We start from the raw sequence: 72,089 nt of genomic DNA, 5'->3' as shown, positions 1-72,089 counted from the left end.
TAGGATTTACATATCTCTATGAGTGACTAATTTTTTTAACATTATCATAATCAGGCTTTGATGTAAAGTTATTTTAATAATTTAAAAGCATTTGTTCTTTTGCCAAATCTTGGAACAGTTTGCATAATACTAAAATTATATATTTTTCATCTTTATTGGAGTTCACAAGAGAAGCCATTTGTGCTTTGAAAATTCTTTGGGGGAAGGTTTTTAATTACTGGCTCATTCCCTTTTATATCATAGAATTATTTAGGGTTTTTGTTTATTCTTGAGCCAATTTTGTTACTTTTTTCTTGTCTATCAGTTTAGCCTTTGAAAAATTTAGTGCTACGATGCAATAAAGTTTTTAATAAAAAGTTCTTAGCATTTTTGTAACATTTTTAACATCTGTAGATTTTTGTTCTTTTTAAATATAATTTATGCTAATGGTTTAAAATTTTTCAAAACTAATTCATGGCCTTTTAGATCTTTTCTCTTGTATACTTGTTTACTATTTCCTCCATTTATGTTATCTTTTTATTTTTCTCTACAATTTTTTATGTTTATCTTGCTCTTTTCCTAACCTCTTGATATGCATGTTTAGCTCATTAAATTTTTCACTAAGCACTGCCTTTTTAGATAAATCTCTCAGGTATTGATATGCAGCATCTTAATTATCATTAGTTCAAATTATTTTCTTACTTTTATAATGATTTCTTCCTTATTTCATAGTCAATTCAAGAAGCATGTCTCTTCATTTTCCAGTTTGAGAGTGCTTTTTGTTACTAAATTTCGAATTAACTCTATTATAGTAAGTTATTTAAAATGTTTTAGACTTGCTTTATAAATTACAAAATGTTCATTTTGAGGGGGAAATATCCTATGTGTTTTGAAAAAAAATTATACAATTGTTAGGTACTATTCTTTATATTTGTTCATTTGACCATTTATTAATCATGTTTTCAAATTTCCTGTGTTATAGCTGATATTTTGTCTTCTAGTCCTTGCACTTGTTGAGAATTATGTGGAAACTTTCAGTAGCGATACTGTATTATTTATGTCTCCTTGTAGTTCTGTCGGTTTTTGTTCTATGTAGTGCTTAGAGAAATTGTTCCTAGATATATACAAATTTAAAATTCTTATATCTTTCTAGAAGGATTAAAACTGGTTTTCCCACATTGTGAAATGATTCTTTGTTGTCAATAAAGCTTTTTTCTTAAATTTTTTTGGAATTCAATAACTAAAGAAAAACCAATTAAAATATGAGCAGTAGAATTTGAATTGGCAATTGAAATATTTAATTTGCATGTGAAAAAATGCTCACTGTCACTATTCATCAAGAAAGTGCAAATAAAAGCCATACTGAGATATACCCGATGCTTTATTAGTATGGCTATTATTATTATTATTATTAATTTTGCTGTACTGAGGCCTGGAACCCAGGAGCATTCTACTTCCGTGCTACCCCCAGCCTTATTTATTTATTTATTTATTTGGTGGTACTGGGTAGGAACCCTTCTACCTCCAGGCTACACTCCCAGACCTATATTTTATATTTTATTTGGAAACAGGGTCTCTTAAGACAGTGAGGCTGGCTTCAAACCTGCGCGATCCTCCTGTCTCCACCTCCCAAGTGCGGGGATTACAAGAGTGCGCCACCACGCCCGGCTTTATTCTTTATTTTGAAACAGGGTTTCACTGAGTTGCAAAGGGCCTCACTAAATAGTCACTGAGGCTGTCCGCGAACCCGGATTCTCCTGTCTCGGCCTCCCAAATGCTAGGAGTACACGCGTGTGCCACCATGTGCAGCTGGCTATTATTTATAAAAACAGAAAATAACAAGTATTAGCAAGGATGTGAAATAATTAGGACCTTTGTATATTATTAGAGGGAATGTAAAATGGTGTCAGCCCTATGGAATGCAATGATGGTTGCTAAAAAAATTAACAATAAAATTACCATATCTAGTAATCCTACTTCTATGTGTATAAGCAGAAGAATTAAAAGTAGAGACTTGAATGGATATTTGTATACTCATGTTCACAGCAACGTAAATCACAGTAGTGAAGAAGTAGAAGTGACTCAAGTTTCCGTGAAAGATAAATGAATAAACAAACTGTGTTATATACATATAATGGAGCTTTATTCAGCCTCACAAAGGGAGAATAAATTAAAAAAAGAGGCTGGGCGTGGTGGCCCACGCTTGTAATCCTTGTGCTTGGGAGGCAGAGACAGGAGGATTACACAGGTTCGAAGCCAGCCACATGCGCTGGCTTAGGAGACCCTGTTTCCAAATAAAAATGTAAAAATAGGTCTGGGAGTGTAGCCCGGAGGTAGAAGGGCTTACAGGAACCTCAGTACCACCAAAAAAAAAAAAAAAAAAAAAAAGAAAGAAAGAAAGAAAAGAAATCGCTTCTACTAACTCCATTAATTAGAGCCTTGCAATAGTAATAATAGTAATAATAATAGTAATAATAGTAATAATAATAGTAATAATAGTAATAATAATAATAATAATAATAATAATAATAAAAAATAATAATAATAATATCAAAGGGAGGGAAATCTGATGCCAGCTCCTGGATGAATAAACCTCAAAGGCATTATGCTAAGTGAAATAAGCCACACACACAAAGACAAATAACGCCTAATTCCACTTATATGAGGTATATACAACAGTCAATTTCACAGAATAAGAAATAAGATGCTTGCCAAGAGCTGGGGGAAAGAAAATGAGGAATCAGTGTTTCATGGGTAGAATTTTGGTTATAGGAGATGAAATGAGTTCTGGAAATAGATGGCGATGATGACTGCACAACATTATCAACGTTCTTAATGCCAAATAACATGCAAATACTTTTAAGTGTCCTTGAGTTATGTATATATTAGCATAATTGTATATGTCCTTGTTACATATATATTTACATAATTAAAAAATAAGTGGAGCTGGGCGTCATGGCGCACGCTTGTAATCCTAGCCTTCGGGAGGCTGAGCCTGGAGGATCACGGTTTGCGGACAGTCTCAGCTACTTAGTGAGACCTTCCGCAACTTAGTGAGACCCTGTTTCAAAATAAAGAATGAAAAATAGGGCTGGGGTGTAGCTAGGAGGTCGAATGCCCCTGGCTTCCATCCTCAGACCTGCAAAAGAAAGTTGAAAATCCACCAATATTAATTATTTTACATTTGAGAAATGTAGACCTTATTTATCCTAAAAAGATTTGTTGTTTTAAGAGAAGTTTAGGTTTACAGAAAAATTAAGGGGAAGGTAAAGAGATTTCCAGTATACCACAGCCCAACACATGCATAGCCTCCCACATTATCAACATCTCCCACCTAAGTGAGACATTTGTATAGGTGATGAACCTCTATTAATGTGGTAGTGTCACCCAAAATTCGTAGTTTACTTTAGGGTTAACTCTTGGCATTGGACATTCTATGTGTTTGCATAATGTGTAATGATATATATGTATCCTACAGAATATTATCTCTACTGCCCTAAAAATCCACTCTTTTTATGCTTGTTCATATCACCCTCCCCTCTAACCCTGGATATCCACTGATCCCCCCCCCCCACTGGAGATGGAATCCAGGGGCATTCTACTTCTGAGAGACACTCCCAGCCCTAATTTTTTATTCTTTATTTTTGAAACAGAATCTCACTGAGTTGTGAAAGGCCTTGCTAAGTAGCTGAGGCTGTCGGTGAACCTCGATCCTCCTGTCTCCGCCTCCCAAATGCTGGGATTACTAGTGTGCGCCACCACGCCGGCTCCGCTAATCTTTTCACTGTCACCATAGTTTTACCTTTTCCATGATGTATGTTTGAATCATGCAATATAAATTCTTTTCAGGTTAGATTTTTTCACTTTGTAATGTACACTTAAGTTTCCTTTATGCCTTTTCATAGTTTGATATCTCATTTTCTTTTTTTTTTTCTTATATGTGCCTGCGGTGTACATGCACAGATATTGCCCTTGTATACATGAAGTTTATAAATGTTCTTTGCAAGATGATACCAAGTGGCTGTACGATTTCACACTCCCACCAGCAATGTACAAAAGGTTTTATAGATTCACACCCTCTCCAATACTTGGGACTATCATGATTCTGCATTCTTAACAGTCAAATGGGTGACATTGGGATCCCATTGGCCCTTGCTATGCCTTTCTCTAATTATTAATGATGTTGAACATCTCTTCACATATTTATGTATGCATGTATGTATTTATTTATTTTTATGTGGTACTGGGGATTGAACTCATGAGCCTCTAACTCTGAACTACACCCTCAGCCCTATTGCATTCTTTACTTTGAAACAGCATCTCACTAAGTTGCAGAAGGCCTCAACAAGTTGCTGAGGCTGGATGTAAACTTGTGATACTCCTGTTTCAGCCTCCCAAGTTCTGGGATGACAAACGCAAACTACCATACCCAGCTTTCACATGTTTATTAGCCATATGTGTTTCTTTAATCAAATTAAGAGCTTAGGTTTAGCAGGGCACTGCAAAGAAAGTAAAAGGCAAGTTACAGACCAAGACTGGTTCTTTACTCTCAGACAAAAACTGAGAGTGAAGAATATATACAGTTATATGACAGCTCACTTAGCAGAAAATGGGCAAAAGAAATAGGCACTGAAACATTTCAAGAAAATCTCCTAGCTATTTCTGTCAGCCATAAGGATGTGTGTGTATTCGTGGCAGCAGCTGGTCACAGAGTTGTGCTTCCTCAGTGTCAAAAGGAAACTTCTTTTTTGGACACACAACTTTATGAAGGCTTATCATCTGCTATTTCTTTTTTTTATATTTATTTATTTATTTATTTATTTATTTATTTTGTGTATGTGTGTGGTACTGGGGTTCCTAGAAGTCCTTCTACCTCCGGGCTACACTCCCAGACCTATTTTATATATATATTTTTTTTTAATTTTTAATTTTTTATTTATTTTTTATTTTTTATTTATTTTTATTTTTATTTATTTTTTATTTTTTTAATTGGTGCACTGTATTCATATATCATAATGGGATACATACTTTTGTAGACATACATGCACACATTGCCCAGTCAGCCCCCACCCGATCCCCACCCCATTCTCTCCCCATCCCTCCCTCCCATGCTTGGCTTAGTGATTGACATCTAGTATTATAGCAATTTATCAAAAATTAAAAATGATAATCTCACATAACAGTTTCATTTGTCTGATACCAAGCTTTTGATGACCGAAAGATAACATTTCAATATTTCTTTTTGCTTTCTTTCTTACCAGAGAATATTTTTTTTCTATTTTTTAGGTGAAACTATCATATATTTATATATTTATTTTTCAGAAAAAAAATCTATCCTAATATGGAATATGGGCTCTAGGTACCCACAACGATCTTGAAAAAGAACAAAGCTAGAAGATGTATATTTTCTGATTTCAAACCATATAAAGCTACAATAATTGAAACAGTGTAGTACTATTCTAAAGGCAGATATATAAACCATTGGAGTTAAATAAAAGCCTAGAGCTAAATTCTTCCCTATATTGTCAAGTTATTTTTGACAAGGTTTCCACGAACATTTGGTGGTGGGAATAATAATCTTTTAACTAAATATTATTGAAAAATAATAATTACATGGAAAAGAATAAAATTGGACCCTTACCTAATCCCATATACAAATATTAACTCAAAATAGATAAAAGACCTAAATATAAATCTTAAGACTATAAACTTTTAGGAGAAAATCTGGGTTATAAAACCTCACAACATTGAAATTGGCAGTGATTTCTTGGTTATGATTTCAATGGCAGAGGCAACAGAAGAGTATACAAACTCCCTAAAAAAATAAAAAACATATTGTATATCCAAAGACAATGTAAACAGAGTTAACAGTTACTAATAGAATGGGATAAAATATTTCCAAATGCTATATCTGAAGGTATATTATATTCCAACTAGAAATCCTAAAAATTAACAAACAATAAAGACAAACAATACCCTTTAGAGATAGGTAAAAGACTAACATAAATAATGAATCTCCACAGAGAACCAATCTTAGTTGTCTGTTGGATGGAAAATCTTGTTTCTCTAGTTCTGATGTGTGTTATCTATTTCTTCTTTGTAGTTAATCTCTTTAAGTATTTTCTCTAGTGCTGGTTTTGAAGACATAAATTCCTTCAGTTTCTGTTTGTCATGGAAGCTTCTTATTTCTCCATCTAATTTGATAGAAAGTTTTGCTGGGTAGGAAATTTTTGGCTGGAAGTTGTTTTCTTTCAGAGTTTGGAATATGTTACTCCAAGCCCTTCTGGCTCTCATAACTTGGTTTGGGAAGTCTGGAGTGATTCTAATTGGTTTGCCTCTGAATGTCACTTGGCCCTTTGCTTTTGTTGCCTTTAAGATTCTCTGCTTGGCTTCCACATTGGTCATTTTGACAATTATGTGGCGTGGGGATCCTCTTCTCCGATCCTGTCTAAAGGGAGTTCTATACGTTTCCTGTACCTGCGTATCGACCTCTTGTTCTATGTCTGGAAAATTTTCTGCTATTACTTCCTTGAAGAGATTGTTGATCCCTTTGGTTTCACTTTCTTTCCCTCCTCTATTCCAATTATTCTTAGGTTAGCTCTCTTAAAATGGGCCCATATTTCTTCAATATCAGATTCCTGCTGTCGGATATTTTTTTCTAGATTAGAAACTATGCGTTCATTTTTGGAATGATTATCTTCTAAGAGCAAGATTCTGTTCTCCAGGTGTTCTAATCGGTTGTTTGTGCTTTGAATTGAGGCCTTTACTTCATTAATTGCATCCTTTATCTCTTTTTGGCTCTCTCTGAGTTCTTTTCGAAGCACCTCTATTATTTCTACAGTTATTTTCCTGATTTGATCTTCTAGAAATCTCTGATTTTCTGTTTTATCGGGTTCTGATGTTGTGGGGTTGTGAGCATTCATTGCTCCAGTATTATTCCTCTTTCCCATGATTTCGGAAGTTTGTGCCTTCTCTGGGTTCTTCCCTTGGGTCACTATGACTTCACTTAAGGTGCTCTGGATCTCGAGTCTGTAGTATCTCAGACCCCACTACTCCTTTACTGGGTTGTATCACAGAGTCTCCGACCCAGAGAGTCAATAGAGGCTGCTTTAGACTGTGGGGGGTTCCAGGTTGCACGTTCTCCTATGGTGTGATATCACTGCCACCACCCCTCTCCCGCTGGGTCAAGTCCCAGTGAGTACAGTACTAGGATTTCTCCTCTGGAGCCCGCAATTTGACTCACTGTTCTTGAGTACGCAGATGTAGCTGTACTGGATTCGGTGAATTCTCTGCTGCTGCCGCCGGTGGCAATATGGTGCCGCTGCTACGCCCTCGGCTGTGGGGCTGGCTTTTTTTTTTCTTGGTTTTGATTTCCACTCTGAATCCCTGCAGCGTGTGCTGAGTTCAGCCACTGCGAGCTTTAGATGCTTCCTTCGCCGAGAAATCCCGCCTGGCTGTTCCGCAGCGGCTCCCCTCGGCTTGTTGTGGCCGTCCCGTGAACTCACTGGTGCCGCCGGCAGTATGGCTGCTGCCGCGTCCTCGGGCGTGAAGCCGCTTCCTCGGGCGTGAGGATCTCCTCTGTGGCTCTGTTCTCAGTCCGCTTTCTCTCTGGAGCCTGGTGATTTTTTTTGTTTTCCTGGTGATGTTGTTTTCTGGCTTTGAAAGGCGCTGATTTTGTGGTAATGGAGATTTGTTGTTAGTGGGGCTTTTAAGCCCCGCTTTTCTCGGTCGCCATCTTCCCGGAACTCATCTGCTATTTCTGATATCTCATTTTCTTTTTAGCATTGAGTTACCTGGCTGTTGCCACAGTTTACTTAACCATTTTCCTATTAAAGGAAATGGTTGTTATTTCTAAGTTTTACAGTTATGTATAAAGCTGCTATGAACATCCATGTGCAAGTTTTTGTGTAAACACAATGTTTTCAACTTCCTTGAATGAATACTGAGAATTGCAATTGTTGGGGTGTATAATAGGAGTATGTATAGTTCTGTAAGAAACTGCAAAATTTTATTCCAAAGTGGCTTGTAATCTCAGTACTTTGCATTCTGATCAGTAACAAACAAGAGTTCCTGTTGATCCTCGTACCTGTTGCCTGTGTTATGGATTTTATTCATTCTGATACTCGTGACATGTATCTCATTGTTGTCTTCATTTGCATTTCCCTGATGACAAATGATATGTAGCATTATTTTATATTCTTACTTGCTATTTGTATGTCTTTCTTGGTGTGGTATTTGTTAAGGTCTTTGGCCCCTTTTTAAATGAAACTATTTTGTTTTTGTTATTGTTAAGTTTTAAAAATTCTTTGAAGATTTTGAGTAACAGGCCTTTTTCAGCTATTTTTTTTTGCAAATATTCTCTCCCAGTAATAGCCATTATAGATAGCCACTGTAGATAATTTTTAGATACTCTTTATTAACTTGAGTAAGTTTCCTTCTAGTCATAATTTCTTGAAAGCTTTTATCATAAATGGGAGTTGTGATTTTTCAAATGCTTTTTTCTGATTATATGCCTTTTCTTCATTAGCCTGATGATATGATGAGCTACATTACTATTTGAATGAATAGTACATTCATTACTATTTGAATGAATGAGTTACATTACTATTTGAATAAATAAATTTGTACCTGAGGTAAGTTTTACTCAGTGTAGCTCATGATTCTTTTTATACATTGTTCAATTTCATTTTCTAATATTTGGTTTAGCATATTGACATCTATGTTCGTGAGTTATATTGACCTATAATTTTCTTGTAATATCTTAGCCTGGATTTGGTATTCAGGTGATACTTGTTTTATAGAATGAGTTAAGAAGTATTGCTTCTGCTTCTATCTTCTGGATTATATTAAACAAAATTTATATAATTTCTTTCTTATATTTTTGGTAGAATTTACCAGTTAACCCACTTAAACCAGTTCCTTTCTGTTTTGGACGATTAGTATTGATTTAATTTAAAAGTAAATATAGGCCTAATAATATTATCTATGTTCTCTAGTGTGAGTTTTGAAAGAATATGTCTTTTAAGAAATTGATTTCGAGGGACACAGCACTTCCCAGTAGCTGAAACAAATAAAGTTTAACTACTTAGAAAGCAGTGTCTTAATCAACAAAATAAATACATCCCAGGAACCAAAACAGATCCAGGTACCTCGGCGGAAACCCTGAACTCGAAGAAGAAGAAGAAGAACAAAGATCAGACACCAGACCTGCTGCAGATACAATCGGGACGTCTGCCGGCGGGCTGCCTGCGCGGGCTGCCTGCAAGCCCAAACTGCACTCCCGAGCCCTGACTGAAATCACCGCGGCAAGATAATCCGAGACTGAAAACGGACATAGAGCCTGATCTTAAGCAGCAAGCAGCACCCATGTCAGAATTCTGTGTGCTCACCAGCGACTGGATCACAACAGCACAGAGACTCCCATGAACGCCCGACCAAGGAAGCCAGGTACCTGAGTGCGTCCAGGGAAAGTGCGGGTCCTAGCGTGTGCCCCAGGCCCAGCACTGGCTCGGGGCATCTGTCCCACGCCTCAGAACCCAGCACTGTCCTCACGCTCCTTGTCTGCGACCATGACCCCTGCTAGTAGTCAGTGCCTGCGCCACCGCCACCCCTATATTGGAGCTTACCTTGTGTGCCTAGCCCCCGCCCCCCACTGGAGCCCAGACACCCACCTTGCCGGAGGCCTGCTTTCCAGGTGGTGAAAGCTCTGTGCACCCGTGAAATCTCCTCGGACCCGCAGCTTCTACGCCCCGCGGGAGGCAGAGATCATTGCTGGACACCACGCAGCGCCTGTGCATCCGGACCCTTGTGCACCTATCCCACGCCCCTGGCCCACCACTGGGAGTTCCCGCCCACCCAGTAGCCTGACACTCAGTTCTAGTCTAGAGCACAGCTCAGTGAGCCTTGGAGGAGCATAGCAGCAGGCACTAGGCAGCTGCACCCACTCACACCTGGGTCCAGTAATAGCAGCGCACCCAGCCTGCACTCTCGAAACTGGCAGAGCTCTGGCAGTAAGTGTGGGCATCCAGGAACCAACATCCCTTTGCCCAGGGTACATCTTGGGACCACACCAGCTAGCCCAGTTAGAATTTCCAGAGACACAGGAAGATCCAACGAGACACAGTATCTGCACAGGACCCCAGGGGGAGGTTCCAAGTCTATTTAGACACCCTCCACTCCTGCTGTAGGTAAGCACAGGCTGGAGTCTAGGGTGGTGAGTGCAGAGGTGCTGACTACAGGTTGGAATTACGCAGAACCTGAGAATTGTACAGAATCTAATAACAGTGATACCAGACATCCTGACACATAAATCCAAAGCAGTTAAAGGAAAGAAAGGTGTCCAAACACCCAGAGTGACCTATAAAAATAGAGTACAAAGAAAATTAAGAGACATTGTATTATATTCTGAAAGCTACCAAAGCAATCAGATATTCAAATATTATATGGACCTGACCCCATATTTGTAAATAAGTAGGACTGTTTTTTTTTTTTTTTTTTTTTACTTTTATTGTGGATGTTTTGTTTTGTTTTGCTTTTACAGTGCTTTTGTTTTGGTATGGTTATTGCTGTTTTATATTTTTTTCTTTCCCCATCCTTCTTTTACTTTAACTTGTTTTTTTTAAAATATATATTTGATAGTTTGCCTTATTTTCTGATTTCACACAGCTGCTAGTTCCTTTTATTTTAATCTTGTCCTTTTTTCCTCTTTCTTCCTCTTTCCTTCCTTTTTTTGTTCTCCTCCTTTGATTGGTTTTTCCTTTCTTTTTCTTGGATTACATAATAGTCTTGGTATCTTGTGTGGATTTTTTTTATGTTTGTCTGCTCCTTCCATCACCCCTCTTACAAACTTCCCCACACTAACCTATATACTCTTCTCCCCCAAAATTTTTCCCATAATATACCTCCTTGTTTAATACTCAAAGTATTTCTTATATCCATACTTACTCTACTAATGACAAGAGTCCTACTAGTTAACTCTCTCTCATTCTCAGCAAGATATTACCTTATCATACTTAAAGTCTTTCTCAACCTAAACATATCCTTTACCTAATCTGACTCCTTTACCCATCACCCCAGCTCCTCCCACATCACCCACCCTCAACACTGGAAAAGCTCTGCTGACTTGCCGATACCCCTAGACTCCTAATATTAAGATTGGACTAAGCATAATACTCACAAGTGATGGGTAGAAACCAGAAAAACAGGACAGAGAATGCTACAAATATGAGAACCAGGAATTATGAAGAGATAGCAGAAAATCATGAATACTGACCTGCTAGAAATGCAAGAAGGGGAGTTCAGAATCTTGATGTACAATATGATGAAGGGATTTAAAACAAGTCTAGAGGAGGTAAAAGGTGAGTTAGAATCACTAAAAAAGAATCAGAAAGAGGTCTGGAATGAAATGAAAGAGGCAATAAGTGAAATGAAGACAGCAATAGAAAGAAATTCTAGAAGATTAGATGAAATGGAAAACAGAATATTAATATTAGAAGACAGTATATCCCAAACCAAAAGCACAGTCAGCAATATACAGAAATCTTTACAGCAACAAAATCTAAACATCCAGCAAATATGGGATAATATGAAGCGTCCTAACTTATGGATAATAGGCATTGAAGAAGGGATAGAGGTACAGACCAAGGGCATCTGTAATCTCTTCAAGGAAATAATCTCAGAGAATTTTCCAAATATGGAAAGAGACTTGGACCTTCATGAGACAGGACCAAAGAAAGACCACTCCACGCCACATAATAACCAAAATGACCAACATAGAGGCCAAGGAAGGAATCTTAAAAGCAGTGAGAACAAAAGGAAGGGTGACATATAGAGGCAAAACAATAAGAATTACCCCAGACTATACAACCCAGGTCATGAATGCTAGCAGAGACTAGTACGACATGATACAGACCCTGGAAGAAAATAACTTCCAACCAAAATTAATCTATCCAGCAAAATTACTATTCAAGATCAATGGTGAAACCAAAGTCTTTCAGGATAAACAGAATCTCAAAAAATTCATGAATTCAAAGCCAACACTAGAGAAAATTCTTAAAGAAATAAAACATAAGGAAGAAAAAAGAAGCAGACTTCAGAATCAGAGAAGGGAGTAAGTTAATAAGTGGGCCATTTAAGTAAAGAAGAAAGATCAAACCACCCAAGAGTAGACAGAACACAAAATGGCAGAAAACAAAAATCATATTTCAATAATATCTCTTAATATCAAAGGACTTAACTCACCAATCAAAAGACATAGACTGGCAATGTGGATTAGGAAACATAATTCAAATATATGCTGTCTGCAAGAAACTCACCTTTCAGCCAAAGACATTCACAGACTGAAAGTGAAAGGATGGAAAAAGATATACCATGCCAATGGTGACCAAAAAAGAGCAGGGGTAGCAATTCTGATATCCAATAAAAGAGACTTTAAACTAAAACACATCAAAAGAGACAAATCAGGGCACTTTCTTTTATTAAAAGGAACAATACACCAAGAAGATATAATGATAGTAAATATTTATGCCCCAAATGTGGGTGCAACCACATTTGTAAAACAAACCCTTCTGGACATAAGATTCCAAGTAGACCCAAATACAATAATTCTGGGAGATTTTAATATGCCTCTCACACCACTGGATCGATCTTCAATGCAAAAGATGAGTAAAGATGCTTTAGAAGTAAAGGAAACCATAAACCAAATGGACCTAATAGACATTTTCAGATTATTTCAACCAGGAACAACAGAATACACATTCTTCTCAGCAGCCCATGGAACCTTCTCCAAAATAGACCATATCCTGGGACACAAAGAAAATACCAGCAAATTAAAAAGATGTAATATAATTCCTTGCATCTTTTCAGACCACAATGGAATAAAAGTAGAAGTTAACAACAGGAAACTCGAAAGAAAATATTCAAATTCATGGAGAATGAATGATACACTAATGAATGATGAATGGGTAAGAGCAGAAATTAGGGAAGAAATAAAGAAATTTATGGAAACTAATGAAAACAGAGATACAACCTACCAAAATCTATGGGACACCATGAAGGCAGTATTAAAAGGAAAGTTTATTGCATTGAGTGCCCACATAAGAAGGACAGAGAACCACCAAGTAAAGAACCTAATGACACAACTCAAAGACCTAGAAACTCTGCAACAGTCTATTCCCAAAGCCAGCAGAAGGCAAGAAATCATTAAAATTAGAGCAGAAATAAATGAAATAGAGAACAAAAATACAATTCAAAGAATCAATAAAACAAAAAGTTGGTTCTTTGAAAAGATTAATAGAATTGATAAACACCTGGCCAACCTAACCAAAAGAAAAAGAGAATCAATTCAAATTATCAAAATTAGAAATGTAAAAGGAGATATCACCACAGATAGTGAAGAAATTCAAAAGATTATCAGAAACTACTTTAAAAATTTATACTCCAGTAGACTTGAAAACCTGGAAGAAATTGATAGATTTCTAAGCACAGTTAACCTTCCTACACTCAGCCAAGAGGATATAGCAAGCCTAAACCAGCCAATAACAACCAAAGAAATAGAAACGGCAATAAAAATTCTTCCACCAAAGAAAAGCCCAGGCCCAGATGGGAATTCTACAAAACCTTCAGTGAACAAATAATACCAGTACTTCATAACTTGCTCCGAGAAATTGAAAGAGATGGAAATCTCCCAAATATCTTATATGAGGCCAGTATCACATTAATCCCCAAACCAAATAAAGATATCTCAAGAAAGGAAACTACAGACCAATATCCTTAATGAACATATATGCAAAAATTCTAAACAAAATACTAGCTTTACACATTCAAAACTATATCAAGAGAATAATACACTATGACCAAGTCGGTTTCATCCCAGAAAAACAAGGCTGGTTCAACATACGCAAATCAATACATGTTATTTACCACATAAATAGAACCAAGAACAAAAACCACATAATCATAGCAATAGATGCTGAAAAAGCATTTGACAAAATCCAACACTCATTTATGTTAAAAACACTGCAAAAAATTGGGATAAAAGGAAAGTACTTCAACATCATTAAGGCAATATACTTTAAACACAAAGCCAACAATATATTGAATGGGGAAAGACTGCAAGAATTTCCACTAAAGTCAGGAACAAGACAAGGATGCCCACTATCACCACTCCTTTTCAATATAGTTCTTGAGACTCTTGCTGCAGCAATAAGACAAGAGAAGGAAATCAAAGGAATTCACATAGGAAGAGAGGAATTAAAATTATCCTTATTTTCAGATGACATGATCCTTTACCTAGAAGACCCAAAGAACTCAACTAAAAGACTTCTGGAGCTGATTGACAAATTCAGCAAAGTTGCAGGTTACAAAATCAACCTAAAGAAATCAGTGGCTTTTCTTTATGCCAACAACAAATCCACAATGAAAGAAACAAAGAAAACAATTCCATTCACTATAACCTCAAAACCAATAAAATACCTAGTAATAAACCTAACACAAGATGTAAAAGACGTCTACAAGAAAAACTATAAAACATTAAAGAAAGAAATTGAAGAAGACCTTGGAAGATGGAAAGATCTCCCATGCTCATGGATAGGCAGAATAAAAATCATCAAAATGGCCATTCTGCCAAAACTGATCTATAGGTTCAATGCAATTCCCATTAAAATACCAGTGACATTCTTCAGAGACCTAGAAAAATCAATCATGAACTTTATATGGAGAAAGAAAAGACCTAGAATAGCCAAAGCAATTCTCAACAATAAGAAACATGCAGGAGGCATTACAATCCCAGACTTCAAACTATACTATAGATCAATAGTAGTAAAACAGCATGGTACTGGCACAATAACAGATATACTGACCAGTGGATTAGAATAGAAGATACAGAAACAAACCCACACATCTTTAGTCAATTAATCTTTGACAAAGGGGCCAAACACATACGCTGGAGAAAATACAGCCTTTTCACAAGTGGTGCTGGGAGAACTGGCTAACCATTTGTAAAAAGATGAATCTAAACCCCTATATCTCACCAAACACAGGAATCAACTCGATGGATTAAAGACTTAGAAATTAGACCTGAGACTGTGAAGTTAGTAGAGGAGAGCTTAGGTTCAACACTACAACATATTGGCACAGGCAGTAACTTTCTCAACAAAACCTCCAAAGCTCAGGAAATTAAAGCAAGAATAAACAAGTGGGATAGCATCAAACTAAAAAGTTTCTTCTCATCAAAGAATACTATCAATAACCCACAGAGGAAGCCTACAGAATGGGAAAGGATCTTTACCAGCCACCATTCTGATAGGGGGCTAATATCCAGAATATACAAAGAGCTCAAAAGACTCTACACTAGCAAAACAAACAACCCAATCAAGAAATGGGCAAATGAACTAAATAGACACTTCACAAAAGAAGAGATACAAAGGGACAATAGATACATGAAAAGATGTTCTTCATCACTGGCCATCAGGGAGATGCAAATCAAAACTACACTGAGATTCCATCTAACCCCAGTCAGAATGGCAAGCATAAAGACATCAAACAACAACAAATGCTGGCGAGGATGTGGGGAAAGAGGAACTCTTTTACACTGTTGGTGGGAGTGCAAACTAGTTCAGCCACTATGGAGATCTGAGTGGAGATTCCTAAGAAAGGTGGGAATAGATCCACCATATGATCCAGCTATACCACTCCTGGGTGTCTTTCCAAAGGGGTTGAATTCAGAGAAATACAGCAACATATGCATATCTATGTTCATAGCAGCACAATTCGTAATAGCCAAAATATGGAACCAACCCAGATCTCCATCAACAGAAGAATGGATAGCAAAACTTTGGGAAATACACACAATGGAATTCTATTCAGCCATAAAGAAGAACAAAATTATATCATTTGCAAGGAGATGGAAAGCCCTGGAGAACATTATGTTAAGTGCGATCAGCCAAGCACAGAAGAAGATACATATGTTTCTCTAATATGCCCAAACTAGGAAACACAGTGAATACCAGTGGGACTCCAGATAATGGAGGGGAAATATCAGCAAAGTTTGAATGGAAAGATAGGAGAGGAGGAAGGCTGATCTTGATTAATGAGGCAAATTATCTGAACATGTGTAAAATTATGAATATGACATGGTTAACCTGGACAAGCATTAGTGGGAGGGGAAAATGGGTTTGGGGAGAGAGGGCACCAAATATAGTTTAAATGTATACTATTTATGTTCAATTAAAAAATTGTTAAAAGAAAAAAAAAAGAAATTGATTTTCCCAGGCATGGTGGCTCACGCTTGTAATCCCAGCATTCGGGAGGCTGAGAGAGGAGGATTGCAGTTTGCGGACAGCCCTAGCTAATTAGTGAGCCCTCTACAACTTAGTGAGACCCTATTTCAATAAAAAATAGGGCTGAGATGTAGCCAGAGATAGAATATCCCTGGGTTCCATCCCCAGTACTGCAAAATAAAAAAAAAAAAAAAAGGAAAAGAAAGAAAGAAAAAAATTGATTTCTTACTAGGTTGTTAGATTTGTGGGCTTAGAGTTGTTTATAGTGTACCGTCATTATCTACTTATTGTCCAGGAGATCTGTAGTGATGTTTCTGCTTTAATTTCAAATGTTAGTATTTCTACTTCTTCCTTTCTTTTTGCTTTTATTCTTAGCTAACTTTAAAACTTTATTATTTATTTATTTATTCATTGAACCAACTTTAGCTTTTATTATCTCCATTAATTTCTCATTTATTTCTGCTCTGTTTTAATTTTTCTTCTGTATATGTTGGCTATAATTTTTATTCATTTTTAAATTTCCTAAGGTGAAAGCTCACATGACTGATTTCACATCTTTCTTATATCCTGAAATATGTTTCCAAAGCTATAGATTTCTCTATAAACACTGTATCCAATTCCACTAATTTGGTAATTATATTTTTAGTTTTTTAATATTTTAAGTATTTCAGATATTTTAAATATTTAATTTTTTTCTTTGAACTACGTTATCTAGAAATGTGTTATTAAAACTTCAACTATTTTGTGATTTTCAGTTATTTTTCAGTTATTTCTAGTGTAATTCCATGGTATTTTTAGAGTGGAAACCATATGATTTCTATTGCTTCAAAAATTTTGAGATGTGTTTTATGGCTTAGAATATGGCCTTTCTTGGTGAATTTTCCATGTGAGCTTGAGAAGAGTGGGTATTCTAATGATGTTGGATGAAGTATCTGTAGATCTCAATTATATCCAGCTGATTAATACAATTGTTAAATTCAACTGTGTCCTTACTGATTTTCTGCCTGCTGGATCTATTTCTGATAGAGGGATGTTGAAGTCTCAAATTATAATAGTTGATTTTATCTATTTCTCCGTGCAGTTCAATCAGTTTTTGTCTCATGTATTTTGACCCTTTGTTGTTAGACACATACATGTTAAGGATTGTTGTAACTTCTTGGATAACTGACCCCTTTATCATTATGTAATGTCCCCTTTTATTCCTGACAACCTTTCTTAAAGTTTTCTCTGACTGAAATTAATATAGTTATTCTTGCCTTCTCTTAATTTATGTTAGAAATAAATTTTCATGGTGTGAGAAGAAAAGGCATGTGTTCAAAATGGCTTGGCAAGGTGATTTTACTTTTTGAAAAAAGGGTCTTGCCACCAGAGAAGCCAGGTATGCAAGCACATTAAGCCAGAAGCCTATTCAGTTTTTTGTATTCCTAACACAAATTTCTGTACCATTCTCCTACTGGTAGGAACATGGTTTCAATCTTTCACAATTGATTAGTTAATCTAGAATGGGATTCCAGGGGAGGGAGTGACATTTGCAATTTTCTATGAAATACTAACTTACAAAAAGACAATAGCTTAAACAAGTCTACAAAAATGATAGTTTTATAAAGTATAGTTTAAATTAAACTAATTCTTTTATAGAAAAGAATATATTCTCACAATGTTATTATAGTATATTCTTATTCAACCATTTACTTTTCCTCTATGTGTCTTTCTGTTTAAAATAAATTTATTATAGACAACATAGTTGGATTTTTTATCTAATTTGATAATCTCTATATTTTTATTAATGTGTTTAGACCATTGATATTCACAGTGACTATTAATATGACTGAACTAATACCTATCATATTGACCTCTTTCTTTCTTTCTTTCTTTCTTTCTTTCTTTCTTTCTTTCTTTCTTTCTTTCTTTCTTTCTTTCTTTCTTTCTTTCTTCTGGTGGTACTGGGGTTCCTGGAAACCCTTCTACTTCCTGGCTACACTCCCAGACCTATTTTATATATTGTTTTGGAAACAGTGTCTCTTAACCAGTGTGGCTGGCTTCGAACCTGTGTGATCTTCCTGTCTCCGCCTCCCAAGCACAGGGATTGCAAGTGTGCGCCACCACGCCCGGCTTATTTTAATACTTGCTTTCTATTATACAATACAGATGTAGCACAATTTATTTAACCATATCTGTGATAATAAGCACTGGGGTTATTCAATTTGTATTTATCATTTTATTCTCTTCTCCTTTTTTGATATGAATGCTTTCTGAATAAATATATTGCATCTCATTTATTGTTACTTTTTCAGAATCCTCACAGTGCTTCAATTCTAACATTATTATTTATTAAGGAAGTGAAAGAATGAATACAGGCATATATATGTAACCCAGTAAACATAGATTCTCACCCATCTTTATTCGCTATTAATGGGCTCTCTAATCTTGGACATATGCTATCACCTTTCAGGACTCAGTTTTCATACTGAGGTGAGTAGATAAAATGAGATAGAGCTTCTAGGTCTGGAATCCTGAGATTTTTATTGTTAGATTGAGCCAGGATTTGATTCCCCTTTTAGCCTCAGGAACTAAACAGGGAAGATTTTCTCTCCTTTTATTGAATAAAGACTCCTCTTACCTGGGCCACCCATGAGAGAGAGCTTAGCTTGCTCAAAACCTAATCACTTTCCTTTGGGAGTGGAGACCTGAGGAGTTGATCCCTTAATGTCCTAAGGGCCATGCGAGGTGACTTTGCACTAAGATAAAAATCTTTCTCTTAGGGGTATTTGCGTGTGCTACACTGACTGATCCAGAGCAGTTTTACACAGACTACCTGCTATTTGCATAAAATGTCCCCATAATGCAGGGCATTGTGCATTTTTCTGCAAAGAGAAAAAATGCATTAACAAAGGGCCTCGGATGATGGGAAAATGAATGTTAACATTTCTGCCTGACTGATAATCTCTGATGTTACCCTTGGGAAGCCCCAGCTTTCAGAATGAATCATTTGTCCGTGTTTGGAGTTTTTTTTACTCCCATAATGGGTTATCTGGCAAATGTAGCAATGAACAGTGGAAAGGAGCTCAGTCCTGGAGGCAAAAATGAAGAGTTTTATATATTTTCTTGGGCTTTTATTTATTTATTTATGATTTCTGTTGTGAAGCTTTAATTTCAAAGACAGGATGAAAAGGGACAAAAATCAATGAGTCTTTTTGCCTGTTTGTTTTGTTGTTCTAAATTTTTCTTTTTTCTTCCTGCCAAAATCTGACATTGAATGTTTGGCCCTGAAGCTGAAGGTGAAGTTTTTCTGAGCTTTTCTGTGATATCTGTGATGTTTTATTTCTTTGGTGTACAGAAGCCTTGTAAGGATATTCTTAGAGAATTCATGGAAGGATATCTTGTCAATGGATCAGAGCACAATCTATTTTGTAGCATACAACAGGTGTTGTAAGTGGGACAGGTGCCCCCCAAATACCTCAGGGCTCCTTTTTGAGAGAGGACACAAGAGACTCTCTTTATTATCTACTTTTATTTTTCACTTAAAAATCATTTAACTTTGGTTCTGTGTGCTTATGTAGGATGCACATAAGGTAGCTTTCTTTCCATTTGTTCCTCAAAATCCCCACTGTTATGAAATAAATATAAACTTTATCATTGAATATTTGAATCTAGGGCTCAAGTCAATAACTTTTAGCATTGGTGCTGTATTGCATTCTCTTCTGGTTGTGGGACTACATGAGGTCTTCATCGTAGATAAAGGTCCACTTAATATTCAAAAGATAAATATTTATGGCCAGCGTTGAAATAGGCACTTGAGGTATAGCATTCTGTTTCTTCACTCACTGGATTTACAATGTAAGGGAAAGATGAAAATTTGACAATATAAGATAGATCTTAAATCTGTTTTTTTAATTAAGTTTCAACAAATTGGAAGATATAAAAATATTACTGGGTACTATAACTACTTACTTAATTTTTTCTAATTCTGAGTTCTCTCAGAATTCAAAGAGAAAGTATGAATTGGCAGGTATAAGAGATATATTTAGAGAAATGGGGCATGGTATAAAAATATTGCTATAAAGAGGTTGTGTTCTAGAGAAAGGCCTGGAACAGGTCACTTACTGAAGAGGAAAATATCCTGGAACTCTTCATGTGGGAAGCCTTATATTCCCCTAGATGCCTCCTCTCTCCTGTGAATGTATTTGGGGCAGCGCTATGTTCTTTTGCACCACAGCTTAGTGTGTCTACGCTGTTTTTGCCACATTGGAAACTTCCCCAAGGGTCCTGCATCTGCATGATTGTAGCCATGCCTCAAGGATGCCTCAAGGAGTGGCAGTGAACCCTAGCGTTGTCTAACCAAGGTTCTCTAACTGCAGGCAGAGAAGGCAGGGCATCCTGTATTTCCCTCGACCGGGTCCTGCTTCACTTTTTTCCTCAGGTCTGTTCCAGTTTTGCTCTGAGTTGCTCATTTCTACCTAGCTATCTCACAGTAATATGTGCTGAGTGTGATATCTAAGACAATTTGATTCTAAAGGAATCAAAACTTTATGGTTATGCCAGTAGAATAGTTTTATATCTTTAACCTCAAAAATATGGTTCAACTTTGTAGATAGCTCAGAGTTTTGACTTTAGTAACACTCCTCAACCTTGAACTTTTCACACATGACAGGTTCTCATGCCAATAGAAAAGAAAAGTGACTAAAATGAAATGTATCAGAGGGGTATAGTATGTATCTCATTAATTAGAGAAAAATTCTTTGGGGAACCTTACATGTTCCTTGCAATATAAATTGCTGCAGCCTCCTTTTTTATTTAAAATGAAATAGTATTTTAGGACAAGGCTTTGGCACAGGAAATACAATCAGAATGTCTCTTGCAAAGAGTGTAATTACAGAGGGCTTTAAATTGATAGTGGCTGAAAGGATTCAAGCAGCATATTAGAAAATCAATGTCAAATACGCTTTGAAACACTGAGAGGTTGTGATGATTTCCCCTTAATTGACAAGCAGGAAAAAATGTGTAACTACTTGTGATTTACCTAAAATGGTTATCTGCTTCTTTACAGGCTAACAATAAGGTTGCTCACCTCCCTGTCTTTCCTCTGTCAACTCTCTATAGAGGACATCAAACTTTAATTTTATTAATTTCCATTCCATCTTTAATAAGACTTCAAATTCATCACTTTGATGTTGGAAAAATTCCTTCTTGAAGAGTAGATAAATGAAAGATGAAGTAAAATAAGGTTCATAAAACTGTTGCCTGTAATGGTTAAGCCACTCTGCTACAGTAAAGCAGAGCATGCTTTTTAAAGGTCTCCTCTCATGCTTTAAAATAAGTCACAGGGCCTGGCGTGGTGGCGCACGCTTGTAATCCCAGCATTTGGGAGGCTGAGACAGTAGGATACAGGTTCTCAACCAGTCTTGCTATTTAGTGAGGCCCTTTGCAACTCAGTGAGACCCTGTTTCAAAATAAAGAATAAAATATAGGGCTGGGGGTATAGTTCAGAGGTAGAATGCCTCTGGGTTCCATCCCAAGTACCGTAATCAATCAATCAATCAATCAATCAGTGAATCAGTCGTCATTTTATTTGTATTTTTGTGTACTCACATATATGTGTGCATGTGTGTATGTGCGTTCCACAACATATCAGCAGTTTTTCAAAATAAAAATTAAAATATAAAATTAGCCTCATAGGTTGTTTAAAAGCTTTTTCTAGTCACCCAGTTGATTCCTAGAATTAAAACTCATGTTACTGTTATTTTGTTTTTGTTGCTATTGAACTCTATGCAAACTGTTATTTTGTAGGTTGAAAACACTGGATATTTCATAAGAATGTTGGAGGTTTCATAAGGTAAGGATCAACCAAAAGAATCAGCTTAAAGTTTGATGATGGTTTGCACATTTTGATTTTAGGAACTCTGCAAAGTACCTCTAATCTTACAACTAGATAAAATCACCTGATCTATGATTTCAAAACCTATAACTATATAGTAATAAATAGTAAACAGTATATAAATAAAAAATGAGAAGAGCAGTGCATATCTCAATTTGAAGTAAAGAATAAATGATAATATCCTTCCAGCTAAATAATGCCAGTAGGCAGCACAGATGTGTAAATACAAACTTTCTTTGTAGAGTCTCTGCATCAACTTTGCCAACCCCTATTGCTTACCTTCTGAAAGCTTATCCTTTCATTGTATAGTCTGGAAAGTAGTGATCAGATCAACATAAATCTACTGCATCCTCACTGCCTGCTGGGGCGAGGCTGGGTTCCTCATCCAAACTTGTGACCACTAAGGCACATAACTGGTCCTATGTGGCTCTTTGGGTTAAGACTGAGATACTGATAATACAAACAGATAATAGGGAGGCAATATATAAAAACAGAGCTCTGGTCCATAACCCTCAGCAGCTTGGCCAGGAAACCCCAGTAATCCACAAAAACTAGCTGACGGGTCAGTCTGCTGTTAAGTCAGACATGTGGGAAGCCAGGTTACCAAATTTAGTATTAACGCAGGAAGATAGTACGGCTTAGATCTGCAATGTCCCCCAGAGCTTGTGTGTGTGGAAAGCGTGGTCCACAGGCAGCCTGGTTCAGAGGTGGGGCTTTGGGCAATGGCGTGTTGCACTCACTCCTGCTCTGCCGCTCACCTGCAGGGTGACTCTCTGTTATTGATCTGCCTGACCTCTAGTGTCCTGTCATGTAAAGGAGAGCTTTTCATAACACAAGAACCATGTGAGGACTTAAAGAGGGAATGTGTAAAAGACACAGCACAGCACCCAATATAGAGTAGCTGCTAATGGTATTCCTTTAAACAATAATTTCTTCCACATTTCTGAATTTTCACAGAATCCTATAAAATTCTAGTGGAAGGTACATGAGCATGACATCAACTTCATGGGTTTGAGTTTCATAGCAAAAGATGGGGTGAAAAAAAATGATTTTTTTTTCTGGCCCACATAAGCAGAAAGGGAGTTTACCACATAGTGGAAGGGGAGTTTAACATTTACACTCTCAGTGGAGGTGATATTTCCCAGAAAAGAGGTGAAAATTAATTTCTGTAGGGCAAATAAAAACTTTGATATTATAGTGGTCTGTAACCCTCCAACAGATACACTAAGCATCTGTGGCATTAAAATCTCACTGTAAGCAGGGCGTGGTGGCGCAAGCTTGTAATCTCCACACTTGGGAGGCTGAGACAGGAGGATCGCACAGGTTTGAAGCCAGCCTCAGCTACTGAGTGAGGCTCTCAGCAACTTAGTGAGACCCTGTTTCCAAATAAAATATCAAATAGGTCTGGGAGTATACCGCAGAGGTTGAAAGCCTCTGGGTTTCACCCCCAGTATCACCAAAAAACAAAACAAAACAAAACAAAACCCTCACTGTATGGGGAGAAGTGGGAATCATTAGGGGGAAAAAGTTTATAAAGACCTCTTAGAGATAGGGGGATGCATGAAAAGGTAGACAAGCCCTGGGAGGAGGGCAGCAGGTTCAGATCAGAGGACAGTAGGCCATTCCTGTTGTTCTGTTTCACTTACCCAACGGTGGTGTCCTAGAACCAGGAGCCCTCTCATGATTCACTTAGTGGTAAATGCCCCAGATGAGTTGATGGTAATGCCCCCATATGAAGCAGTGTTAGCACTGATTGCAGGCTATGTTTGTGCCTTAAATGAAGCATTAACTTTTTTTTTTTTTTTGATGGTGGTGGTGGTACTGGGAATTAACCCAGGGGCATCCTACTTCTGAGCTACACTCCCAGCTCTCTCTCTCTCTCTCTCTCTCTCTCTCTCTCTCTCTCTCTCTCTCTCTCTCTCTTCTTTCTTTCTTTCTCTCTGAAAAGGAATCTCACTAAGTTGCAGAGGGCCTTGCTAAATTGCTGACCTTGGCTGAAAACCTGAGATCCTCCTGTCTCCGCCTCCTAGGTACTGGGATTACAAGCCATGTGTGCCACTGTGCCTGGCTCAGCACTAACTTTTATATCTTTCTGTTTTGCATGTTTTTTTTTAATTTGGGCTCCCATGAACCCCAGCTCACTGTTCTCTGGCCAGTGTTTGCTATCTCTATTTTTTAAGGAAAGGATATTTTTTATCTGTGTGTGTGTGTGTGTGTGTGTGTGTGTGTGTTTGTGTGTGTTTGTGTGTGTGTGTGTAGGGGGTACTGGGTATTGAACTCAGAAGTGCTCTGTCTCTGATCTATACCCCTATCCCTATTTATTTATTTATTTATTTATTTATTTATTTATTTATTTATTTATTTTCAAACAGAATCTTGATATGTTACTAAGGCTGACCTTAAATAGGTGATCCTCCTGTCTCAGCCTCCCACTTACTGGGATTATAGGCATGTGCTACCATATCTGGTGTATTTTTATATCTTCTCATCCTTGCCCTGTCTTCTTGAGGCAGACTGAGATGTCATTCAACTCTTTGATGCTTTTCTTTCCCTTCAGAAAGTGGGTCTTTTGTTCCTCTGCCCTTTCTGAATTCTACACAGTTCATTAAATCTTCTTGACTCATTCTTTCCTATCCAATTTTATGTTAGTCTCAGAGCCTGGTTTTATCACCTGTACCCAGGTTTCCTAAATGGAAGGTCTACAATTTTTAAAACTCAGATTGGGGTGGAGTGAGTTCTTAGGGAGAGGGAAGAGCAGAAGCATCTGGATGGTTCTGGAAAAGTTCCTGCAGCTGCTGTCATCAGGATCGCCTGACATACTTTTCAGAGAGAGTACTTTGTCTTGTGTGGCATACTTAGTGCATTAGAATATTTCCTACGGTGCTTTGGAGTTCCATATAACCTATCTGATTTGACAGCAATAGCACGGAAATTGGAGCCTTATTATGATATCCATTTTCTATTGTAATGGATGTGCATGAACAGGAAGTAGAAACTATCAGATTCAAAAGGAGAGTTAGGAAGAACCAAATGTTATTGTTCAAACACTTTGAGGCTGATCACGATCCTCTCGGATTTCAACCTCACTGATAATTAGGTGTCTGTCTTTCATGAGTTGAATGTTCTGTGGCTCCAGAGGGACTTGAAACATTTTCCCATCTCTTTCCTTAGCTAGCTGACTTCAATACAGTATTATTTATATTCATAAAGCCCTAAAACAGTAGTGCCTCTGTCCCTTGGCCACATGAATCTCTCCCCACTCTGTGTGCTGCCACTGAGCTTCATGCACACCTCACCCCTGGCTTGCTTAGGATATGCAAGGGCTAGGCGGTTTTACATGGAGGATTCCACTTAGTCTATATAGCAACGCTTTACCAGGTACTAATATTATACAGATATTACAGTTAAGAAACCAGAGGCCGTAAATAACTTAAGCTCATCCACCTAAGTGGCAGATCTGGGATTCAAATGTCTACTTGGTTCCTGTGGCTGATTTCTTCATCTCTGCCCCATGAGTCCTGTTGGTGTAGACACTGGCTACTCCCACTGACCTCTAAATTCTTGATGATAAAGGCCATAACTTCTGTATTTTGCCTCTAATGTAATAGGTGAATAATTGAATATTCTTTGGAGCCTTTCTTTTTTTAATATGATCTCACATTGTAATGTAGTTCACAGTGATAGTGATACACACACACACAGAACTTGGTTGGCTTTTCTGGAAGCTTGGTTTTCAAGTGTCAAGAGTATTCTCCCCTAATTTCCTGACGGATGAGGCTGTTCTCTTCAACCCAGGTGCAGTTGTTTCCTTATTGATGTCTCTCCTCCTCCCTCAGGGCATAATCAGAATAAAAATCCTTAAAAAATTATAAACATTTCAAATATGTATCATATATGGTAACATAAAACAGTCACCTAATATTTAGGTAGTCATTAGATTTTTAAAGGTGTATGGAAAACTATGATGAAGACCATGTTTTTATATTTTTAATACACAAAATTGACCTCTTGTTAATTTTGCTTTAAAAATAACATGGTTCAGATATTTAAGCTTGCTTGAATGAGCCAACTTTATAGAAAAAATATAGCCTTTTCCTTTCTTAATGGTTCATCTATTTGAACTCTTAGCTGAGTGCTATCAGCTTCCTGGTTTCTATAAAGGTTGTGATTATTTAATTACCTGGATGATTAGTTGGATTTTTGTCTTAAAGTGCTCATTCTTTCTTGAAGAAAAAAATCATTAATATCTTAAAAAGAGATTCAATGAATAGGTCCTTAACATTCAGAAATGAAAGGTAAAATCGTGAATGAATTTATCATATAATCCCAGGTGACAGAAATCAAGGAAAAATCTTACTCTTCTAGCTCTAACCTTCCTTTAGTGGTGTCTCTGGAAATGTGGTCTGAGGCCTTTTTAATGTTTGAACTAGTTCTGAGCCAATGTGACAGGTTCTGTGTCCTTAAAAAAATATGCCCACAATTTTGGTCCCAAGAAAACTTGTATATATTTGTTTGCTTAGTAAAGTGGAAATAGAGAGTTCATCCAGTTTTGCTTGTTTCTTTCACACATTTCAGCATCCCACTTTATCATTTATATTTTTCATGTTGTCAAATATTATTTTAAAATATGATTTTTAACTTCTGTAAAATTATATATTCTACAATATGTTTATTTTTCTATTGTGGGACACATGTTATATCTCTAGGTTTGACTCATATGTAATATTGCAGTAAATAGATTTAAAATAAATATTGATATATATCTCTTTTTCTCTTTTAATGTATATTTCTAGATATGAATGTATTGGTCCAAGGGCTTAAGATTTCAGAGGTTTTTTTATATTTATTGTAAAGTTACTAATGATCATATATGAGAATGTTGATTTTACCATGCCTTCATTAGGGGAAAAATTTTTCCTCTTTGTATTTGAAAGGAAAAAATGGTATTTGTATATTATGATTTTCATCGCACTGCTTTGTTTATAAGGATATATTTCTCATATATGAATTGACCATATGAATTTTTTCTTTTGCTCTCACCTCTAGCCCATGTCTAATTGGAGTATTTTTATACATATGCTAGTTTATTATTCTCACCCAGAGTCCTGCTCCCAAAGGTGAAAATTTAAGCCAAATGGAATAGGAAGCACATCTCCTTCCTGTCCTAAAAGGGCCTCCTACTACTTATAAAATTAACCATTTATTCTGCCACTTTAAAAAGTTACAGTCAAGAATAAAAGCAGTAGTCTCAAATATTATAATCTTTCTTTTTTGGACATTAGAAATTTTTAACTTCCTTAATATTTTTCTACCTCTGAGCAACATCCCTAGCCCTATTTTTTATTCTTTATTTTGAAACAGGGTTTCAATGTGTTGCAAAGGATCTAAGTAGCTGAGGCTGTCCCCAAACCATGATCCTCCTATTTCAGCCTCCCAAATGCTGGGATTACAAGCATGCACCACCATGCCTGGCTACTTCCTTAATTTTTTAAAAATTTTTATTGGTGCATTATATTCATACATCATATTGGGGTAAAAAACTTGTGTGTACAGACATGTACACATCACTTATTTAACCCCTACCCAATTCCCACCCCATTCCCTCCCCATCCCTCCCTCCCTTGCTCGGTTTAGTGTTTTAGAGATTTTCCTCTTCCCCCCTCCTTTCTCCTCCTTTAGGTTGCCATGTTTGCTCCTCTATAGGATTTCCTTTTTCATATAGAGTTCCTCCTATGACCCATTTCTCCCTAACTCTCACATATTAGGGAAAGCATCTGATTTCTTATTTTTTGTGACTGACTAATCTCACTTAGCATAATGTCCTCCAGTTCCATCCATTTCCATGAAAATGATGTAATTGATTTTTTCTTGATGGCTGAGTAAAATTCCATTGTGTACATATCCCACAGTTTTGTAATCCATCCATCTGTTGATGGACATCTTGGCTGGTTCCATAGTTTAGCTATGGTGAATTGTGCAGTTATGAACTTAGATACACATGCATTAGTTTGGTAGTTTGGTTTCCTTTCTTTTGGGTAGATACCCAGAAGTGGTATTGCTGGATCAAATGGTAAATTTGTTCCCATTCTTCTGAGGATTCTCCATATTGTTTTCCAAAGTGGTTGCACTAATTTGCAATCCTACCAACAATGTCTTAGAGTTCCCACTTCTCCACATCCTCACCAGCATCTATTGTTGTTTGTGTTTTGAATGATTGCCATTCTAGTTGGAGTTAGGTGAAATCTCAGGGTAGTTCTGATTTGCATCTCTCTGATTGCCAGTGATGTTGAACATTTTTTCATGCATTTATTGGCCATTTTAATTTCTTCTTTTGTGAAGTGTCTATTTAGTTCACTTGCCCATTTTGTTATTGGATGCTTTGTTTTCTTAGTGTTGAGGTTCTTGAGTTCTCTGTATATTCTAGATATTAGTCCTCTATCAGAGGGGTAGGTGGCAAAAATTTTCCATTCTGTTGGCTCTCGATTGAGGTTCTTGATAGTTTCCTTTGCTGAACAGAAGCTTTTCAGTTTCATGCAATCCCATGTATTGATTCGCCTTTTAATTTGTTGTGCCTTTGGGGTCTTGTTGAGGAAATATTTATCTGTGCCTATGTGTTGCAGTGTTGGACCTATGCCTTCTTCAAGGAGCTTCAAGGTTTGATTTCCAAGTCTTTGATCCATCTGGAGGAATCACAATACCTGACTTTAAACTATACTACAAAGCCATAGTAATAAAAACAGCATGGTACTGGCAAAAAAAAATCAGATACATAGACCAATGGAGTAGAATAGAAGACCCAGAAACAAGTCCACACATTTTCAACCAATTGATTTTTGACAAAGGGGCCAAAAACATACATTGGAAAAAAGATAGCCTGTTCAACAAATGGTGTTGGCAAAACTGGTTAACCATATGCAGAAAATTGGAAATTAATTCCACTTTCTCACCCTACTTCCTTAATTTTTAAAATTGAAAAAATTTAAATTAGTCAAAATTCTAAGTTATGCCTTACTTACCTGATAAGTGATATAGGATCTGTTTAGATAGATGCAGTCAATCCAGCATTCTAAAATTCTAACATGCGTTTATCCATGAGCTGTCTTGATTTTGATGTGGAATTTTCTAATGATGGTATTAAAAATATATATATATGTGATTACTATAGCAGCAACAACAATTTACTCAGTATTAGATATGCGGAATTGGTATGTTTTATAGATTTTGTATATCTAATATTTATCAATACTTCTTACTCAGCTGGGCGTGGTGGTGCACGCTTGTAATCCCAGCGCTGGTTGAGACAGGAGGATTAAACAGGTTCAAAGCCAGCCTCAGCTACTTAGTGAGGCTCTCAGCAACTTAGTGAGACCTTGTCGTCGTCGTCTTCACCTTCTTCTCCTTCTCCTTCCCCTTCCCCTTCCCCTTCCCCTTCCCCTTCCCCCTCCCCCTCCCCTCCCCCTCCCCTCCCCCTCCCCCTCCCCCTCCCCCTCCCCCTCCCCCTCCCCCTCCCCCTCCCCCTCCCCCTCCCCCTCCTCCTCCTCCTCCTCCTCCTCCTCCTCCTCCTCCTCCTCCTCCTCCTCCTCCTTCTTCTTCTTCTTCTTCTTCTTCTTCTTCTTCTTCTTCTTCTTCTTCTTCTTCTGTGGTACTGGGATTCAACCCACAGGCTTTCTACCTCTGGGCTACACCCCAGACCTATTTTATATTTTATTTGGAAACAGAGTGTCACTAAGTTGCGGAGAGCCTCACTAAGTAGCTAAGGTTGGCTTTGAAGCTGTGTGATCCTCCTGTTTCAGCCTCCCAAGGGCTGGGATTACAAGTGTGCGCCACCACCCCTGGCCCCTGTTTTCAAATAAAGTATAAAAAAATAGATCTGGGAGTATAGCTCAGGGGTAGAAAAGCCCCTGGATTCCACCCCCAGTACCGCACACACACACAAAAAAAAAAAAAAAAAAAAAAGAAAGAAAGAAAGAAAGAAAGAAAGAAAGAAAAAAAATAGGGTTAGGGGTGTAGCTCAGAGGTAGAATGACCCTAGTTTCTATCCCCTGAACAGAAAATAATAATAATAATAATAATAATAATAATAATAAAAATAAATAATAAGAATACTTCTTACTCATTTGATTACCATTGTGTAAAGCCAAAATTTGCCAATGAGAAAAAAGGGAGTGATTACTATTTTTGTATATATTTTAAATACTTTTATTGGTGCACTATGATTATACATCATAGTCATATTCAAAGTGACACGTTCATTCATGCATGCATCACTAGATGTGTTTCCCTCTGCGTCCCCTCCACTCCCTCCTCCCTCCCTGTACCTTTAGTGAGATTGGTGGTGATACCTTTGTATATGGAGATGACATTATTTAAACTATTTCCTTCCTTGGGCCTCCTTTTCCCTTCCTTTCTTCCTATCCCCAGTACCCTTCCACTCTTCTACTGGTGTCTCTTCATTTTCTGAAGTTCCCTTTTGTTTTCTATTTTCTCTCGAGCTTCCACATAAGAGAGAGAGAGAAAAACACACACACACACACACACACACACACACACACACACACATGACCCTTGCTTGATTTTCTGAGACTATCTCAGTATAACATCCTTTAGTTCTATTCATTTTTTAAAAAATGCCATGACTTTTTTTTTTTTTTTTGCAGTACTGAGGATAGGACCCAGGGTCATTCTACCTTAGAGCTATAGCCCCAGCCCCATTTTTTATTATTTATTTTTGAAACAGGGTCTCACTGAGTTGCAAAGGGCCTCACTAAGTAGTTGAGGCTGTCCACAAACCACGATCCTCCTGTCTCAGCCTCCCAAATGCTGAGATCATGAGCACATGCCACCACGCCCGGCTCCCAGGACTTTGTTATTTCTGGTTGTGTAAAACTCCATTGTGTGCATATACCACACTTCCTTTATCCATTCATCTGTTGAAGGACACCTGGGTTGATCCCATAATTTGGCTATTGTGAACTGTGCTGTTATACACATGGATATGTGTGTCTAGGGATTGAACCCAAAGGCATTTGACCTCTGAGCTACACCCCCCAAGCCTTTTTTACTTTTTATTTTTAAACAGGATCTTACTAGTTTGTTGGAGTCTCGCTACATTGCTGACACTGCCTTTAACCTGTGATTCTTCTTTCTCAGCTGTCCAAGTACTGAAATTACAGGCATGTCCCACCAGGCCTGGCTCACTAGAGTATTCTTTTAGTCAGGAAAAATATTGGGAAGTGGTACAACAGGGTCATACAATGGTTCCACTTCTAGTCTTTTGCGTAACCTCAATACTGATTTCCATAGTAGTTACGCTAATTTACAACCCCACCAACAGTGTAAAAGATTTCTTAGTTTCCCATGTCTTTACCAGCATTTTTATTGTTTGTATTTTTGGAAAATAACTGGAGATATATGAGATCTCCTTGTAGTTTTGATTTTCTGTGATTACTAGTGAGAATGAGCATTTTTTTCATATTTTTGCCATTTGTATTTCTTCTTTTGAGAAGTGCCTATTTAGTTCATTTGCCCATTTTGTTGCTGTTCTTTGTTTTCTTGTTTTGTGGTGTTAACTTTTTTGAGTTCTTTACATATCCTAGATAGTAGTCCTCGACTGGAGGAGTAACTGGTGAAGATTTTCTCCCAATCTGTAGGTTCTCTCTTCAGACTCATAATTGTTTCTTTGGCTATGCAGAAGCTTTTTAATTTCATTTATTGATTCTCAGTTTTATTTCCTGAACTTTAGGGATTATGCTGATGAAGTCTCTACCAGTGGCTATATGCTGAACTGCTGGTCCTATATTTTCTCTTAACGATTGCAAAGTTTCTGATTTGGTCTAATTTCTAGGTCTTTGATCTAACTTTAGTTGGCTTTTGCACACAGTGAGAGATACGGATCTCATTTCCTTCTTCACATATAGTTATCCCGTTTCACCAGCACCATTTATTGAAACGTCCATCTTTTCACCAGCATGTTTTTGGCACCTTTGTCAAATATCAACTGGCTGTAAATGTGAGAATTTGGTTCAGTGTCTCTTGTTTTATTCAACTGGTCAGTGTTTCTCTTTTAATGCCGATACTGTACTGCTTTTGTTTCTAGAGCTCTGTAGTATACTTTGAAATCAGATACTGTTATATCTCCAGAATAATTTTATTCCTTATAAATGCTTTAGCTATTCTGGGTCTTTTGTTCTTTCATATAATTTTTATGGTAGTTTTTTTCTAGTTCTGTGAAGAATGATGTTGGCATTTTGATGGAAATTGTCATACAGTACTTAAAATTTTAGCCAAAGCAATTAGAAAAGAGAAGATAGCTAAAGAAATACAAATAAGAAAAAAAGAAGGGGAATAATTTCTGTATTGAGATGACATGATTCTATACCTACAAGACCCAAGAAACTCAACCGGAAGATTTCTAGAGCTGATAAACAAATTCAGCAAAGAAGCCGGATAGAAAATCAACTTAACAGAAGTCAATGGCCTTTCTATATACCAGTTATGAATCCAGAACACAATTCCATTTACAATTGCCTCAAAAATAAAATACTTAGTAATAAACCTAGCCAAAGAGGTAAAAGACCTCTATAATGAAAGTTATAGACCATTGAAGAATAAAATTGAAGATAACCTTAGAAGATGAAAAAACTGCCCATGTTTTTGGATAGGCAGAATAAATATCGTCAAAGTGGCCATACTACCAAAAGCAATCTATAGATGATAAGTATTTTAAGCCAGAGGAATCTTGCATTGTATTTATATACTGCTCTTCATTTTAAACCATTTTAGTCCTTTTTTACTTTAAAGAGGTAGCTAGACCCAGAGCCCAGAAAAGTGATCAGGTATGAGGTTTTGCTTGGCAGGTTTTGGTATGGGTAACCAGAAAGGTCACGAGGACCATCATCTGAGCTGCCACAGAGAATTATTCCAGGGATTGCCTGGCTTCCTTCCAGAAGTATCATTTTCTCCTAAATATTCCCTCTGTGAACCAAAGAAGCAGTGATGTGACTCATCCATGTGGGCTTTTCATGAAAAACTAAAAGCAGAGATGGGCCCCAGATGTAAGCAATTAAGTTATCATATCAGAATCAACTAGATATTAAAACAAACATCCTAGTAAATGCTAGTAATCTATGAATTCTTATAAAATAAATTATAAAACATTTATTATCCATATTGCATTTAATTTAGCTAATATTGATTCTAAGACACATGCTATCAATTCAAAAGGTGAGTTGTATGATGGTAAGGCAGAAAATTTCTAATTACACGTGGAAATTTATTAAAGATGATCTTGATTAAGGCAAACTTATTTTTTAAACACTAAAATATAAAAATAAAAAACATGTCACTCTTACAGAAAGTTCACCCTGAGTCACTTTTAATAGAGTCAAAACCTTTGGGAAACTATTTGGCTTTCTGACTCCAGTACTGTGGGGCTTTAGAGAAGGAGGAAATGCAGGTCACATTTGGCTTCCAGTGAGATAGTACAGCTTGAATCACACTGCATGTGACATCTGCAGGGCAAAAACTCTCCTACCCTTGTTAACAAGTTAATAACTAATATTTATGAAGTGCTTACTGCTTGCCCAGAACATCATAACAACCAATGAACAACCTCAAAACAAACCAATGAGTTAGTCAATTTTTTTTTCATTTTATAGTTGAGAGATTAAGTTACCCAAATATGTTTTACAAGGCCACAAGTAAAATCAAATACATAAAAACTAGTTTTTCTCCAAGTAGCTCAGCAAACTATATTCATACTATGTTAGATTTCCTGTCTGATATTGTCAGTTTCTGAAGACAATCAAGACTGATTTTGCTTTTCTAAACTAAGCACATCTTACCCTCATGTGCACACGTGCGTGCATGCGTGTATGTGTGTGTGTGTGTGTGTGTGTGTGTGTGTGTGTGTGTGTGTGTGTTACTGGAGATTGAACTCAAAGGAATTCTACTGGAGTTATACTCCCAACCCTTATTTATGTTTTATTTTGAAACAGGGTCTCACTAACTTTCCAAGGCTGTCCTTGAACCTGCAATCCTCCTATCTCACCTCCCAAGTACTGGAATTGCAGGTATGGACCACCACAGCCTGCTAAAAGTTCCAGTTTCAATAGTAATCATGGGTCATACTTAGGATACTATTTAGAAAATGAATTCTTTTTAAAAATCTTTTAAACTTTCTTTTGAATTAAAAAATCTTGTTAAGTATAAAATATCCAAAAACATTTTGACGCTGCTTTCTACACAGCTTATTTTATCCAAAGAGGGTTGTGGATCAAGACTGTATCATGCATTTGATTTAGATTTCTAGAGATCGATTCCCCCCCTCAACTCAAAGATTACAATGGAAAAGGAAACAGCTAAATCAATTATAATTTAAAATCAAAGTCCCCTGATTACATTAAGAGAATGTGGTGATTGTATGAGCTTTTGTGGATAAGAGAGAAGATGCATGGTGACTGAGTTCTCGTGGACATTAGCTACATCGCGGAGCGAAGCTGCAGCTTAAGTACCTCAGTAGCCCTCTCCAATGTGGAAGAGTCTGATTCTTACCAAAACAAGTAAATCAGGACCACGCCATATGAGTGAGAGCAAAATATGGCTTCTTACCTGAGTAATAACACTGTAGTGATGATTGATAAGTAAAATAAAAAATTAAATGCGAGTAAAATAAAACTAAGTGAGTACGGCGGAGTGTGAAAAACACGAGAGAGGTCCGGTACACGTGGCATGTAAAGTTTTAATTGCACGGCTCTCCCGGGGATCAGGGCAAGGCACCGTGGGGCCCGTGCGCCTGTCCGAAGCTTGAGGACGCGGGCTCTCCTTTTCAAGGTATGCATCTCGCGAGATGAGGGTTTACTCGCGGGAACGCCCAATTCTCGCGGGGGTTTCAGCCCCTCCCTTGCCCTGCAGAGGTCATGTGACACAAAGTCACATGAGTGCAGGACCCAACTTAACAATGATATCCTCCCAGATCAGAATTTTAGCCCACTAAGACAGGACAGGAATTCCAGAGTGCTTCTCCCAGAGATGAATGTACACTTTCTGTTTGTTTTCTGATAAGTTACTTAAGTAATTAAACTTTCAGCCTCTTTAGGAAATCACTAGTAAACTCATTTTTTCTAAATAGCAAATCCAGAAATTCATATTTATGTCAACATTTATTTATTTTAATTAGTTACTTATGTGTTTGGTAGTTGGATTGAACACAGGGGCATTCTAACCTCTGAGCCACATTCCCAGCCCTCTTCCCCCCCCTTTTTTTTTTTTGTTGTTTGTTTGTTTTGCGTGTGTGTGGTACTGGGGATGGAACCCAGAGGCTTTCTACCTCTGGGCTATACTCCCAGACCATTTTTATATTTTATTTGGAAACAGAGTCTCACTAGGTTGCTGAAAGCCTCACTAAATAGCTGGGGCTGGCTTTGAACCTGCGTGATCCTCCTGTCTCAGCCTCCCAAGCATGGGGATTACAAGCGTGCGCCACCACGCCCGGCTTGTTTTTTTTTTTTTTTTTTTTGAAAATAGGCTTTCACTAAGTTGCTGAGGTTAGCCTCAAACCCCTGTTCCTCCTACCTTAGCCTCCCAAATACTGGGATTACAAGCATGGGTTACCATGTCCAGAAAAAATTATTTTCAAATATAAGTAATTGGCATGATTATGTACATTTGAGTTGAGTCAAAACTTATCAAGGAATGAGGTTAATTATGGCCATTTAAGATAATGTAAGTCAGCCATACAGCACAACTCATTCATGGACTTTGTAACACAAGGCAGAACTCGAGGACACTCAGCTTTTTCTTTTCTTTCTTTTCTTATGGTATTCAACTAGCTGAACAGTTCTATAGATAGAGAAATTGTCATCATTTTAGGAAGTATTCTAGAGAAGAATGTAGGACCAGTAGGATATGGACCCGTAGATGCCGGAGGGGAATACATTAGCAATTCTGTCTTTCATATTATGAAGGTCTGGGATCCCCCAAACACATATAACAATAATAGTCACGAGGCTCAGGAAATGAGGAGACATCCAGGAGAATAATTGTCCATAAGAAATTGCCTACAAATAAGTATAATTTAAATATAATCCTCACTAAGCAGTCCTTGTCACAAATCACTGCTCAACTCCACTCCCGTGACCTTCAGGCTGCATTAAAGTCCAGGAAACACTCCTGACTCTGTTCTAAAGGCCTTGTTTCTGGACCAGAGACTGTGAGAAACAAACTGTCAGCTCTGCCAGAGGCAGAAGCAGGTCTAGAACTCAGCCCACAGAGCCCCTTCACAGCCCGGGATGGAGCCCTCTACATGCGTCTTGCTGTCTGCCTGCTCTCAGCTGACAAGCAGTTACAAACATTCCAGAAAAAATTCCCTGAGCAAATGAGAGTTAGGATGCTGCTTGGAGAACTAGGGTCTGAAGAATCCCCAAGCAATGTGTAAAGGTCATCTTATTGCCTGCTTCTGGAATTGTATGTCCAATCACAGCTTCCCTTTACCAGGTGCGTCTACAGGCCATTATCAGGGACCATTGAGAATCTTTCATTACACAGTGTTGTAAGATTATGAAATTTATGTCAAGGACAGATTGGTGCCAAAGTCCTAAGTGCAGAGTTCTCCATCTTGGTGCACACTGAGTGACTATGTTCTCTTTTGTTCATTGTTTGCTGAAATTAAAAAAATAACAAAAACCAGGGTTATTTCCCAACAAGAACTTTCGCTGCACTTGGTTCTTGGCTCTACCTTCTGAGCCCTGATACATGATATTATTTTTTATGTGTTCTGCTTTCTTCACCTGGCTTTGCTCTCTGGCCACTATCTCAGTTGGTGTAGGAGGAAGCACAAGTTAGCCACACATAGTTCTTTTCAGCCCACACTGAAATACATTTCCTCATACACACCTGCGGCTACAGGTGCAGTCTGTCTAATCCTGTTGCCCATGCACAGTAGGTGGTTGGTAAGGGCCAAGAATGACCAATAAAGGGGTAAGGTGTAGTAGAGTCAAGGATTGAAATTGGATTGTTCTTAGTGAGGAAAAAGGTTCTAGAAAATCCAAGAGTGAGCCAGAAAGGGAACTTTACAAAAAACACACCTAAGTAGCTGAGGTTCAGAAGTGGAATCTACACCAAGGTAGCCAGAGATAGTATGAAAGTAATGTTACAGAGCTGGTAATGTAAAGCCAGGTGACAGAAAAAGCCAGTTTCAGGAATAGTAATAATAATAAAATGTGTGAAAAGTGCTTCAGGAAAACATTTGTCCATCAATAACTGCTAGCTGTGAAGTGAATAGTTATAGTAATAGAAGTTCTAGGCAGTCATTCTATCTGCACTGCATCCTTGTGATAGCTCTCCTTAGAAAAGCCACAGGTTTTTTTTTTCTACTTATCTACCTTCCATGTTAGGACATGAAGCATTGAACATCAAGATTGAAAAAATAATTTTAGGGTTGGGCAGCTTGTGTTTAAATTTCAGTCTTGCCATTTGCCAGCTGCCTGGCCTTGAGTAAGGTAACCTGTCTGATCTCATTGTGTTAATGTACTAGAACTTACCTCACAGGATGTTGTGAAAGTTCATGAGACACTTTGTGACAAGTCTTTATCTCAGTGACAGCTGTTACTGCATTTGGATATTTCTTGTCTCTGTAACTAAATTTTCATCTTGCATTCACCTGACAATTCTTTCCCTCTTATATTTGTGAATTAACTGACACATTTTTCTAAAAATGTCAGCAGTTTTTTTTTGTATGTGGCACAGCTGGCCCTGGGTCACACACTGAGCATGCATCAAAGCTGAGATTGGAAACCAGGTCTCTCCTATCTCAGACTAAAGAAGGTTCCATTTAAAGATGGCACCAAAACACTATTTACCTTTATTCATTGAAATCTGTTTCTGTTGGAATGAATTTTAGATAGTGTTTCAAAGCATTCTCAAAGTCTTTGGCTTCACCTCCCAAGTACCCTCCAGACCACAGTGAAAACTCCCAAAGGACACTTCTGCCTCCATTAGTGGAATAGTCTCTTAAAGATATTACTTATTATATCATTTAAATATAAAAATCCTATTTTTCAGCCACTTCACATATTTATTTTTAGCTTTAAACTTCCAGGGGGTTGAAGACTGGTTGAAGCTCTAATTCTGTAATGGACAGGGTGGGGAGCATGTAGGTGAGGAAAGGGCTTCTACTCTCCTCAGAACCCCACATTCTGGATTTATTCTTTGGGCCCAACCACCACCCATGAAGAGGTTGGCAAGGGAAGATTTTAGAATCCTGCTCATTTTTAGTGTTATCAAGACAGAACTACTTTAGATTCCCAAATTTCTACATTATTAATAAATATAGAAACCTCCTACTCTTATGTTGTCTGAAGATAATAAATATATAGACAAAACCTAGGTAAATCCAATTGATGAGGAGTAACAGATTCCTCAACCTTCAAGTTCACAGTGGTTATTAAAAACTGTGAGAAAAATGTAAAAAGAAAAAAAACAGAGTCACCTTGAAGAGTGAAAGTGAACTTTCAGTAAATGTGATTTATCATCAGAGAGAAAAACAATATGATCATCTATGTAAATGAAGAAAAATTATTTGATAATATTTTGTATCCATTTGTGATTGAAACAGAAAATCAGAACTAGAAGGGAATTTACTTAATCTTATGAAGGATATGTTGAAAAAAGTATTAAAGATAGTATGCTGATAACATCATACCTAAAGGTGAGATACTGAGTACTTTCTGAGATCACAGATACAGGTGTACAAAACCATTACTTCCATTCTATGTCATATTTGAGGTCCTAGATAATGCCATGAAGCAATAAATAAATAAAAGTAATAAAAATTAGCAAGGAAATATAGGACAATTGTAATTTCAGATATTTATTTCAGATTATGTATGTATAAGAACTTCAGGAGTCAATAAAATAACTGCTTTGTGAATTTGAGGGAAGAATACATAAAAATAAAACATGCTCAATCAATGTGCAATCAGAGAGATGCAAATCAAAACTACCCTGATATTTCACCTAACTCCAACTAGAATGGCAACCATTCAAAACACAAACAACAACAAATGCTGGTGAGGATGTGGAGAAGTGGGAACTCTAAAACATTGGTGGTGGGATTGCAAATTAGTGCAACCACTTTGGAAAACAGTATGGAGAATCATCAGAAGAATGGGAAAAAAATTATCATTTGATCCAGAAATATCATCTGGGTATCTACCCCCAAAAATGGAAACTAAACTATCAAACTAATGCATGTGTATCTATGTTCATAGCTGCACAATTCACCATAGCCAAACTATGGAACCAGCCAAGATGTCCATCAAATGATGAATAGATTACAAAACAGTAGGATATGTACACAGTGGAATTTTACTCAGCCATAAAAAAAACACAGTTCCAGCTTTTACAGGGAAATGGATGGATCTTGAGGACATTATGCTAAGCGAGATTAGTCAGATGCAAGAAGTAAGGAATCAGATGCTTTCCCTAATATGTGAAAGCTAAGGTGAAAGGGGTCATAGGGGAACTCCAGGTTAAAAAGGAGATCCTATAGAGGAGCAAATAAGACAACCTAACTGTGGGGATGGGAGGGGAGAGAAGGAAACTCTTTAAAGTGCATGATGTACTTATTCATATCATAGTCAACCACTAAGCCAAGTGTGAGAGGGAGGGATGGCGAGGGAGTGGGGTGGGGCCTGGGTGGGGGCTGGCTGGGTGATGTGTGCATTTATGTCTACACAAGTTTTTTGCTTCATCATGATGTATGCATACAGTGCACCAATAAAAATTTTTAAAAATCATTAGTATTTTTTTTTCCAGTACTGGGGATTGAACCCAAGGGCATTCTACCTCTGAGCTACACCCCAGCCCTATTTTTTATTCTTTATTTTTGAAACAGGGTAAGTTGTGGAGGAAGACCTCATTAAGTAGCTGAGGCTATCTGTAAACCGCGAAACGCGATCCTCCTGTCTCAGCCTCTCAAGTACTGGAATTAAAAGCGGGAGCCACCACTCCTGGCTAATCATTTGTATTTCTAAATACAAACAATGGCAAACAAAAACAAATGGAAGATAACTTAAACAATTCCATCTCCAATAGCATCAAAATGAAAGAAAATATTTAGAGCTAAATATAACAAAAGATGTATCACCACACTGAAAACCAAAACATTGCTGAGAAAAATTAAATGAGACCTAATAAGTAAAAAAAAAATATGTCATGTTTATGTTTTGGAAAAGAGTATTGTCAAGATGCCATTATTCCCAACCCGATCATTACAAATACATCATAAATTAAATAAAAAACCCAACAAGCTTTATTTGGTAGAAATTGATAAGTTGAGTTTACAATGCATATTACAATTCAAAAAGCCTAAAGAAGGCAAAACTAAAAACCAGAAATTTTAGAAGGCTCATATTACCTGCCTTCAATATATCCTATAAAACAGTAATACTTGTTTTGCCCAAATACTTGTGCTTATTTTCTATAGTAATAAAGAAAAAACAGTGGTACTAACATAAAGACAAACAGACAAGTGGACCAGAGTGGACATCTAGAAATATTCTAACACTCTGGGAGTCAGTTGATTTCTTACTGGGTTTAAATGTACATACCACAATTTTTTTTTATTTTTTTTTGGGGGGGTGGTACTGGGGTTCTTGGAAGCCCTTCTACCTCCGAGCTACACTCCCAGACCTATTTTATATATTTTTTTATTTGGAAACAGGGTCTCCTAAGCCAGAGCGGCTGCCTTTGAACCTGAGGGATCCTCCTTTCTCCACCTCCCAAAAAGGGGATTACAAGCGTGTGCTACCACTCCCGGCCATACCACAATATTAGCATGTTGACTTTTTTAAGTTGTAAACTTATTTTAAGTGTACATCTATGGCATTCAGCACGCTCATAATGTTGTACAACCAGCCCCACCATCCAGCTTAAGTACTTTTTAACTTTTCCCAAAACTAGAATTCTGTGTTCACTAAACATTAACTTCTCATTACCCCCGGTTTGTAACTCTTACCCCTTGCATAAAAATCCCTGCAAAATAAGATCATAGATTTAAATGTAGAACATAAACAAAAAAATTTTATTTTATTTATGTGTGTGTGTGTGTGTGTGTGTGTGTGTGTGTGTGTGTATGTGTGTGTGTGTTACTGGGGATTGAACCCAGGGACATTTTACCTCTGAGCTATACCTCCAGCCCTATTTCATTTTTTATTTTGAAACAGGATCTCACTTACTTTCTAAGGCTGGTTAAGAATCTCTGATTCTCTTATTTCAGCCTCTCAAATACTGGGATTATAGGTGTGTGCCATCCATGCCTCACAGAGAAAAATATAAAAACAAACAAACAAACATCAGGACCTATGGCTGGTGACATGTTCTTAGGGATAACACTGAACGCATGACCCATAAAATAAAATTTAAAAACGTGAAATATTTAAAGACTTAAAATATTTGAGATCTAAAATTAGTATTTAAAATATTTGCTCTGTGAACCACTGATAAGAAGATGAAAACACAAGCTACCAGCCACAGACTGAGAGAAAGTATTTGCAAATCATAAAAGACTCATATATAGAGGACACTATGAACTCTCATAGCTGGGTTTTTATTTATAATTTTCATCAGTTAAGAAAAAAGAAAAGTGGACAACGACATATGAGCCTTGTCACTGAAAAGGTGAAGAGGAAATATGCGGGGTAAATAAGCACATAAACAGATGTTTACGATCACTACCTCTGAGTGTACCAGTCATTGAACATCCACTAGAATGGCTAAAATAAATAATGGTGACAATACCAAATCCTGGACAGGACATGAAAACACTAGATTTCTCATACATTCGTAATGGGAATATAAAACAAAATAGTCAATTTGGAAATCAATCTGGCTGTTCCTTTAAAAACTGAATATGCACTTAACATACCATTCAGCAATTACACTCTGGGCTTTTATACAGGAGAAATGAGAACTTATGTCCACACAAAAACCTCACATGGTTATTGATCACAGCTTTATTTGTATGGACGCAATCTAGAAATATCCAAGATGTCCCTAATGGTTTAAATAAGCTATTGTGGTACATCTATGTCATGGATTATAACTTAAAATGAACTATTGATTCATGCAACAATTTAAATGGATTTCAAGAGCATTATGCTAGACTAAAAACATTCAATTTCAAAATGTGGTATACTGTATGATTTGGTTTATGCAGTATTTTAAAAATGAAAAGTTATAATTACAAAGAACTAATTAGTAGTGTCCAAGGGCCAAGTGGTGGAGGTAGCAGGGGATGAGTATGACTATAAGGGGCAGCGTGAGGCTGATCTATGTAGTAACAAAAAAAATCTGTATCTTGATCATAATGATGGTTACAGGAATCTCTACCAGGCAACAAATGGCACAGGCCCATTTCTAAGTTGTAGATATATTTATTTTCTAGTTTTCTTATTAAACTATGACTATGTGAGATGCAACTATTGGAAGAAACTGGGTGAATGGTATTGGAGGTCTCTTTATATTTCCTTTGTAACTTCCTATAAATCTACATTTGAAAATAACAAATTTAAGACACTTTTGCCTCTGGAAGGACAGTATTAGAAAAATGAAAACTCAAGACATTGATTAGAAGACAATACTTTATATATACTAATACCTTTGAGGAACTGGTATACAAAATACGCAAGAATTGGTATTCACAACAAAAATAAACAATCCAATAAAAGTGGGCTACAGAGTGAACACATGTTTTTCAAAAGAAGATGTGTAAATGGCCAATAAGCACATAAAAAGAGGCTTAACATCTAGAGAACATGCAAATAAAACTAGAATATGAGATGTTACTTCATATTCACCAGAATGGCTAAAACTAAAAAGACTAATAACATCAAACATTGGCTAAAATATGAGCAACTATAACTCTTATGTATTGCTGGTAAGTTTATAAAATAGCATTCTCACTTTAGAAATTATTTGGCACTTTAAAAAAAAACAAAACTTAAATCTCTACCTACCTAGAAATTCCACTTAGTTATATCTCCGGGGGAATGGAGATTTTGTATGCTTACAAAAAAGACTACAATAATGTTTGTAGTAGTACTTATCTACATAATTTCCCCAAACTGGGAACAACCCAGATGCCCATCCACAGGGAAATTAAAAAAATACAACAGTGTGAATGAGTCTCAAAATATAAAGTTAGATAAAATAAGGCAAGCAAAAAAGGGTATCATTTCATTTATATGAATTTCAAGGTTTAAAATTAGCAATCTATGGTGATAGATATCCGGTCAGTGGTTGCCCAGATGGGTGTGGGTGAGAGTGGGGTTGACTGGAACAGAGTATGAGGGAACTTTTACAGGTCCTAGAAATGTTCTGTTTTGATTGGGTGTTGTTTATCCAGATGGATACATTTGTCAAAACCACTGAATTGTATATTTAAGAGCTCTATTTTTATTGTATGTACTTTGAAGTTAATTTTTTAAAACGTTTAATGTCAAGACCTAATCCTGGGCAGTCTTTAAGAAAACAGAATGTAAGGTCACTTTTAAGTTAAGAAGCTTCCAACCCAGACTGGCAAGATGACAAGGGAGTCCTCATTTCTTATAAAGAAGTAATGGAAAAACTCAGCTAGTCTTTGAGAAGAAAACAGCCTCCTTCCCAGATCCCCGAAGTTTAAAGAAGGGGAGAGTGATCAAAGATAATCTGAAGCAGAAGATAGTCATCACATAGGCCAGCACTGACTAAGGTCTGCCCAGGAGGCTATTTCCTCTGCTGCAAAACAAGAGGTCCCCAAATGCCTGACCATCTGGTCCCTGCTTGTCACTGGGAGCCAGCATTTTGAGAGGGCATTTTTTTTCTTTGCAATATTGGCACTGGGGCTCATTTTCAGATCTGAGACTTTAGAAAGAGAGTAGTTTGTTTATAATCTGAGGCATTCTGTATGCACCCTTTTCTCTGCTTGGATTCCTATTTTAAGGACTGTTTGCAAAGTTAGATTTCCGCCAGCAGATTTGTTTTTGTAAGAGATTCTGAATCAATGTCTCTTTAACATGCTTTGATTACCTCATCTGTTCACTGCCGTTTTACCCTTTTTATTAGCTACAGGATCTTTGGAGTTGAACAGAGAATCAGCTCTCTTGGGAGTCTCAAAACTGGTTCATTGATGGAAAGACTATTTGGGAACTACCAACCACAAGCACCCATACTGGCTTCCCACACTATAAAAAGGGTAAGCAGAAGATCATTGGCATTTGAATACTACCTAGAACAAAAAACATGAAGCAATGGGATCTATTGTCTTAGAACTGTTTCTTTTTAAATATTTTTTTAGCTTGTTTCAGTTTCTTACAGTTTTAATATAGATTGAGCCTCCCTAATCAGAAATGCTCCAAAATCTGAAATTTTTTGAGCACCAACATAATACGAAACTCGAAACTTTGCTTCATGAACAAAAATCATTAAGAATACTACATAAATTACCTTCAAGCTATATGTCTGTGACATATATGACATAAATGAATTTTAGGTTTAAACTTGAATTTCTTGCCAATGTTTTTCATTATGTATATGCAAATATTCCTAAATCTAAAAAAATTTAAGTCCAAAAGCCTTCTGGTCCCAAGCGTTTTGAATAAGGGATGCTCAACTTGAATTCCAAAATAGTTACTTCTTCTTATTTCCCTATAATGTTGATGGTTACATCTCCTCCTAGATTTTCAGGCTAGATACCCTGGAGACATTTTTTTTTTTTTTTTTTTGGTGGTACTGGGGTTCCTGGAAGGCCTTCTACCTCCGGGTTACACTCCCAGACCTATTTTTTATATTTTTGAAACAGGGTCTCTTATGCCAGCATGGTGGCTTCGAACCTACGCGATCCTCCTGTCTCCGCCTCCCAAGCGCGGGGATTACAAACATGCGCCACCACGCCCGGCTCCCTGGAGACATTTTGATTCTTCACTCTTCTTTGCCCTCCACCTATGATGATGGGCTTTGTAGCCTGCAGAGGCTGCTCTCCTGGGCCCCTTACACCCATCCTCTGTTGACCCAGTAACACCTCCCTATTTAGACCTTTATTCCTTCTTGTCTGAACCATTGAAGCTGATCTTCTGTACCTCTAGTCATTGCGTTGCTTCCATCTAATTTATCCTCCATATTTATGTCAAATTGCTTTACCCAAATTATATCTCAGATCACTGCATTCCCATGTTCAAAAATAGCATCCTACTGTCATGGTCAGAATTAAACACAACCTTTCCTCTGAATCAGCTTTCCAGCCTCTTGGACAAATCTCCTACGCATGCTCAACAGCCTGACTATTGTCATGCTTTCTTCCAACTTTAGGTCTTGACTAGTAATCTTTCTGCCCTTTGGAATGCCTTTGATCTCTATCCACTTCATCCTTCAACTTTTATCCCAAAGCTAATTCCTTTAAGAAGTCCTTCCTTCACTTCCAATTGGATCTATTCTCTTTTGTCTGTCACCTGCCTTAGAACATTTGCACATCGGAAGAAACAAATATCTAATGGCTTTAACATCCTAACAGTGGAAGCTATCCTCGTTTTAGTCTTATTATTAGGTTATAAGCTCACTGAAAGCACCAAGTCACATTGCCCTTATCTTTGTAAGCCTTTCTACATTCTATACAGTAGTTAGCAAACAGAAGTCATTTAATAAGTACCTGCTAACTTTTATTTAATTGCCACTATTTTAAAACTATGTTTACACTATATGAGGTTTGGCCTGGATCAGGATTCTACGATGTTGCCTCTCCATTTTAAAACAATGGAGCACGGAGCTAAGTTTGCATAACATTAAAAATGAAGGAGAAAGCCAGGAGACAAAGCTGATGTACTTTAATTCTCTTCAAACTATCATATACTTGTTATATCTCTCAGATGAAGACACATTGTGCCTCTCTGAAGAATAAAATATGAAAACTGTAAGAGAACTCTGGAGCTTAGAAATTTCCTGGAAGACAGAATAAGCTAGGAAGCCTAGTAGTGATTGGTGGCCTTCTGTTTGATTAAGCAGAACCTCACGTTTTGGAGTCATGGCCTTTTTTTTTTTTCCCTTCTAGTAAGCTTTCTATAAATATTATTTTTTTTTTGTTATTTTGGGTGCTGGCACTCCAACCTCAAGCCTTACATATGGTAGGCATGCACTCTACCACTGGATAAAATATTAACCTTTACTGTATTTTAATATTTGGTGAAGAGTTCTTGCAAATGTCAGGCTTTGCTGAAGGAACCAAGAAAGACATTTTTGTTGTTTGAGATTGAAAGGAGGGTTTCAAGGAAGGAAGAGAGTTGGAATAGTTGAAGTAGTTGCAATTCTTGAGGGAAAGGGAAACTTCTGTAGGTGGAGGGAAGAATCGGGGCTGCTTTTATACTTCCCTACCATTATTTGGAGATTTTCTTCAGAAACTCTTCTGTAATGAAACCATGCAGTGTTTAATTTTATTTTAAACAAGAAAGCCAGAAACTCTCCACATACTCAATAAATATTCATTGATGTATTGCTGATAGGTATCCCTGACTATTACAAATGGATTAGCACTGCTTGACCTAAGAACCATATGGAACTTCTATCTAAAATGACCACTAGCTTTCCTCCAGTCCAGAGATGATCTTAAATTACATTTGTTCATTTTGTTTTGGTAAAACATGGGCTGTCTTCCAATGTCTTTGAATTCTGAGCCCTGGCTCTTTTGACTGTTCATTAGACACTTTGTTGGGACAAGGGGATCCTGAATCTCATGGAAGAGGCTCATCAGATTATTTTTCATATTTCCACAGACCTCAAAGGACCCATGCTTCCTTTACTCACATTATTCATTCAATTTTCTTTCTTTGTTAACTTCTTTCACTGTGGAAAACAGATTCTGAGGTAGATGGTAACCAAATGCAAGAAGTTAACTGGAATTAATGTGATGTTGGCTTCATAGAATGTATTTAGGATAGTTCCATTTCAATTTCATGGAGTAGATTGAAGAATATTGTTATTAGCTCCCCTATAAATATTTTATAAAATTCACCTGGTGAATCATCTGGTCCTAAGATTTTCTTTTTTGGTAGGCTCTTTATTGCATCTTAAATCTCTTTTACTGCTATTGATCAGTTTAAATTTTCTATATCTTTTTTTTTTTAATGGGTCTGGGGATGGAACACAGAGGCATTCGACCTCCAAGTTACACCCCTTGCCCTATTTTTTATTCTTTATATTGAAACTGGGTCTCATTGAGTTGCAGAGGGCCTCACTAAGTAGCTGAGGCTGTCCGCGAACTGCGATCCTCCGGTCTCAGCCTCCTGAATGCTGGGATTACAAGCGTGTGCCACCACGCCTGGCCTATATCTTCTTGATTCAACTCAGGAAAGTTGTATGTATCTAGAAGGTCATCAACTTCTTCTAGGTTTTCCATTTTGTTGGAGTATAGTTCGTTAAAGTAGTCTCTGATAATTCCTCTGGATTTCCATGCTTTCAGTGGTAATATAACCTTTTTCATTTCTTATTTTAGTAATTTGAATTGAGTCTCTCTTTTGGCGAACTAAATAGACACATCACAAAAGAAAAGACACAAATGGCCAATACATGTATGAAAAACTGTTCAATATCATTAACAATCAGAAAGATGAAAATCAAAACTATGCTGAGATTTCACCTAACCCCAATTAGAATGGTAATCATTAAAAATACAAACAACATGATTGATTTTTCTAGGTCTCTGAAGAATGTCGCTGGTATTTTAATGGGAATTGCACTGAACCTATAGATCAGTTTTGGCAGAATGGCCATTTTGATATTTATTCTGCCTATCCATGAGCATGGGAGATCTTTCCATCTTCCAAGGTCTTCTTCAATTTCTTTCTTTAATGTTTTATAGTTTTTGTTGTAGAGGTCTTTTACATCTTGTGTTAGGTTTATTCCTAGGTATTTTATTGGTTTTGAGGTTATAGTGAATGGAATTGTTTTCTTTGTTTCTTTCATTGTGGATTCATTGTTGGCATAAAGAAAAGCCACTGATTTCTTTAGGTTGATTTTGTAACCTGCGACTTTGCTGAATTTGTCAATCAGCTCCAGAAGTCTTTTAGTTGAGTTCTTTGGGTCTTCCAGATAAAGGATCATGTCATCTGCGAATAAGGATAATTTTAATTCCTCTCTTCCTATGTGAATTCCTTTGATTTCCTTCTCTTGTCTTATTGCTGCAGCAAGAGTCTCAAGGATTATATTGAAAAGGAGTGGTGATAGTGGGCATCCTTCTCTTGTTCCTGACTTTAGCGGAAGTTCTTGCAGTTTTTCCCCATTCAATATAATGTTGGCTTTGGGTTTACAGGAGAAAGAAAAGACCTAGAATAGCCAAAGCAATTCTCAACAATAAGAAACATGCAGGAGGCATTACAATCCCAGACTTCAAACTATACTATAGTGCAATAGTAGTAAAAACAGCATGGTACTGGCACAATAACAGATATACTGACCAGTGGATTAGATAGAAGATACAGAAACAAACCCACACATCTTTAGTCAATTAATCTTTGACAAAGGGGCCAGACACATACGCTGGAGAAAAGACAGCCTTTTCAACAAGTGGTGCTGGGAGAACTGGCTAACCATTTGTAAAAAGATGAATCTAAACCCCTATATCTCACCAAACACAGGAATCAACTCAAGATGGATCAAAGACTTAGAAATTAGACCTGAGACTGTGAAATTAGTAGAGGAGAGCATAGGTTTAACACTACAACATATTGGCACAGGCAGTAACTTTCTCAACAAAACCTCCAAAGCTCAGGAAATTAAAGCAAGAATAAACAAGTGGGATAGCATCAAACTAAAGAGTTTCTTCCCATCAAAGGATACTATCAATAACCTAAAGAGGAAGCCTACAGAATGAAAAGGATCTTTACCGGCCACCATTCTGATAGGGGGCTAATATCCAGAATATACAAAGAGCTCAAAAGACTCTACACTAGCAAAACAAACAACCCAATCAAGAAATGGGCAAATGAACTAAATAGACACTTCACAAAAGAAGAGAATCAAAGGGCTAATAGATACATGAAAAGATGTTCTTCATCACTGGCCATCAGGGAGATACAAATCAAAACTACACTGAGATTCCATCTAACCCCAGTCAGAGTGGCAAGCATAAAGAAATCAAATAACAACAAATGCTGGCGAGGATGCGGGGAAAGAGGAACTCTTTTACACTGTTGGTGGGAATGCAAACTAGTTCAGCCACTATGGAGATCTGAGTGGAGATTCCTAAGAAAGGTGGGAATAGATCCACCATATGATCCAGCTATACCACTCCTAGGTATCTTTCCAAAGGGGTTGAATTCAGAGAAATACAGCAACATATGCATACCTATGTTCATAGCAGCACGATTCGTAATAGCCAAAATATGGAACCAACCCAGATCTCCATCAACAGATGAATGGATAGCAAAACTTTGGGAAATACACACAATGGAATTCTATTCAGCCATAAAGAAGAACAAATTTATATCATTTGCAAGAAGATGGAAGGCCTGGAGAACATTATGTTAAGTGAGATCAGCCAAGCACAGAAGGAGAAGGTACATATGTTTCCTCTAATATGCCCAAACTAAGAAACACAGAGGATACCAGTGGGACTCCAGATAATGGAGGGGAAATATCAGCAAAGTTTGAATGGAAAGATAGGAGAGGAGGAAGGCTGATCTTGATTAATGAAGGTCTACATCTGAACATGTGTAAAATTATGAATATGACATGGTTAACCTGGACAACCATTGGTGGGAGGGGGGAAGGGAAAATGGGGGCGGGGGGGAGAGGGCACCAAATATAGTTTAAATGTATACTATTTATGTTCAATAAAAAATTGTTAAAAGAAAGAAAAATAAAAAAATAAAAATAAATAAATAAAATCTATACCAGACCCCCCAAAAAATACAAACAATAAACCCTGTCCCCTAACTCCCACTATTTCTCTATGTGATCAGTTTCTCCCATAAAGTCTCCAAAGTTGTGAGAAACAAAAATAGTACAGAGATATAAATGCTTATTTATGTTGATTTATTTAGATGTTTAGATGGAATTGGCTATATTTTTATAACACCATTCAAATGTATTTACTCATTTAATGGAGTTATGGACCTTTGGAGTAAAAAAAAATATTTGCAAATGTTGGACTCCAGTTTCCTCTTTTCACAGTAGAAAGCAATCAGGGACCATACTCCCAGGATTAGTGGGATCCTTAGGGCAAGAGCCTTGCTAGAGTTCCAGGTCCCTAAGTCCTGATCCTTCTGGTTTTCATTATGAAAGAAACCTAGGAGCTCTTTTCCCACCACATGTAAAGAAGAATATTTCTTCTGCCCTCTGCCCCATCCTTGTGGATTAAAGGATCCAGGACTAGAGAATGCAGATGGAAGAATAATAAGTTTAGAATCTAAAGCACCCACACTTAAAAGCAGGAGGACAAAAAAAAAAGTGATGAGCTTTAAATATCAGAGAAAAGAGTGAATGATTCTTAACCAAAAAAAAAAAAAAAAATCTAACATGGCTGCTGTGATGCTTGATTGTCTCATAAATCTACCTAAGCTTTTGTGACCAGAAGGATGACCTTGCTTTGGAGGACCTCAGGATTGAACATTTTGAAGATTTGTTCCAGGAGATGCCCTCTGACTTTTGTACAATCCTTGGGAATTACTTTAACCTCTTTGTGAACTGAACCCCTCTGTAAAGGGAGATAATATGACTTGCCTTCATGAAATGCCTTTTAAAACATCTATGAAAGGCCCTGGGGGCAGCTGTGATTTAGTCTAAAGGGAAAAATAATTTATTGCCTCTCCACCAACATTCTGGGATGAGAAGCACTATTAAGTTCATTTTTGCGGGTTTTTAGTACTTTTCAGTTTAACAAAATGCAAATACTTCAAGAATGTTTTACTCTTAAGTTGTGAAAGTCTTTGTCACATCCTGAGATATTATAGATCACATCTCAGGGGGAAAATACACTTGGGAAGTAAAATTTGAAATTATAGACAAATTTAGCTATTTCTCCAGTGTACCTAGAACCTTTCTCACTCTCTTCTGTCCACCTATAATATAGCATACAATTTTTTCTTGCTATTGATACTTGGCTCCATGAGTTGACTTATTTAAATCAGCATGCTAATGACTCCTAATTTTATAGCATCCATTCAGATCTCTCCAGTGGGATTTATGATGTGACTCTACCTGCCTGTGAGGTTTCTCTGTGAGTAATCTATAGCCAACTTCATCTAAAACTATATTGAATGGAGCTTCTCTTATATCTACCTTTCCTCATTCTGACTTCTCCTCTGTCTCAGCTAATCACTCATGCCTGACGCTCTCATTCCAGATCATTCCCTTTTTCTCAACCAGAAATTTTTTTTTTTTTTTTTTTTTGGTGGTACTGGAAGTGGAACCCAGAGGCTTTCTACCTCCGGGCTATACTCCCAGACCTTTTTAATATTTTATTTGGAAACAGGGTCTCACTAAGTCGCTGAGTCTCACTAAGTAGCTGAGGCTGGCTTCGAACCCGTGCGATCCTCCTGTCTCAGCCTTCCATGCACAGGGATTATAAGCATGCACCACCACACCCGGCTCATCAACCAGCATTTTTAATCAGGAATTCATCAATATATCCTAAGTCTTTCTCTTCTTCTTCATCACTCATTTGAAATGTCACTACCTATTTGATTCAACAAATATTTGCTAATGATAAATTGCATGCCAGACACTATTCTAGAAACTTAAGATTTAATTAGGAAATAAAATATGCATAGATCCCTGTCCTCAAAGAGGTCACATCCAGCAAGGAAGGAGAAAGGCATTCAATAAAATACAATAAATGGGTCAATGATACAGTAAATCTAAAATATAATTACTCTGAAAATAGGAGTTAGAGCATAAGTGTTGGACAGGATTGGGATGGAGAAGCTGTTGCCATTTTGAATAGGATAATTGGAGTAAACATCTTTGAAACAATAACACTTGATCAAGACATGAAGGACATGGCTACATTGTTACAGAAGGGAAAAGTTCCTGACATAGGAGAAAGACCTTAAAATGGGAGCACAGCTGCTCTATTCCAAGAAATTGCCAAAGACGAGGAGCTTTTATAAAGGGAAAACTTGATCCTGTCACTGCTTGTACAAAGCCTTCAGCAGCTCCCCTTCAACTACAGCTTCTTCATTTAGGACAGAAGCCTTTTGCCATGTGGCCTGCCAACTCCCCAGCTTCCTTTCCTGATTATCCATCCTCATTTCTGCCTCATGACAATTCCCGAACCGCCCACAGGGCCCTTCCCACTCCATGCTGGATCACAGGTTTGTGTCTTAGATAACAGTGTCTCATCTTCCTACTTAGCTTGTGTTCTACCTTGTCCCTCTGCCAATTTGCCACCTCCCTTCTCTGCCAACTTGCCAGATTGTGGGCACTAGAGTTCTAGTCCACCCTCAGATGGTCTCTTCTAGCAGGTGGACAGAATGCCTCCTGTGTGTGCCCACCCTTCCCAGTATGCACCCTATTGTAACAATCATCACCCCTCACTAAAAATGTGTCTGTCTCTTTTGTAACTGATTATAAGCTCCTCTCTCCTTTACCCTGAAAGTACTTAGCAAGTAACAGGCTTCATAAAGTAATCAGAGTTCTGTAACTGTTTGCGGCTCTGGTTTGAAAATTCAGGCTAGATCTACAAATCTGCATTTCTTCCCAGCCCACAGGTCTCATGGCTACATCTCAAGATGTAGAAGACTCTTTATTACTAAAAACTGAAAGAGTTCATATGTTCAGTGTCTCTAATGGATAATTCTTTTCTCTGTCTCATTTCCGTTTCTCTCTATCACCTGAGTCCAGGGATCCCACTTGTTGATTAGATGTTGTATGATGAATCATATACATTTTACAACGCAAAACAGAAGTACAGAGGACATCTCTCAGCAGTGCTGGTGGCTGCCTTGTGTGGGGCTAGTGTAGCAGTGAACCTACATGCAAGAGAGTGGCTGAGAGACATGTCATCAGGGTTGCCTTTGTGGACAAAATCCCGAGAGAAGCAGATGGGGCCGTGTTGTAAGCTTCCTATTCAAAGTACATCGGGAATAGAATTAAAAGGGGTGTTAGAAATAAATGTTAATGAAATAGAGCAGGTGCAAGAAACATCAAGTGAGAAAAATTAAAGGAGAACCTTAACAAGGCATTTCCCCCCACAGAGAAGTAAAGACCCCATGTTACATTATCCTTTCTGTTAGCTCTCGCCACAAGGGTCTGCGACTCCAGCAGGTGCACAGAGCACGGCCCAGCAGCTGAATTGTGCCAGACCATTTGCTGAGAGACAATGGCTCCCAGCCTGTCACCCTGTCTGTACTTGTGCTTGCAAGAGCTGCAGCCTCCAGTGGCAACATGGGACACAGCTTGGCAACCTCACGTTCTTCGGAGTGGCAGGGGTGGGGAGAAGAGTTCCAGGGACAAGAGATCCATGGGCTTTGAAAAATCTCAGAGGCTCAGTGCCTTTCTAAGGCTTTGGTAAATTAGCTTTTATTAGCTTTGTTAAGCCTCAGCAGCCTGGAATTGTCTCCTTCCAATTTAGCCATCTGCTACTGTCTGTCTTTAATTCTGACCACACATTCAAAAAAAGGGGTTTAATTTCAGCAAAAGATTACTCTTTCTTCTAAAAATCAATGAGGGAAGAAAGGGAAAGGGAGAAATTAATGAGGATGAGAGTTTCAGAGACACTCACCATTGGAATTTCTGAAACAGGACCTTGACAAATTACTCTGTGAATTTTGATGAGTGGAGGTGTGACAGCACATTAGTCAAGCACATTGTTGAACAATAAATAAGCATGGATTAAGTTACTTTTACATGCAAAGAACTGGGCTAGGTATATGAAAAAAAAATTCCTTTAAGGAATAGTTACTGTACTTAAGGAAATCAGAATAAAAATTTAAATAACAGCTTCAGAGAAAACCCAGTAAGATACATGTCTGATTATTTTTTTCATTGCTGTGACCAAAATACCTGACAAGAGCAACTCCAAGGAGGAAAGCTTTACTTAGTACATGGTTTCAGGGGTTCAGTCTATGGCTGGTTGGTTCCAAGGCAGACACATCACAAAGGCAATGCATGGTGGAGGAAAGATGCTCAACCAATGGAGTCCGGAAGCAGAGATGAGGAGGGGCCAAGGGCGGACATGTACCACCTCTGAACCTTGCTGTACTGGGGACCAAGCTTCAACACTTAAGTTTTGGGGATAACATTCCAAACCCAAACTGTAACATCTGCTATAGGCTAGAAGTTCTACAATTATTGGCAGATGGTCAGCGTATTATGAGTGGCTGTTTCAAGGAACAGAAAGCAAAGTTAGCAATCAGAAAAGACCCACATGGCCGGGCGTGGTGGTGCACGCTTGTAATCCTCGTGCTTGGGAGATGGAGACAGGAGGATTGTGCCGGTTCGAAGCCAGCAGTGCTGGCGTAGGAGACCCTGTTTCCAAATAAAATAAAAATATAAAAAATAGGTCTGGGAGTGTAGCCCGGAGGAAGAAGGGCTTCCAGAAACCCCAGTACCACCAAAAAAAAAAAAAAAGAAAAGAAAAGAAAAGACCCAGATCATGCAAAGTAGTACCAAGTTCATCTTTTTACCTAAACAATCCCTTTCCACCACGTGCAATTTTTAAGAATTTTTTTATAACAGGGATCTCTTACCTCACAAATCAACTCTTTTTGAGGATTTTTTTTTTTTTTTAGAAAATTCATCTCAGCATTTAGCCAAGGTTTAGTTTCTCTAACTTCCTCATTTTTTCCTTCCAGACAAAAGAGAGTTTTTTTCCACTCCCCCTTTAAACTCTCGGTATCCCTTGAGTCCTCTCATTTCAAGACCAACCGTCCCTCCTGCTTCCCTCACATGATTCAGAATCCAGCTGTGCTCTGGCACATCCTAGCTTGGGAACACTCCCACCGAAGGTGGTGCTCAACCTGAGCCTGGCGTTCCAGATGAGTTCTGGCCAAAGGTCATCTAACCAGTGGTTATCATTCTCTGAACATAATCAGTACAGTCTGATGTCATTCAGGTCTCAGGCACCACCCTGCACTGGTTGGTAGTTAGTGGAAAACTCTCTGGTCTTCCCACTTGAACTGCTGACACAGGTGGCAAGTGCTTGAGCTGGATGTCAAGGAGAGGCAGAGTTAGAGAGAAGGTGGGTGTGTTCTGGAAGGAGCTGGAGTAAAAAAAAAAAAAGGGTAGTTAGAACAGTTGTATATTGGCATGGAAATGGAGCTGAACAGAATATAGAAGGAAAGTCATGGGAATTAAGAGTACGTTAAAGATTTCCTTTCCAATAAGTGGAACAAGTACAGACCGTGTGCGTGTGTGCGTGTGCGTGTGCGTGTGCGTGTGCGTGCGTGCGTGCGTGTGTGTGTGTGTGTGTGTGTGTGTGTTTACTGGGAATTGAACCTAGGGGCATTCTACCTCTGAGCTATACCCTCAGCCCTGTTTTATTTTTTATTTTTTTGGAGCAGGCTTTCAGCTTTCACTAGATTTATGAGCATCCCACTACTTGCTGTGACCATCCTTGAAATTGGAATCCTCCTATCTCAGTCTACCAAGTACTGTAATTGCAGGCATGTACCACCAAGTCTGGCCAAGTACAGACTATTTGATATGTGATGTTAGAAAAGTTGGCTATCCATGTGAAATCCTGATATGATGCAAATTTATCATCACTTAATTTTAGGTTGATGGTTCTAATTCCATGGCTCATTGGAGACCTAATAGAAAATCTTTTTTATTTTTAATATGAATGTATAAAAAACATAGGACCAAGGCTTTGAAAGGGGGTGTCTATTTAACTTGTTTTTTGTTTGTTTGTTTGTTTTGTTTTTGTGGAAACCAACCTCAAGCATGGTCTCTACTTCCTGAGAGCTATGTCTTTCTATAGTGCCACAGTATTCATGCTGTGCTCTCTCCTGTTGGTCTGTGTGACCAGTAGAATACAGGGAAATGATGGGGTGTTAGTTCCAAGGGTAAGTTATGAAATTCTTTGGCTTCTGTTTTGTTAGCCCTTTCTCCTGTTGCTATTTTTTTTGGAGAAGCTATGCTGTGAGAGTCCCTTAAAGAGAGCTGCATGGGAAGGAACGGAGGCTTCCTGCCAAGAGCTACAGGAGTGAGCGTGGAAGTGGACCCCCCAGTGCAGTTGATTTTGCAGACTGCAGTCCCCGATGACAGCTTAACTGAAGCTTAATGAGAGACCCCAAGCCAGAACTATACAGCTAAGATTCTCCCAGATTTTCAACTCTCAGAAGTTATGTGAAAAAATTACACTTTTGGTTGTAAGCAGCTCTGTTTGGGCATACCATTAAGTGCAACAGTAGATAACTATATCATCTAAATAGTTGAAGTATTTAATAGCTTTTTGTATTTTCAAAGCATTTTGACCCAGATTATACAACAACTGATATAACTAAAGCCCCCTTTATATCCTGAAGTTTATTATAATAAGAGTAAAATACAAATTCATCAACATCTTCATTCTCTCAAAGTATTTATTACAGGATTTCTTTAAAAACATAAGTAGACCAATTAGATTTAATGTTCAAGTAATCAAATACACAAAACTTAATTTCTGGGCCATTTTTCAGATATGTGTATTGTTTAAATTAGACATGTCTGTGTGTGTAACCATAGCCTCAGGATGCAGATGGAACTTTGAGAGGTCATCTGAATTCCATGCTTGTTCTGGGCATCTCTGCACCCTGGCCCTCTCATATATAGCACACCGATGGAGTCTTAACAATCTATAGAAAGAAAATGACCAAGGTGGGAGGTATTACTGGGGAAAACAGCAGCATTTTGTTATCTTTGAAGTGAAAAGTTCTTAATAACAAGATGTCTTCACATTCAAACTGTTCTATTTTTGTTTTGCTTAATTTCCATTTGATTCTTTTGACAATAAGTGAGGTGAGCAGCCATTTAAGGTCTGGAGAACTGAGGCAGAGGCTGGAAGAAGAAGCTTTCAAGAGACCGTATGACTGACATGGGAAGGGAGAAAGATGTACCACCCAGGCCTCACCCAACAGCCTGTGTCCCCAAACACAGGGACCTGGAGCTTGTTAATGTAACCATCCAGTTATAAGCATGTCTCATATTTTATCACTACAAAAGCAGTTGAAATTATAGGCCCTAAAAATGTGTGAGGGCTGAATTTAGAACACACCAATATGTCAGTAGCAAAGAGGCCAATTTTATTTGGCACCATGGGAAACCTAATATGGCTAATGGGATCATGAAACATGTTCTAGAAGCAGTTCTATGGGTAGGTCAGAGGGGTAGGTCAGAGGAGATGCACATGAGCCCCCTTCAACTTCCTACTATTTTCCCTGCAGTGGAATTTGAATTTTGAAATTGTATTTGTAATGCCAGAAGAGTTCTTCTGTTAAAAGATTTTGTCTTTTCCTTCCCACAAACCTGTTTCCCTTCCCACTCCCACTCCCTGTAAGGTTTTGGGTACAGGGCTGCTCCATCTCCATTGCAAGGGTGAGATGCAATTTAATGTTTACTCCTGAGGTAGTGTCAGTTCTATCTGAATCCCATACCTGTTTTACAGTCAGAACTGAGAAGTCTCTGGTATAGTCCAGTCTTGGAAAACTAGTGCCAGGACCACTGCCAGGCCTACATGTTAGGCTTGTTAACCTTACCCTCCTTCTTATCTGGGAATCACTTGACATGTCTAGGTGTGAACACAGGCTAATGGGAAGGTCCACTTGGTCACCTCTACACTCAGGCATACACGGGTTTGGTCAGGTGTGGTCCTCCAATATACTCAGGCTCATCCAGTTCAGTGATAATTCTTCATGGTTCTCAAATTGGGATTTTCAATTACAAAAGATGACATAAGGCAATGTATGAAATGTAGAATAAAAATTAAAAACACTTATGATCACAAACATTAAATAGCTAACTTAAAATTTCAAGTGTATGTTGGATTTTTTTGTTAGTTTTTTATCCTTAGGTATGAATTGAGCTGAAATGTATGGATCTTAAGTTTTCACTGAGAAGCTAGTCTTTTCTTGTAAGCCTGTTGTACCCCGAGCTGATTCTATGGCAGGGCGGCACCCCGGCACCTCACTCCTCTGACCAGTAACAGGCTATAGCTGAGAGGTCCAATCACATCTCAGTCAAAGCCTGAAGAGTAGGGGTGAGGGACATTCAGAGAAAATAAAACATTTTCCGCATGTGGCATTTTTTCTGTAGAGAATTAATAATTATGTAAACATCAAAGAATTCATTAGGATGTGAACTACCCTACATTTGTCAGAGACTTATAAAATTAGAATGGAAAAAGAGCTTATTTGAAGATGTCTAAAAGTAGAACTACCTAGGCGTGCCTATAATCTCAGTACTAGTGAGGCTGAGACAGGAAGAGCTCAGGTTCAAGGCCAGCCTCAGAGTAGGAAGACTCTCAGCAACCTAATGAGACCCTGTTTCAAAACAAAAAGTGAAAAGGACTGGGGATGTATCTCAGAGGTAGAAAGCTCCAGGGTTCAACTCCTAGTACCACAAATAATAATAACGATAATAGCAACAGTAATAGTAATAAGTAGGACACCTAAGTATATAAGAGTAGATGTAAAACTGAAGTAGGATGGGAGGAATAAAACATTATGTAAAAAGAGAAAATATAGTTTTAAAATCTAGAAACTTCACAATACTTTACTTTTCCTTATAGAGTCTGCTCTTTCTTGGGCAGAACCCCTTAACAGGTCACACTTTGGTCACAATGGCTTATCTGATGGGTCTAAAGGTCCTCAGTAGGCCTCCACTTTTTAATCATAATGGCACATTTTCTCACCTGAGAATTCTGGAATGCTCAGCAAACAAAGGATTCCTCCCCCAAAAGTCTGACCATTGTTCAAGCATTACCCAACACACACCAATGAAATGGCAGGAACTTAAGGATTAAATTCAAAACAGGGTGACTGGACACCCCATCCTTGTCATGAGTCTTTACCCACCCCCTCTCTGGAGTCCTCTATTAAACCAGGACTGTAAAGACCCCCAGAGCTCACTCCCTCTTGAAATGGTCTGCATTCTCTCTTGAGACTGTATCCCTTACTTTCCTAAATAAATCTCTGTCTCTAGTTGAAGTGTGCTGAAATTGTTTTCTTTGCCACAAACCCCACTGATCTTGAGCTCCTGAGTTGAGGAATAGACCCTTTACCCCCTGACAAAAACTAAATAAAAATAATCACAATTTTAAAAACTCCTCATATATCACTAATTTCTATGGTGTTCTTATACAAGGAATGTACCTCTGCAGTGGCATTTATTATGTTGAAGCTTCCTGCACTCCTTGAGGTTGGCACATGCTACTTGTCTACACTTAACACATCCCCTGGTATTTGTGCAATATCAGTAAATGTTTGCTGAGCAACTGATTAATGGAATTAATCAACATTTTGTCCTTGTAAGTGAAAATATCTGATCCGTTACACAAATGAGGGATGGCCATACCCTCTTTCATTCAGTAATGTTATCTGTTTGCTTTTGTTTCTCCAAATCTAGTGATGGATGTAGTCTTGCTTCACTTATTTTGCCCATAACCCCTGGGTGACCCTAAATGAGGCCTTACCTATCTGGCACTTTATCTTGTCAAAATTCCTTGCATGGTTATCATTCCTATCTATCCTGACTCACAGTTGAGTCAATTGACAGACTAGATATTTAATCCCTGAAATCAATCTCTCCAGTTTCTTAATCATTTGACTTTGCTGAGTCTGACTTTCATCCAGTTCTGTGTCTTAGTTCTAGTAACATTATCTCATCCTAAGCAGCCCAGGGGAGAGTTTCCTGGAGGTGACTCAGAGGCTTCTTTGTCCTCAGCCCTAAGACCTCTATGTATTTGCATGTGGACATGTCACTCAAAGGAACGTTTAGAGGACAGTAGCCTTGGTAGCCTCTGCTGCTGCTGCCTGCTGGCTTCAGATCTTTTCATCTGCAAACAGCACCCACCCTTTCAGCCTTGTGTAAAGGTAATTAATTATGAGAAGGAATGAAAAGCCCATGGATCCCCATTTAGCTGCCACAGCATGTAACCTGACAGGAGGCCCAGCATATCAGTGGGAGGAAAATACCTGAGTGGCAGAAATGTCAAAGGGAAAGCAGGTCAACAATGGCATCTTGTCCCCAGGGTGAATGTGGGCCATCGGTCCAGAAGGCCTTGCAGGCTGTCTGGGTGTACAGCAAATGAGAGGTTCTCCTTTGGGCTGAAGTTTCTACCTACCCAAACTTAGCATTTCTGGGAAGAACATTGTGGGGAGCCATTAAGGTCTTCCTCTTATCTTTACTAAAAGCATACTTCTAACTGTCCTTCCATCCAGAGTCAACAAGGTTTGGGGTCATGGAGGTTTCAAAGTAATTAAGACTCTCTCAGAACTAATGATGCTATTGTTCTGTCTGAACTAAGACTAGGTTTGTGTTGTTTGTGTTGCACCAGGGTATTGTTTGACCTGCCCGGACTTTGGACTTGTCTTTTTCATCTGGGGTAACCTAAGCTAAAAACGATAAATACCAGAAGAGAAGAAGCCCCATGATCGGCCAGTAGAGATATCAAGCCGGGAGTGGACTGGCGATCCTTCCATGTTAGGAATACATAATATTTGGAATTTAATTCTTAGAGTTATATTATTTCATCATCACTCCTCTCTTTGGAACCCATACTTTTGCCAGCTGGCTCCAGCAGGTGGTGGCCCATATGGGGAGATTCTGAAACTGAGGACCCAGTGAAGGACACCGCTGAATAGAAAGAGAGCGCGCTCGAAGACTCATGGTGGTGGTGAGTAACATGGAAGTTGTAATATACAGTGGGTCAAAGGAATTAGTCTTTTGATTTTTGTATATATGTTAAAAGATATGCTTTGTACTAGAGAAACTAAGACAGAAAATGAACAGAGAAACTAAGATAGAAAATGAAGGCGCCTAACGTGTGAGTTGTAATATACAATGGGTCAAAAATTAGTTTTTTGTTTTTTGTACATATGTTAAGAGTTATGCTTGGTGTTAGGAGAACTAAGATAAAACACAAAGGCACTTTGCCTTCACTTTTTAATGTAGCATTTGCTAAACAAAGTATTGAAAAACCCAGACCTTTATCTTTAATATCACCGCTTCAAGCGGCTATAAATCGGGCTGCAGAAAACGGAGAAGATACTAGAGGATTTAGAGTTTTCCCAGTTACTGAAGACCCTGATGGTCAAGGAGGTATTATTAGAGGACATAGACCCTTTCCTTTTAAACAATTAAAAGAATTAAAAATGGCTTGTGCTCAATATGGGCCAACAGCACCTTTTACTCAAGCCATGTTAGAATCTCTCTCCATGGAGGTTTTGTGTCCTTCTGATTGGAAGCAGATAGCCCGAGCCTATTTATCAGGGGGTGATATTTTATTATAGAATTCTGAATTTGCAGAACAATGCCGATCCACAGCAGATTTGAATGTAGCTCAGGGAATACCCATAAATTTTGATATGTTAGCAGGAGAAGGGCAATTTAGGGAGACTGCTCAGCAATTACAATTTAATCTAGCTTTAATCTAGCATTTTATGTAATTAATAAACATGGTATATAATTCAAACATCTTTTACATCTGCTCAAATTGTCGAATTGCATGCAGTAGCGGCTGTTTTTCAACATCTATCTGATACACCTTTTAATTTATATACTGATAGTTTATATATAGCTATTGCCCTTCAAGTATTGGAAACAGTACCATATATTTATATACATAATAAATTGATAGGTAATTTATTTCTTCAGGTTCAAACTCAGATCTTCTCACACCAGCATCCTTGTTTTATTGGGCACATAAGAGCACATTCTGCCCTACCTGGTCCTTTGGCAGAAGGTAATCAAATTGCTGACAGTGCTACAAAGTTAGTCTGCCCCTCTCAGTTAGAACAAGCTCAGCGATCACATTCTTTACATCATCAAAATAGTGCTGGTCTTCATAAACAGTTTCAAATTACTTGAGAAGCAGCACGACAAATTGTTAAGCAATGTCCTATATGTCCAGAGTATTTGCCTGTTTCTCATTTAGGTGTAAATCCACAGGGATTGGTCCCCAATAATCTGTGGCAAATGGATGTTACGTACATTTCTTCCTTTGGTAAGCAAAAGTGTGTTCATGTTTCTATTGATACTTTTTCAGGTTTTATTATGGCTACAGCCCAAACTGGGGAGGCTGCTAAATATGTGATGTCCCATTGTTTAAAATGTTTTTCTTTCTCAGGACTTCCTACCTGCATTAAAACTGATAATGGTTCAGGATATACTAGTATGGCTTTTAAACAATTTTGCAATACATATAGTACTCAACATATTACAGGTATACCCTATAATCCTCAAGGACAGGGTATTGTAGAACGTGCCCACAATTCTTTGAAAACAACACTTTTGAAAATAAATAAAAAGGGGGAGTTATATCCCTGTTCACCACAGAACTCTTTAAATCATGCTCTTTTTGTTCTTAATTTCTTAAATGCTGACAAAACAGCAGCAGAGAGATATTGGCATCCATCCTCCAAAAACAATTTTGCTCTAGTAAAATGGAAAGATCCTTGCATAGGAATTTGGAAAGGTCCCGACCCCGTACTAATATGGGGCCAAGGGCATGTTTGTGTTTTCTCACAGGATGAAGATAATGCACGGTGGATACCTGAGTGGCTGGTGCGACATATGGATCAAGCAAAAATGGAAGACCCTCAGATTAATACTGATGATGCTCCCAGCTTCAATGATGAATAAACATGGACTTACGTTCCAGATCATCCCATACTTCATCCAGCTGTTTGGGAACAACAGGAGATCACTGTCTTCAGTGACAACTCAAGATTGCTGGGACTTCTTGCTTTGAACATTACACTCATTGCAAAAACTTTTAATTATTTTGGACAGAGAATCGGTACACTTTTATGTTTTTCTAAAAATGTCACGAAGATGGGATGTCTGCAGTTGACGCCTGTGATATTGCAGACAAGTACAAAAAGACTGATAGTAATTGTACTATTAAAGGTGTAGTTTTGTGGGGCCCTGGTTACACAGGGAAAGAAGATAAAAATGTTAGCCCGCCAATAACTTGTTTACCCTGTTAAACTGATTTAACATGTAGAAATACTAGTGTTAATTGGAGGAAATGTCTTACTGAAATACCTATTTTGCATAATATTGCCAATATGGCTTTGTGAACTACATCGACCCCAAGGTCCTTGGACAAGGTGTGATATCCAAAGACGGGTAATCCTTGATACCTGAAGGAAACAACCTAAGACGGGCACAGTCTTCTTTGAATATTATAAGAAAGGAGGAACTGTGGGGAGCCATTAAGGTCTTCCCCTTATCTTTACTAAAAGCATACTTCTGACTGTCCTTCCATCCAGAGTCAACAAGGTTTGGGGTCATGGAGGTTTCAAAGTAATTAAGACTCTCTCAGAACTAACAATGCTATTGTTCTGTCTGAACTAAGACTAGGTTTGTGTTGTTTGTGTTGCACCAGGGTATTGTTTGACCTGCCCGGACTTTGGACTTGTCTTTTACATCTGGGGTAACCTAAGCTAAAAACGATAAATACCAGAAGAGAAGAAGCCCCATGATCGGCCAGTAGAGATATCAAGCTGGGAGTGGACTGGTGATCCTTCCATGTTAGGAATACATAATATTTGGAATTTAATTCTTAGAGTTATATTATTTCATCATCACTCCTCTCTTTGGAACCCATACTTTTGCCGGCTGGCTCTGGCAGAACATTTCATCTTTTAGCCATTTATTATAATCTACTTGTCCCTGCAACTGTCATTTGTAACATTACTATTGTTGTTTCTGCCAGAAGCAGAGAAAGCAGACACTACTGCGGGAAGATGCTCACTACTGCTACATATGTGCCAAGCACTGGGCTAAACACTTTCTGTGTGTCTCTCATTGAAAACCTCTAATGATGCTATGACATACCGCACTTCCATTTTTCAGATGAAGAAATGGAGACTTTGAGAGGATATTCCCCAGAGCATACAGCTAAGACACAGCAAATGAGCATTCATTCAAAATCAGCCCTGCTTGACGACAGAGCCTGAGAGCGAGGAAGGAGGCTGCAGAAGTTAGGGAGGTGGATTTATCTCAACTCCAAGCTCCATGGCCTCAGCCACAGTGATTGATCTGGCCTTATAGATATGGTTTCAGAAGCTTCCAGCCTTAGTTTAAGCTCTTCCAAAGAGGAAAAAATGGTATCTTTGTGTCATTTTTCTACACCTTTTTACAAATACTTATTGAACATGTGAAAGTGTATTTTCAGAAAGTTAAAAGTATTACTTTCCTATAAGCCTAGAATGACTATGTGTCAAAATGTATATTCAGTTCATTGAGGGAACTAACAGGATGGTAAAGCTGTTTCTAAAAACATTTCAGGGAGTTGGATATTTATAGGCACTTGGATAGGAGAAGATGCCAGAATGATTCCTAGGTTGGATACAAATATGTTAACATGTTACAGGGCAATAAACCCATGAAATCAAGGTTATTATCTCTGCCAATAGAAATTTACAAAGTAGCATGTAACCTCACAGTAGTGTCTGGCTCTGATCAAAGTTAGGGAAGAAGCCAAGCCTAGGTATTTTCCTTAGATCCCTGGGTTCCCAGACTTTGTTGCACATTACAATCACTTGAAGACCTGGGCGTGATGGCACATGCTTGTAATGCCAGGACTTGGGAGGCTGAGACAGAAGGATCACAGTTTCATCGCCAGCCTCAGCCACTTAGTGAAGTCTCCACAACTTAGTGAGACCCTGTTTCAAAATAAAGAATAAAAATAGGGCTGAGGGTATGGCTTGGAAGTAGAATTCCCCTAGTTTCAATTCCCAGTACAGAAAAAAAAAAAAAAAAAACCACTTGGAAAGATTTTTAAATCATGATGTCAAGATCCTACTGTATTAGTTGATTTTCTTATTGCTAATATACAAACTACAACAACTATAGTGCTTAAAATAATCTAACTTTATTCTCTTGCAGTTTTAGAGATTATAAGACTGAATGTGTCCAAATGGTTGTCTCCCTTTTGGAAGCATCCATTCCTTGCCTGTTCCAGCTTCTCAAGCCTGCTTGCCCCCACTTGGCTTATGGTGTCTCCTCTACCTTCAAACCCAGCAGAATAGTCTCTTCTCTCCTGCCATCCTTAAAACTTCTCTCTGATTTTGAGCTTTCTGCCGTTTATAAAAGCCATGATCATACTATGCCTCCTGGATAACCTAGGGAAATTTCCCCATTTTAGTATATTTAACTTAATCTTCTCTGTGAAATTTCTTCTCCCATGTAAGGTACATATTCCCAGGTTCTGAGGATGAGTTCATGATCATCTTTTAGAGGTCATTATTTAGCCCATACATCACCTTGTGCCATTAAATCATGCTGGCTGGGAGTGGGAACCAGGCAGCTATAATTTCAGTGTAAAGCAAAGCTGAAGAACCGTGGCCTTAAATAGTTACTTAATTGTTGAGTGATGCTATTATGCTGTATCAATATGATACTGAGAGGACATATTTTGCCTTTGTTTTTGAATAAGTTAAGAACATGCCACCTGGAATTACTCCATTCTTGTGTATTGAATATTTTGAGTTAACGGTAGTTGAAAAACAACAGGTACAAGAAGATCACTCTGGCCTTCCTCTGTTCTTACATGCAGAAGAAGAAATGAGAAAGATCTCCTCTTTATACTAAAGAGAAAGTACCATTCTTATCACTGAAAAAGAGAAGTTGAGCCTGGTGTAGCGGCACACACCTGTAATCCTAATACTTGGGAGGCTGAGACAGGAGCATCACAGGTTTGGAACTAGTCTCAGCAACTTAGCAAGACCTGTTTCAAAACAAAAAATAATATAGTACTGGGGGTGTGGCTTTGAGGTAGAATGTTTCTAGGCATTTAATCCCCCCCCAAAGGGAAGTTGGGGCCAGGGAAATTTGTACAAACAAGCCTTCTTAGGCTCATCTTTATCCTTCTAGCAACTTCTCTACTCATTTAAATTCTCTAACCCAAGACCCTCCCCTTTCCCCTGTCACATTTTTATAATTAACTACTCTTTTTCCAGCCCAGTAGTGTTCAATTCTAATTTCTTTATAAAGCTCTGTGCCACATAAAATTTTGTCTTAAATAAATTTGTTCTTCTATTGGTCTATTTATTGCTAATATAAAAAGCCCACCTCCAAAAAATGCTTATGAGAGGAGAGGTAAAATTTTGAATCTCCGGCCAGGTATGGTGGTGCACCACCACACCCAGTACTTGAGAGGTTGAAACAGAAGGATCATTAGGTTCAAAGCTACCCTCAGTAACTTAAAAAGGCCCTCAGGAACTTAATGAGACCTTGTTTCCAAATAAAAATAGGGCTGAGAGTGTAGCTCAAAGGTAGAACATCCCTGGATTCCATCCCCAGCTACACACACACACACACACACACACACACACACACACTTGCCTACCCTATACTTCATTTGTGAATTTGGGTAATTTTTATTAAGCAACAAAAAATATCAAATAATTCTAAAATTCACAATGCTAACCATGTTTAACATGGTTGTGTCTTTATTTTATCAGCCACGGGGCTCGATACTGCTCTCTCTGGCTGTAAACTTGGCAGTTACTGTTGACTCCCACCTTTCTGTAAAATGGAACAAACGTAACTCATGTCTCTGGGCATGCTGGTGACAGTGGAGGAAGGTGTAGGTTTTGTGATTGGGATACCATCTGTCAATAGGACTGCCTCAGGGGCCTGGGGTCCACTTTTGGAAGACGAACCAGTCTCAGATTTCCACAGCCAACAATTTATGAGCAGTGGATCACAAAACACAGGCTGGTAAATGCTGTTTAAATCAGTAAAATGAAAATAACATCTACAGGCACTTACCCACCCGGGTATCCTTCAGCGATGCCCTAACAGCTGAAAGCAAACAGAGAGGAGCTGGGAAAACAGTTAGTGACGCCACCCTGGGGACCTCGTGGAACCTCCAGCTATACAAAACCTCCTACAGCACCCCTCTCGTCAGTCTCAGCTGACCGAGCTTCATCTGCTCTGATCCCAGAGCCTCGGGGTAAACTCTTCACCTAAATAAGCTAGTAGAGAATGTCAGTGTCTGAGTTTATTTTAGTAGCTCTTGTGTTTTAACTGAAATATCAGGACATTTTGAAAGGTGTGCAAAATCTGGAGGATATGCCTGGGAACTCTGAAAGGTCTGGAGAATACTTCTTATGCTCAAGAAGAAAATTAGATTTTTAGGGTCGTTCCAGTTGCCACATCCCCACTTCCTGACTCTTCTCTTTGTTCTAGGAATGCCAACCTTGCTCTCTTTAGATATAAGACACAACCTGGTTGACCACTGAGTTTTATCAGTTTTCTGTTATGCTATACAAGACTGATAATCACAACTCGAATGAGCCATGGATCAGGCTTCCTACACCATGGCTTTCAACTCTCCTTAGTCAGCTGAGTCAAGTTTTCAAATCGTATGCAAAAATGATATATGTGTGAAAAAATGGAAAAACTGTTACTTAACAGTTGGCATCATTATGCTTTGTAAGAAAAAATGTGCTTTGAATTCTAATTATATCATAACTTTAGATTTTTAATTTGCTCCCTTTCTAAAATTTATTGATACCCCGCAAATCAACACAATCCTGTGCTTTGGGGATCATTTGCCTATATCCACGGAGCAGTGAAAAAATATGAAGTCATCGATGCTCATGTTTCCAGCTGAGGTGGAGCAAAACGTCACTCTCCCCTTTTGTTTCAGCCCACGGGTTCTTTCTGTGATGCATTTAGTGTTGTTGTTGTTGTTGTTGTTATTATTATATTTTGCATTTTACATGTTTGGTTGGTAATTTTGTTGTTTGAACTGGCCCTCAGAATAGTGCTGAAGTGCTGTATTGTGTTCTTAAGAGCCAGAAGGCTGGATTGTGTCTTGCAGGAAAAAGTGCACATTAGAGAAACTCCACCAGGTACATGTTATAATGCTATAGGCCATGGCGTCAATATTAATGCATCAACCATAAATATTAATCAAGGTATATTTAAACAGAAAAACACAAAAAACAATGTTATGCATTTATTGATTGACAAAAATATCAGGATCAGAGATTTGCAGGAACCTAATCCTCCATTTCCCGTATGAGCAATGGTTCAATACTCACTAATTCAGTGTTTGCCATGATTTTATAAAACATAACTACCATGAATATCAGAATTAGCTGTATCTTTGGTCGAAAAATATCTGGATGATAACTTAAGTTAGATGGTGAAACTCCAGGAGCCTAGAGAAAAGTCTGCTACTACAGGGATGGAGTAGAGAAAGAAGAGAAAAGGGAGGCAGGGGAAGGAGAGAGAGGCTGCAGGTAGAAAGGGACATATTTAATTGTCACAGTAAAGGGCCAAGAGGGTAGTCCTCAGCAGTAGGTGGACTGCAAAAGTATTAAAGAAAAGGGATGTCTAGTTGACTTGCAGGACTCCATGCCATGTCGGGCACACCACCACTTCCCTTAGAACTCCCAGGTCTTCCTTAAAATCTGCTATTCTTACATGCACCTTTCATGGATGGATTTTATGTTTGTTTTAGTTTTCCCCCAGAGATATCAGGGAAGTGGCTTAGTTTCTGATCTTCTGCAAGGCACTTGGTGAGGATGTAACTGAGAGAACCATGGGAACACTTTGCATTGTTGGGGGCTCTGAGACTAGTGCTCCTTGACCAGCAATTTTACCTGGCTCTCAAAGGACTGAGAGGACCCAGGGAGCTGTTCTGCTTGACAGGGCCAGACACAGAGCCCTGTGAAGTGCTCCCCACTTTGTCCTCAACTCTGCTCTGTGTAATGGAGGGTGGCAGCTGTGGGCCCGTGCCATGGCTGCTGTGACCCACAACAGACTAACACAGATCTTCTTTCAATGTATGACTAGTGCATTTCCTGATAATGAGCCTGAGGATTTTGTTTCTATTCTCACCTGGCCACTTAGGAGCACCGCAGGTTGTGGCCAATGCTCATCAAAGACCCTGGGATGGGATGAGATTTAGTGAATTCAGGGTGGTATTATCAATGCCAATCTCAAAGACAGAAACAGGGAAGGGGGAGAGGGAGGAGACCAGGGGAAAATGTCCCATGAGTTGTGTACATGTGTGTTACCATCAACCTATACCTCAGTATGATGTATAATTATAATGTACCAATAAAAGTATATATATATTTTTTAAAAAAGAACTCAGGACAGGACCTGAGCTGGGGAGTTTTCTGAGCTGCTGTGGTTAAGTGCAGCTCTCTGATAGCAGCAGAGCCCTGAAACCTTCATTTATCTTCCTATTTCCTGGCAAGATTCTGTTAGAAATCAGGCTCCCCCAACATCTTGGCTTGTCTCCTGGAGTGTTTAATTGAATGAAACCAGTCTCTTGAGCTGCTCAGAACTTCCCCTAACTCCACAAGTGTGCAGGAAATGCTCTTGCCACCTACGCCCTTAAATTTGTCAGGGGTGGGTGGAGGGGAGGAAGTGCCAAAGAGGAAACGTGGCCTCAGTGGACACAGGACCCTCCACAATGGGCCCCAGTGGAAGGCAAATAGAAAAAGGCAGCTGTTCCTGCTCATTTGGAGCCAAGGATTTGCAGAGTTCAACTCAGTCTCCCCAGCTTGCCTGGTCTTAGCATGTGCTCTGGACTCTGGAAGCCAAAAAAACAAGACTCCTTATTCTATTCCTGGATTCAAGTGTACACTGACCATAACTATATGTCCATATCACAAGCACATTTGAATTCACCTTATCTATTTTTTTTACCTTTTTTTAAGTGCTGGGAATGGAACCCAGGGCCTAATGAAAGCTAGGCAAGCAATCTACCACTGAGCTACACACAACCCCTCTTATCAATCTACCACAACCCCTCTTATCAATTTTTAATACTGATAACTTATTTTCTCCTTTTAGGCATGTGGATCAGCAAATCAGTGATTATAAATATCTGTGACAGAGAAAATTGACTTACCACACATACATGTATCAAATGTAGGTGGTAACAGAAAAGAAAAACAATGATTACTCAAGATACAGTGATGAGATGCCAGGGTCTAAGTGATTCTTCCTGCAGATTTTTACAAAGGTGGTGTATTTGTGTCTCTGTATAATATGAACTGAATAGATTCTATAGTCAAATGACTTAAAAGACTTAATTCCAGCAAAATAATTTGACCAGTAGCCTCAGTGAATATGGATTCATAGTGATCCAGGTTCTTAATATTAATGCATTGCCTATTTAAAAAGTTTTATGATAAAGTGATAATGTTTCTACCAGCCTTTCCAGTCAAGTTCCAGGTTAGATGTATGAGTATGTGGATGGAGGAAGATGGTTTGGAAGGTGAGGTTTAAAGCAATTCCCTCAGCTCTGGTGACCTGGTGACAGGTACAATCATTTGCTCATCAGTAGAGAAACGGCAAAGCTCATGGGTGTGAACCCAGCTCAGCCCCCTCCTACTGCAGGGACTCAGACCCTAGCTGTCTGGAAAAGTACTGAGCAAGGCAGCTAAAGTCACCTGTTGGACTCTTCACTCTACAAGAAGTTGTTAAGCAGGGTGCCAAACATGTGTGGTCCAGAGTGACCCATTGGCTCCTGGCTCAGGTTGCCTGCTTGTGTGCACAGGGCCAGGTTATTACTACAGGGCCCTTGCCTTCTGTATCTTGGTCTAAGACAAAGTCATATCTTCAAGGCTTGAGTCAAGACATCCCAGCTTCTTCTGAATAGAGAAGTGTAACTGTTCCTCCCTGTTGGTCCATGACCCATCGGTGAGAGCAGCACTGGGTCCCCAACTTCCCTTCCACTTCTGGAACAAGTGCCATTTCTAGCCTCCCTGCCACCCAGTTCCCTGGCAGCCTACACACCACTTTCAGATTCCTCTTCCTTAAATACAGCTTTGATCTATAGTCTTCCCTTGCTAGAGAAACCAAAAATAGTTCCTGCTGCCTGTAAAGGCCACATCACTCACCTATCCTGTTACTGTGGTTTCCCAATATGCTTTAACCTGCCCTCTTCAAACTTATCTCCTACTTCCCTCCCAAATTCATCTTCCTTTTCACTCAGTTCTCTTTGCAGGTTGCCTGGAATGTGCCTCCAACATCCCTTGCCCTGTTGTGCCTGTCTACAAATAGTTCCTTCAGTGCTGGGCTGCCTTCCCCACTCCACTCCTTCTCCATTAAATCTTTACCACCACCACCACCACCATTCCTCAAGGGCCAGTTCTTTCTCCAGCTAATTCCCAAAGAGTTTAGGCCAGAGTGACACCTTTCACTGCTCTAAAAACTGTCTGTTTAATGTATTATTTGGTGTTTCTGGTTCTGCCCCAAATGTATCCCAAAAGTTTAAAAAAATGGTGAGTAGGTATTGACAACCAGAGGGTCATGGTAATGGAATCTTCTCAGGGTTGGTCCCCTTCTTCTTCTTAAAGGGCAGGTCTGATGTGGAGGAGAGAGCTCAGGAGAAACAGGAAAGTTCCCAAGGGATGAACTACTTGGAATTCACCATAAAAGAAAGGATGCTTCCTTTAAGGCAAGGCTATTTTGTTTAGCAAAAGGAGTGTGTGTGAGTGTGTGTGTGTGTGTGTGTGTGTGTGTGTGTGTGTGAGAGAGAGAGAGAGAGAGAGAGAGAGAGAGAGAGAGAGAGAGAGAGACTGTTTTCTAAAGCAAAAGATCTAATATTACTGCCTTTGCATGTAAAGCTGAGAGCATTGTCTGCACACCAGCCCCACCAGAAGCAAGTTTCTGCAGTATGTTCTGGATGGGATTACTGAGCTACTTGCATGCGCACTTACTCCTACCTTAGAGCCCCAGCAGGCTCCCATTTCTACAGCATGACCAGCCAACATCTCCAAACTGTGCTACGGATCCTGAGCGAAACCAACTGC

This window comes from Muscardinus avellanarius (genome assembly GCF_963383645.1).
Source record: "Muscardinus avellanarius genome assembly, chromosome: 14".
NCBI lineage: Eukaryota > Metazoa > Chordata > Mammalia > Rodentia > Gliridae > Muscardinus > Muscardinus avellanarius.
Note: the sequence above shows the minus strand (reverse complement) of the source record.